We start from the raw sequence: 71143 nt of genomic DNA, 5'->3' as shown, positions 1-71143 counted from the left end.
TCCATCCTTGTACATTGTTTTGTATTTTTTATTTTTTATTCAATGTGGAATTCTAATTAACTCAATTTTCATTAATTGAACCAATTTAAAATACTTATAAATAAACAAATTTTATATTAAAAAAAACTAATTTTAAAAGAAAACTCGAATTGAACTTCAAAATGCAAATAGTGAAAGAATATTTGAACATAAATGGATATTAAAAGGAAAAAAAAAAAAAAAAAAAAAAAAAAAAAAAAAAAAAAAGAAAGCTCCACTTCAACGTCCATGTACTAATGCAATTGAATTATTAATTGATTGGTAATTATGTGATTGAAAGGGAAACGTACCTCAAACAACCTCAACCTCCCTAACTGTCCCTCAACAGTAATTGATGGAATTCAAATTTGTAATCAATCAAAACCCCACAAGCAACTAAAATGACGTTTCTAATTGTTGGTTGTTCTCATTCATTCGAACGTTTTATGTCATTATTCACTTTTATTTATTATTTATATTTATACTTATTTTATATATTAAATATTAATTATAATTTTTATCTTATATTATTTAAATTTTTATAATGTTAAAATAAAATTTCATATAAGATTAATATGAATATGACGATTAATTAATAAAACACCAATGTTTATATACACACATAATTTAGTTAAATTTATATCGTTACTTATCTAAAAATTTCTACAATATCAACTAATAACTAAAATATTATATATATTTGTAAATTAAAATTTTCAAATGTTTCTTATCATAAATATTTATTAAAAAATAAATTTAAAAAAGATAAAATTTTAAATTTTAAAATATTTAATTATCTATATGTATTTATTTAAAAAATAATTTTAATAAATATAATTTTCTAATTTGTTGTTATTAAAGTTATTTTAGTTATTCAAATTTTATTAAGGGCGCCGCTGGAAATGCCATTATTCCTCCATATTCCACACACACACACATATATATATATATATATAAAGGAGGATCATTAATTTTTCCTATATGCTGACATGACGCTTCATTTGAAGAGATTTACAATATTTGAGTAATTTCTTTTATCTTGATTGGGAGAAATTATTGGCTAATTTATTATCCTAAAATTATGTATAAAATTTATTTGTTACAAAATAATAACAAGAAATTATTACACCACTCATCTTCTAATAATATAAAACAGTAACAAAATCAAATAATGACTAATTACATTAAAAGAATTTATTTGAACGTTTTCAAAACTTTTCATTTACCAGAATAATGTTTAAACTCTTCATTTAGTATAATAAAATTTTAACAAATAAAACAACAAATTATTAATTAAACATACACTTATTAAAAAAAAATCTATTGTTAAATGTTGTTATTGTCTTAAAAAAAAACCTCAATATGTAGAGTTGTAGCTTAATTAACATAACATAGTGATTCAAACTAATCAACAATAACAATAGAAAGACCTTAGCCACTGCATTATGTATTTAAAATTAGAAATTGATGTGAATAATACCATTTAACCTCTCTTTTTGGCTTTTTTTTTTAACTTATGGATTATTTTGTGTGTTTTAGGTTCAAAAGACAACCAACATTGTCAAGAAATATGATTTTATAAGCTACTTTCAATAAAAAAAATGAAACTTAATTGATTCCAGAGATGACTGTAAATTCAGTATCAACTTAAGCAAATAAATTCATGTAATTCAATTAGTACACGTTTATACTTTGATGGCTATAATTTTAAAATATAACAGGTCATATTCATACGTACAAAATTATATAGTTTCTTTTATTTTTAATAGAAAATTTCAGCATCTACTTCTAATTTAAGGAAGGCAAAGCTACACATGATCATAGGCAAATCTTCGCTAAAAAATAGTCAATATTTGTTGTGAACTATACAATAACTAATGTTAGAATTATCTTCTAACTTTTTCTTTTTAAAACTTACACATTTCTTAGAAGGTGTAATATCATTTTCCACATTTTGAATTTTTAAAATTTTACTCAAAACATATATTTTACGATTCAAATAAAAAAAATATATTTTCTACAGTCGCACGAAGGGCGGAAGATCACCTAGTTTATATATAGTATAGATATAGATAATATAATGATTACATATTTTTAAAAATCTCATACTAACTAAATATTAAATTCATAAAAGGGATACAATAGTGGCAAACTGGCTAGCTAATTGGTTGCACATTTTCACCTTATGAGTTCTAATATAATATTAGAATAGGTCCAACCTGATTCAGTTATTCCTCAATTCAACAAGGTTGTCAATGAAATTTCGCATTGAAAATTTTTAAACAGTGAATTGATTTAAAAGAAAAAAAAATCATGGATAAGGTGGATTCTCTTATAATAATTTATAAATTCCAAAATCTGAAGAAATATCACATTGAAATTTTTTAAACAGTCAATTGATTTAAAAGAAAAAAAATCCATGGATAAGGTGGATTCTCTGAAAATAGTTTATAAATTTCAAAATTCAAGGATAATTCTTGATGTAGACCTTTTTAAGACGTAATTCTTTATTATACTTTTCATTAAAATAAATTAAAAGTATTGAGTAAAATTTATTTTAATATAATTATTTATATTAAAATAAAGAAAATGGAATTGGTATTTTTAGTTAAATGAGTAAAAAAAGATAAAAAATTTATATAAATCTGTTCATCAAAATAAAAATACAGATCCTCGTTGCTTTTTTGGCCAACATTATTTCAGCCTCGTTGTAGACGAAGGAAAATTTCTAATCCATAACCTTGGCCGTATGCTTTTTATATGGGATAATTATACTACTAGTATCTGCGCTTTCACGGTTTTTTTATTTTGGCGTCTCAACAGAAAACATAAGCAATTCAGTATCTGAATTTATAAAACTTTACAATTAAGTATCTATGGATGACGTGACAAATCAGAAAAATGATTATGCACTTGCGGGACTCAATTTTTATACTGTGGCAACTGACTTGGTGACAAACTGCTGGACTTTTTGCTATGTAACCCATTGATGATATGAAATTGGTCTGAAATTCCCATTAAAGTAAAGAAAGTAGAATGGTATTATTAGTTGTGTGAGTAAAAAAGATAAAAAAATTTATATAAATCTGACCATCAAAATAAAAATACAAATCTTCATTTCTCTTTTGGCCAACATTATTTCAACCTCGTTGTCGATGAGGGAAAATTTCTAATCTATACCAAAAAGCTTGTATTAAACTCAACTGGAGCCTTTTTTGGCATTGACTGGTGGGAAGGACAAAAGGTTGGTTTTAAACAATTAAATGCTAAAAGTCAAAAATTAAAAGCCAAAAGTATAAAACTAAATTATTAAGGAGTGGATAAAAGGTGAATGCTACTCTACCTGCTAAAGCATAAATGCAAGAGAATTAATGGCTTCTGTTAGTTGGATGGTGAACTTCCATCATTTAATTGAAATTTGAGGGATGAGATGCAGTGAGAATCTGAGTCTCAAACTCAGTCTTATCATGCAAAACGCATGAGTGCTTTATGACTAAATTATGCCCATCCCTAGATACTTTCTATTAGACTTTATATGTATTTTAAAAATGGAATAAACATGCTTAAATCTAGTCTATAAACTTATTTATGAACCAAACTAATGAAAAATATTTTTTTTTATTAAAACGAAAATGTTTATGACCATAAATTGGAAACAAGGATAAAATATAAATAAATTTTAAAAAAATTATATTTTTATTGGTTTTACCTATGAGTGGGGTCATAGAGTTTAATCTTTTATATATATATATTACTAAGGGTGTCCTCCCATCCACACACCAAGGTATAATCCTGTGGTAAATGCATATATGACTTGACAATAGATCCAAGCTACCCTCTTACCTCCCATTTCTCGATTATATGAGAGACTAATCTTTTATAGGACAAGTTTAATCCTTTTAAATTAATAATTTAATCAATTATAACTTCTTTTTTTTTTTTTTTTTTTTTTTTTTTTTTTTTTTTTACAATTTAGATCATCTGTGATTTTGTTTATCTATATTCAATTATCTACTAACTTTCCAGAAAGTATAATATGATTGTGTTTGATTGATTATTTGAATTCTCAGAAAGTAAAAATGTGTTCACAATATTTGATATTAAAAGGACATAAATATGTCTACTAGAAGAGTCCTCATATGAAGCCTTTGGCAAACAAAAAAATAAAAAGAAAAGGACAAAATAGGAAGTGATAATACTTTAAGCTTATGAACTTAAGTTCCTTAGGGCAAGGGTTTTTAAATTCCCGAGAACTTCTCTTCTAGTGGCAACCAACCAAACATGACTAATTTCTACTTTCTGGGAACTTCAACTTCCCCTCTCTACTTACCCCTAACCAAACATGACCTCGAAATGGAAGGGATAAGATGTAATTTTGAGTGATATTACTAACACAATCAAAGTGGTTTCATTTATGTTAATAATTTTGTCTAAGAAAGAACATAATAAACCATCTATATTATGAGTTTTTACTAATTCAGTGAGTATTATTTGAGGAAAGATAGCCCTTCTTGCATAGTCGGCAATGTTTTTAATAAAATAAAATAAAAAAGAAAAAGAAGAAAACTTGAATATAAAGGCTGTAGGGTCCCCATGACAGTACTGGTTACTAAAGAAATGGACACTTCCTTGATGCGCCAAAACACTGATTCCTTTAATGGATCTTCTTTTTGAATTGATGAAAATATATATATCTAGAAAAGTTAGTTGGTTTGGTGCCTCTCATTTAAAAGACGGTTCCTAAATCCGACTATTGTTAAATGCCAATGGGAAACATCCTGCAAATGCTGCTGCCTTTTCATTTTCAGGACCAAAAGCTGAAAAAGCTTCTTTTAGATGTTAGTGCTTTGTTACTTCTTGCTGCTGTTTAACTTGTAGTAGCTGGATTGTAAATCTTTCTCCTTTTTCTGGACCCATCAACATCTTCGTATCACGTCATTACTCTTTACTAATAATTCAATCATTTTCTTTTTTTTTTTTTCATCATATACTATATATAATGAGTATTATACAACCGCAGTAACAATAATTTCAAAGCCTTAGTATAATAATACCGAAGCCCGTTAAGAATAGCCCGACCTAGAAGGGGCAGGAATATATATTACAATTAAATGATTATATAATTCAATCATTTTCATTTCAAGAGAAGGAGAAAACTATATATCATATGTTTAACCTATTTGTGAGTTTTTAAATTTGAGCTTTATATTTTGAGTTTGGGTTTGGATGTTTAATTAATTTGGAGCCTATTGATTTATTTTTATTAATTAATTAATAAAAAAGAAATGGATAATAGAAGACGTGAGCTGTAGTTAGGAAAAATGGATGCAATCCTCAAGCGATTGTTGACATATAAAGAAGGTGGGGACTTAGGGAGCCAATGACGGAAACGTGTGTCAGTGGATCCTTTTGGTAACTGCCTGTGGAGCTTAAAAATGGAACAAGGGAACCAACCAATACAACCAAATTCTTTGACGAATTCAACAAATCAAATCAAACTCTCCAATTAGTCAAACAATTTTATCTTCAAAGCCTTGTTTTTATTTTCCTAGGCACTGTCTATTTACATTTCCTGTAATTATAAGCTCTTTTTTCAATACAAGCAATCAAATTCAATTTGCTTTTCAAGCAATCAAGCTCTCTTTTACAATTTTCTCTGTCAATTTTATTTTAATTGCACAATTGGTGAAGTGTTTACCATAGAACCAAATCCACAGCCTAGAAGTTAGATCGAGCGCACTTTATTTTTTCAGTTGGTGTAATTCACACACCTGGCACGCCTGCAATTAATTTACAAATCAAGCTGTCAGCCAACTGATTCGTTGATCTTTTCCAAAAAAGAATCAATAATCTTTAGTGGCATGCTCAATGGGACAACTTTTGTGTATTCCATCTTTCATCTGAGTTTTGAGAGAACACCATGACTCGAAAAACTCATTTTGTTGTTGAAAAAGAAACTGTTGTCGGGTCTCTGAGTTTGGATGGAGGACCTATGAGAGTAGGCCTAGGAAGCCTTGAAAGAGAACATCTCCTCATGAGGAAGGAGAAATGAACTCTCCTGCTCAAAATCCCCTAGAAGTTGCACTTATCTCTAACGAACTCAATAAATGCTCAGGTAAAACAATTTATGTTTCTAATGATGTCTCTGATTCTTCTTATGTGAAAGCAATACTGAAAGAACAGAGGCAAATGATGGCCTAATTGCTGCAAACCATAAATGTCTTCATGGAGAAGGTCACTGGAAAAAGATTGATGTTATGGACTCACCTGTCAATCAATCTCCTGCTAGCAAGTCTTCTGCTAAGGGGGAGAATGAATCTTCATCCAAGTGTGCCAAAGAACTCCGGGGGCAACCACCTCGAAGTCCCTCGGGGGACACTGACAGTGATCATGCTCTTGCTGAAGAGAGTTATCAACCACCACATTAGAGAGAGAAGCCGGTTCACCACCCATCAAAGGCACCACTCTAGATGGGTCGCCTCATTAGCAGGCCTCCAGTTACTCTTACCATAGTTTTTGGGACCACTAATCCTACGACTAACCCATGTGTCTATGAGGTTGAGGCTTCTCATACTCCTCAATCGTTGAAAGGCATAGGAGGAAGCCAAGGAACGAGAGGGATTGCCTTCAATGCAGCTCCCCATAATACATTCATTAGTGTCTTTAGGCTCCTCAAAACGGCAGGTAATCTTATTCCTCAGATTCTCCAAGTCACCATGAATGTTTTGATGGACCCTGTGCAGGAGCTGTATGGGCCTAGCCTCAGACAATCTGGCCACCTAGAGTTTGTGAAGCCGTATTCAAAAACAATCGACAGAGAGAACCCTTATCTCAGGAGGTACAGAATTTCAGACTTCACATTATTCTCAGGAGGTTCAGAATTCCAGACTTCACATTATTCTCAGAAGAAGATGGACAATCGACCATGGAGCATATAGCCAGATTCGCCATCCAATGTGGGGAACTTGTGAATCTAGCAAATTTTGCTAATTATAAGTTGCGATTATTGCCTAACTCCTTGACAGGTAAAACTTTCACCTGGCATTCAACACTTCAGAGGAACTCAGTCAATTCATGGTATGAGATAGAGCGTCTCTTCCATACCCAGTGCTTTAAAGCTGAGCCAAAGGTTGTGTGGCTGAGTTATCCAAGCTGACATAAAGAAGTGGAGAGATAGTTGACTCATTTATTACAAGGTTTAAGAAGCTGAGGAACAAGTGTAAGGCGTTCTTACCTGACCACGAGTTTGTCAAGATGGCTTAGAGAGGCTTAGACTTTATGCTGAGGAAGAAATTCCAAGGGATGGATTTTAGAGATTTCTATGAGCTGGTGGCTAAGATAACAAAATATGAAGAGCTGCTAAAAGAAAAATCACAAATGAAAAGAAGCTCACCGGGAACTTACAATTAGGAGCTTCATCAGGAAATAATTGTGGCTAACTTGGTTAATTTAGATTCCTTTGTGTGTCCAAACCTTGGAGCTCCAGTAAAGATAATTCCTTAAAAGAAGAAATCCAGTTCAGAGACTCAATTCACATTTGATGTTTCTAAGACAGAGGAGACATTCAATTTCTTACTGAAGGAAAAGTTTATATCTTTTCCATCTAGTCATAAGTTGCTGACAAAAGAAGAGATGAAGGGCAAGCAATAGTATAAGTACCATAATTTTTGGAACCATAATACTAATAATTGTTGGAGTTTCAGGAATGCTCTACAGGATTGCATTAACAAAGGAGTGTTGAGGTTCCCTGACAAAGAGCAGATGTTGATTGATGAGGATCTTTTCATACATGTGGCATCTATCAACATTGTTGATGTAGATGTAAGGAGTATCATTGATGAATTGAAGAAGTTGCAGGTTCATTTGAAGTCCTTAAAGACACCTAAAGAGTCGCAGCAATATTGGTAATAGAAATTTTCAAAGGGAGCTGGACCCACAAAACAACTAGAGTATTTAATTAGCGAAGATTCAGAGGATCCTAGCTCTTCAACTGTAAAGACCTCTGGAGCTGGTTCAACACCATCATTAGCCATCGTGCCTTATAAAAGGCCAAGGTGGGAGACTAATGTCTCAGAGCTCTATGACTATTAAGTCATATACTAATAAGGAGATGGCAACAGCTGCAACTACTATCTCCATAATTTATTTGCATCAACTATTTGACAGGTTAGCTTTAGAGGAGTACTTGGAGGTTGATGGTGCTGAAGTGATCTTCGGGGAAGAATTAACATTTCTTAACCTGGACGATGTTTTTACTAAAGTCTAAGATCTTTTGGAGAAAGTCAACCTCAGTACCCCTAGAAATTCAAGACTTTTGCATATTAGCAGTCTGTTGAAACTTGAGCTGAAACAGAAGATCATACATTTTTATGGTCATAAGGGCCTAAAGGAAATGCTTATTGGCTATCAAGTAATACAGGAGAGCTCCACAAGAGAAATGCAAGTAGCTGTTACCTCAAGGAGTACTATCTCACTAGGTGGAAAATGAAGGATCATCAGCAATGTTAGTGGGGTTGATCCCATGACCCCATTAAGAAAGGTCACCTGTAGCAAGCAATGCAACAATTATAGGCAGTTGACATAGCTAGTTCCATGACAATCATGAATAAAGTAAACAGGCCTACTAGTCGTTTCTTTCATAAATGTGTAAAGGCCGATTCACGGCTTTAAATATATTTATACAAATTCAAAAAAAAAAAAAAAAGGTCAGTAGAGGTTCATATCTTTAAACCGGTGTTAGGTCTACTGGTGCTATCAAATATAGAGGAGTGTGTCTCATGACTTTCTATCCAAGCCTGTCTTGAGAAGAAGAAGGTGCGACACAAGATAGGTGCGATAAAGAGCATACTTGTGGAGAAGAGATAACTAGAATATTTGAATCTTAAACAATGAGAAGAGAAGACTGTCGAGCAGAAGACATATTAGCCAAGGGAGTCACCTCAATTCGGAAAATATATTTAGAAATAACTGATAGAGAGGATGATGAACCAGTCACAAATGTCCTTTGAGAGAACCTGACAAAAAGAAAGGGTCTTGAGAGAACCTAACAAAAAGAAAGGGTTCAAAGTTTAGCAGAGGAACTTACTTGAGAAGCTGGTGCATTAGCAAGGGCACCGTCCAAGGAGTTAGCAAATGAAGCAGTGGAACCTATTAGCAGAGATTAGAGGTACATAATTTGCAATCCAAATTTATAATCACATCAAAGGAATTAGTTTTTCCTTAATCAGAGGGGAAAAAAATATATTTCACTGGTGCTAAAATCTAGAAAAATGGTTGCCAGTGAAATTAGTGTAAAAAAAAACCCGATGCCTATGGAAAATTTTTTTATTAGTTCCATGGCTATAATTCTTAAAAGTTCATTAGAGACAAAACACGGGAATCAACCTATTAATTTTCATTTTATAAATTTACTGCCATCTAAAAAAGACTCACTTTCCTTTTATATATATATATATATAGGGAAGAAAATTGATGCGTATGCAGGTGACCAAATGTCCATAAATTTCCTTTAAAAGAAAAAAAAATAAACGAAACAGAAGGAAAAGAAAACGTGCAGATTGTGTTTGTATATATATATATTAGTTATTATATATATTATTAAAAAAAAAACGAAAAGGGAAGAAAATTGATGCGTATGCAGATGACCAAATGTCCATGAATTTCCTTTAAAAGAAAAAAAAAACGAAACAGAAGGAAAAGAAAACGTGCAGATTGTGTTTGTATATATATATATTAGTTATTATATATATTATTAAAAAAAAAACGAAAAGGGAAGAAAATTGATGCGTATGCAGATGACCAAATGTCCATGAATTTCCTTTAAAAGAAAAAAAAAACGAAACAGAAGGAAAAGAAAACGTGCAGATTGTGTTTGTATATATATATATATATATATATATATATATATGGAAAGTGAATTGAATGCAAGAAGCAGTCATCAACGTCATTGACACATGGCCATTCGAGAAACAAAGCCAAAGAATTGGCTAAATGAAAGGCCAAAAATGGCGAGTCGTCAGGTCTTAGAAGGATGGCCACGCAAAGAGAAGGTGAATGAAATGTTAGGGTTTCTTGCTTATTTGTTTGTGATTGCATTTTTAATTTTTGAACTTTTAATTAGAAATGGGTTAGGATTTTTAAAATGGATTAACATATTAAACATGATTTAGCAGGCTAACTTAATATGAACCGCGATTGTTGAATCTATTTTATGAGTTTTTCGATTTGAGTTTTGTATTTTGAATTTGGGCTTGCATGTTTAATTAATTGAGACCCAATTGATATTGTTTTTATTAATTAATCAATTAATAAAAAAAGAAAGGGATAATAGAATACGTGAGCTGCAACTGGGAAAAATGGATGCACTCTTCAAGCGGCCGTTGACATATACAGAAGGTAGGGACGTAAGGAGCCAATGAGGGAAACGTGTGTCAATGGATCCTGTTGGTAACTGCCTGGAGCTTAGAAATGGAGCAAGGGAACCAATTAATACAACCAAATTCTTCGACGAATTCAACAAATCAAATCAAACTCTCCAACGAATCAAGCAATTTTATCTTCAAAGCCTTATTTTTATTTTTCTAAGACTATCTATTTACATTTCCTGTAATTATAAGCTCTTTTTTCAATACAAGCAATCAAATTCAATTTGCTTTTCAAGCAATCAAGCTTTCGTTTACAATTTTCTCTGCCAATTTTATTTTAATCACACAACTGGTGAAACATTTACCGTGGAACCAAATCCACATCCTAGAAGTTAGATCGCACGCACTTTATTTTTTTAATTGGTGTATTTTACATACCTAACATACCCGTAATTAATTCACAAATCAAGCTGTCAGCCAACGAATTCATTACTCTTTCCCAAAAAAGAACCTAACACATAGGTTGACTATTAATTGAGAAGAGGGTTACTTGTAGGAATGGGAGTATAAGCACAATTTGTTATAGGTGAATATTGAACCAAACCATATCAATGTAATTCAATTATTTTGTTGATTTTCAATTATTGATTGGAAATTATTAATCATTGCTCTGCACTTTATTTTGGGATTAAAATTTTAATTCTAGACAAATTAGTACTCATATTTTAATTATTGAGTCCCACAAAAATCACTTAAATATTTAATTAATGCAACGAAGAAAACTTTTTTTTTTTTGTTAACCATCAGTATCCAGTTTAAGGTTTAATCACAATTAAGGCTCTTCACCCCTCCCTGCAGGTGTGTTTAGTGGGGACCAAATCCAAAAGTTTCTCCCATATACTCAACCTATGTTTTCAATCTGTCAATTGAGCCACAATCCATAGATGCTAAGAAGAAAACTTCAATCTACCTTAAAACCCGGATTAGTTTAGATCTTATACTCATTCTTTTGCCACTTTTATCATGTACACACTATTTTTTTTTTTTTTTTTTTTGAAGGAAACACACTAACTTTTTTTTATGTAGTTTTCTTAAATGAGTTATTTCATATAGTTTTATTTTTCAATTCACTTGTTGATGCTGAAATGGACAAAATTATAAAATCATGAATACTGTTGGGTTACGCCAATTGAATAATTCTAATAAAATTTATGGCTTAAATCACTCAAGTAATATTTCAAAAAAATAAAATAAAATAAAAGAAAATCAAACATATTGTTTTGAGAAATCCACTTCAATATTATTTTTAAGAATACATCCAAAAAAAATTTTGCATTCACATATTGTCCAAAAGTAAATGTAAACATAAAAACTAATAACATGTAAATTAATTTATTTTGTCTTCATGTTTTTTGTAGCTCTTAAAATATTATAATATGAACTCTGTTTTTCCAGAAATAATACTATAGTAGCTTTTTAACCTCACAACCATTGAATTGCTAACCTAATTGCCCAAGTTAGATTTGTAGAAGTATGTGAATAAAATCTAATAAAGAATTATTCAGATACCCTAAAGTGAAAATAAAATGATAGAAGATCTGAAAAATGAAACAAAATTGGCATGCATCTATTAGAATTTTCACTATTATAGTTTTCTGCTATACATATGTTGCCCCAGGCTCAAAACGAAAGAGATGACAAAATGGCCAAATAGCACACTTGAGGATCTTACACAAAGCTTCAATCTACTTCTTCTGATTGAGGTCACTCTATTAAGAAAGATCCTTCATTTTGTAGTATCCCTATTTTCACTTGATAAATTTATGCCTGTGCAAAAAGGGACAAACAATTAAGAATCTCAGTTCATCAATGAATAGATTCAATATGCATAAAAATAGTAAAATGATGAAGATTATACGTTACCCTCATAGGAGTTGGTTCAGGAACACCGACTAATCGTTCTATTGTTTGTAATTGATCATAAGGAGCAATCTGTACCATATCACATGAATTAATTAGATGTTACAGGATATTAATAGAAGATTAGATGGGCATGTTTTGCAAATAAAATGCATTTTATTGAATTCTTTTCTACTACTCCAAGGCCATGGATACAATACACTCGCACATGTATGCAGATTAATGATAAAACCGATAAAATTTTGACAAAAATTAAAAATTTTAAATTCGCACTGAACTATAGTTTTTTCAAGCCTAATATATACCACCTGAACAGTTTGAAATTGTTCTGTTACCACCAGTTAACCACAACCACTGTGGATTGTACAGTGTTGATATGGATATAATAACCTTTGTGACCGTACACTCACCAAGTCACTAAATTTATGATTCATATCACAGTACACTCACTACGTCACTAATCTTTCTCCAATGTTATTCTCAGAAAAGAAAAAAGAAAAGGAACTCCAATGTTTCCATTAACACTTCATTAAAGAATGCTACTCTGACATTTATGATGCATTTCATGTCTCAACTACTTTGGGATTAAAATTTAGTCCTCGTTTTTGTTGTATTCAAAAGTAGGAGATGTATATCAAGACGTCTCTGATATAGGTAGGAAATGGATTTGGCTCCCAGCAGAAGCATATATTGAAACATAAATCCAAGACAGATCACTAGCCAAGGCAAAGGGGTCGAGTTCCCAACTCGGCCATGAGAGTAGGCCAATAACAACACTCATTTGCATACAGCATTTGCCTCACAGAACTAACCTAATATTACCATAAACATGCTTTGCATTTTGTTCTAACAGAGGCATTAGTTTGGTCAAAACGGAAGTGTCACTTCATATAACAGTACTAGATTATTGATAATAACAGTAGCTTTCCATGGAATGGTCATGTTTACCAATAATTGCAAAAAGTCACCTGGTTAAAGCCATCTGGCCATGTTATTTGCACGGCATAATTTCCCATTGGCTGAATTTCTTCAGGTTCAATATCTTCTGGAACATCAGTGTACTGCAGCTTTTGCTCCCCAGTCCATTCATCCTATTTTGAATAAACAAATGAAAAAGAAGCCATAGTGGACTTTAATAACAAAAGAGGATTTGTCAAGGCTAATTTTCTAACAAGAAAGTAACTTTTTGTCTGCTTTATAAACATTGGTCAAATAGGCTGTCAATTCTCTCAACTAATTTGCATCAGAAGTTACAGATCCCTTTTCGTTTTGACCTTCACAACTAGACTAATAAACTGTAACCAAATTAGTTCAAAAGTACAGCAGGGCTGGAACTTTTGAAGTTTAGTCAAAGATCTGCCCAACTATTTGAACCTCCATTTTTCACCATCCATGGCTGATATTAATAAAAAATATATAGAATCTAAGTTATTTATTTGGTGAGCTGGGTGGGCATAAAGTAAATGTAAATCATAAGCTCAAACCACTGAAGATCGACCTCAATCAGGCTTTGCCAGAATAAAGAACGCCCTTCACAAACCTATAATCAGATGGGTGGCAAACTGGGACTGAAGTTAATATAAAAGAAACCAAGACCAAAAAGGTCCAAGTTCTTCATGCCATGTTTGTGATAACCCTCATTTAGACCAGCTGTAAAGGCCTAACCAAAGCAGAAAAAGTTGTTTAGTTGTAGTTCTGCCCAAGTGCTAGATGGTATCTGTATTTCAGAACCTATTGACTCGTTTTAGCCAATACGATGTTACTGGGCTAAGTAATCGACGCAAACTCACAGTCAAGTGCTAGATGATATCTTTATTTCAGAATCTATTGACTCGTTTTAGTCAATACTATGTCACTGGGCTACGTAATCAAAGCGAGCTCACAGTCAAGTAAATAAGGGCCTTCTGTCCAGACTAAATTCCTACATACCACACTTTGGGCGGAGCGATCATTCCGTCTAACAGTTGCTGGATGCAAAAGGAACTCTTCATCTGAATCTGGCACCTTGACCTTTATTGCCTTAATTGATTTATCATACATGACAGCCGTTGACACTGTAAAGGAAAAACATAACAAAACAATCATTCGGTCCAGGTTTCAAGTGAAATTCCAGAAGTTTAAATTTCTATTTTTGCAATAAGATATGAGCTCTTGAAAGTCAATACTCTATAGCCTTCCCTTTTGACCATTTAAAAGATCCAAAGCAAATTGCAAAACAGAAGTATGATGACGTGCATTATGACAAGTAGTTTCTTGCTAAGACAAGATTCAGAGGTAGTACCTTGCTGACGAATCTTGGCACATTGTTGCACAACACAAATTCCAAGGTCCTGAAATATCTTGGAAACTTCACCTTGAGGATCAGCCACCACTTCAGGCATTCCGCTATCCCCAGAAGCAGATAGCTATACAATTAATGAAATTAATCTTCAATTTGATAATGAATTTCACCATATATGACAAAATTTCAGAATTTTTATTGCTTACAAATAAACGAGTGCTTGGTACTTAAAAGGGAAGCATGCAGAGGAGTAATAATTGTACAGCATATCAAACTGAAATTACATTATTTTCATACAGGTATCTTATGGCTGGCTCAGACAAGGCAAATTTAAGGAGGGATTAAGAATAGCAATAGATGCATAAGAGTGAAAGTGCCAAATATTACTAATTCAGGTTCCCCGGGAAAAATAAAAGCTACATGAATATTAAAGAACCAAAAAGGTGCATGAGCCATGCATGTGCATCAGATAGGACCTTTGCAACTTATAAATCCAATAAACAATTGAAAAAACTAGAAATTTTTATGATAGAGCAGCACAATCTACCAACAAATAAAAAGGAAATTTAAGCATGCATCCAGAGCAGATTCGAGCCTAGCAGTGATATAATGCATCCAAAGCAGATTCAAGCTTAGCATATTAGAAGCGCATACATTTGGCCTAATCGGAAGATCAAACAGATGAGGAATTCCAAACTGCTGGACAACCTGCAAACATGTTATCCAAGTGCATTAACATACTCCTTTTCAATAAAGATACAACCAAAAAAAAAAAAAAAAAAAGACAGATGAGATGGTGTAGAGAATGCTTGAATTGAAAAATCTTAATTTTCCATGAAGCAAGAAATTTGATCATCAGATAATGTGCATGCCTGAGAACCTGAACCTCTACCAAATGGGTAATAGCGTTTCCCATCAGCATCAAAGTGACACATATTCTCAACGACCGCAACACAAGGAACCTATACAGTTGAGCAGAATACACAAATAAGTAATGGTGATAAAAGATAAGTAATAAATTATTTTGAATGGTTATGATTATAATTAACATTATTAATTAATTCTTCCAAATAAAAAAAATATATAATATGGTCCAATTAGGAAGGATGTGATTTCAAATAATCATTTGAAAAGAAATTCTAAAGTAACAGTAAAGTGAAAAATGCACACCTTAAGCTTGGAAAACATGCGGACTCCTTTGGCAACATCGATAAATGCTAGCTTTTGCGGGGTGGTCACAATAACAGCAGCAGTTAATGGGACTACCTGAATTTTATTTTACCAAGCTCAAAATGTGAAAATATTGATGTTGTGAAAGTTATAAGCATGTGGATGTACTGCAACAAAAATGTGCTAACATCCAGTTGTTGATTCAGCAAGCCCATTCTTCATAAGAAACCTTAAGTTAACCATGTTTGCTGGATTAAAAATAGTTGAGACCAAAAATGCAAGAACTCAAACCTGGCATAAAGTGAGCTGTATATCTCCAGTTCCAGGTGGCATGTCAATAACAAGGTAATCAAGCTCTCCCCTGCATTGAGATCAGTAAATAGTATGAAAAATTAGAATTCCATCTAGCATCATCAAGAAGCAAATAGCCAGCCAATACAGACAACAATAAATAATAAACACACCCTCTCTATTTTTTATTTGCTATGTAAGTCCTAAAAGATATTGAGAAGCACAACCTACCACTCAGTAGTAGTCAGAAGTTGGTTGATAACCCCAGAAACCATTGGACCTCGCATTATTGCACGACCTTGTCCAGCGAATCCAAAAGATACCAACTTGACTCCCAAGTATTCAGTTGGAATAATTGTTCTCTTCTCCGGATTCTATAGGAAGTTTATACAGTCACAATTACAGAAATTTGACTAAATTGCTGCAAAAAAGAAAGATAAATACCATTTCTAGCAAACGGTTTTCAGGGGAGACCATCGTTGGTAAACTTGGACCGTATACATCTGCATCAAAAATGCCTACTCTAGCACCCATATCAGCCAAAGTATAAGCAAGATTTACCGCTACTGTAGATTTCCCCACACCTCCCTGCACGACTTTTCACAAATAAAAGTGCTGAGAAAAATTAGAAGAAATAGATTGTGGTTTAATTACTTCACATTTTAAGCAAATACCACAATGTGGAAATAGCATTAGCAAGGAAGTGTGATCAGTTCTTCTCCCATCAAAAGCTGAAGGAGAAGCATGACTTTTATCATGATTTCCTAGTAGTATTTCCCCCATACTAGAGATGATGCAATCAAAATCCAATCATTCAAAAAGGATTAACTTTATGAGACATCTAAAACCAGAGCCTAGAATGCTACCATCAAAACATGTCTACTGTCTAGTGCACATGATCAAATCCTATGGCAGATACGAAATGAGAAAATCAAAGTTCATAGGAAGTCTACCTTGCAACTTGAAACTGCCACAATATTTGAAATCGTCTGCAACCCAGCAGGAAGTTGCCCTGCAAAAACAGGTCTAGCTGGTTGTGCTGACATTGTTACTTTCACATTCTTGACCCAAGGAAGCATAGCCACCACTTCATTGGCTCTCTGCTCAAACTGTTGATAAAAACTTTTCAAGATTACTTAATCACAATTAGATTCAAACAATCGAACACAGCCCACGAGAAAAAGACAAACATGCTATTAAGTTGTGAGCTATTTACTAGCTATCTACAAAGTTTTCATCATATAAAACAAAATACTACCCTTGCAAACAAAATGGGAGTTCTTGATTGTCATATTTACCATGTCCTTGACTGGACATGCTGGTGTTGTAAGCTCCAACCGAAACGAAACCTAAAATGCAAAAATTCAAATATCTTTCAGTAAGAGCATTAATTTATTTTAATCCTCTAAATATATGTACGAAAGAAAAAATTCCATTGCTGTGAAATAAAGGAACCTCTCCTTGATCTTCAACAATATATAAATCTTTAACAAAACCACATGAGACAATATCTGTTCCAAAATCTGGATCAATAATCTGAGACAAAGCTTTCAATACATCGCTCTCAGCTGATCCAGTTGATATTTCAGAAGCATCTACAACCAACGATAATGCAAAATCAGTTAGAAAACAGTTACCGAAAATTCCATCATTATTTGAATTTTTTTTTTTCACATAAAATTCAAATTCGGTTACCTTGAACAGAGGAAGCTCTGGTTTTGAGGGAGCTAAGAACAGACCGTTTATGTGATAAACAGAGAGGCTTTTCGAGTTTTAGAGGTTGTACGGAGTAACCGAAAGGTGATACTTGAAGACATTTGCCTGGTAAAAGTAGTCCTAAAAGAGGAAACAAATTTGGATTAAAAAGAGAATTAAAAAAAAGTAAGTTTTGATATGTATTAACTGTATAATTACCTTCTTTTGATTGAGAATTTACGGTTTGCGAGCAGAAATATAGAGAAGAAGGTGCATAGATAAGTTGCATGTTTGAGTGAGAGAGAGAGAAGAGAGGTTGGAGCTATGACTGAGAGCCTCATATTTTGGTGTCAAGTGATATGTGATAAAAATTGAAAAATAATTCAAAAATCGATGTTTCAGTGGAAACGGTAGCGTTTTGAGTACGACTGGCTCTGGTAGTTGCTGACTTGGCAAAAATGTGGAGCAGTTTCGCGGCTAAGAAAGTTCGATCGAAGCTCTCGCATTTTTTAGTATTTTTGGTTTTTCCCCTTACGTACAGACGACATCTCCAGAGTCGAGCGGATCGCAGAATTTTGAAAAACATATCGTCGTTTAACTGGGTAGAATAGACGACAGCCAATGGAGTAGTTTTTATAATAAGCCGTCCGACATAGACGGCAGACCTATCTTCCCGTTCTCGAACCGCTTACACTCTCCGACAACCCAATAACCATCACAGTAGAGGAGATAGCGTTATTTTCACTGTAATTTAGGAATTTCTTATCCCCTGTAACAGATAAGCCGTTAAACATAGGCGTCCGAGAGGTTTGAGTCCTTTGCCGAAGCAGTCAACTTGGTCATTCTGAAATCAGATAAATAGACGTAGTGACTTGGTCGTTTGAAATCGAGGGATGTCATCATTTGTAGTTGTTTTGATTAAAACCTTAAACTTGAAAAATGGGAACTGCCAACTGTTCACAAAATATATCCATATCATTTTAGAAAATAAGTATAAACGAGGCATTATTAATTAAAAAAAAGAAAAATAATATTCAAACTTGTGTTCGAGTTGTTATTAACAGTCAACTGTTCCAAGTACAAAAATTTTCCAGACTTTGGTAAGGTGGGGAAACACGACACTCATTTTCATAATTTTATGCTCATGTTAAAACCTAAAATGTATACCGAGAGAAGATAATGTAACTACTAAATTCAGCAATCAATTAAGGTGCCTTCTTTGAATCAGAGAAGGTAAAATAATAACAGTATCCACATATAAGTATTAGATGTTCTTCATAACTAGAGTCTACTGCTTCAGATGTAATTAGTACCATTTTTACGAAATTTTTTGACGCCTTCATAAGGAAGAAGCCTCATATACAAATACCTTATACAGCATGAAGCCTCAAATCCAAAAGGCACTGGCCTCAATAACAATGCAACCGTCTCTGCAATCAGCAACCAATCTTTTAGCTGGACAAACCTGTCCCTAACATAAATGGATCACTTCCTGAAGTGATCAAGTAAAAAATGCCTGTACAAAGAACGGCAAAACAATCAGAGGTAATTTTTTCACTGAGAGAAAAAAATCTTGAAGCAAATTGCAATCCTGTGTTTTAGGATACCCTGCCCTAATTTAATGCCACAGCTTGCTACAGAAACCATTTCGTGGTCTCTTGCTGGATATAATATCGGAAAAGGAGTCGACCAACTGTCCTGCCAAACTACTAGGATCATCAATCAAAGTTTGGATGAACGTGTTGACTACTCTGCGTTCTTGTTCTGTTGATCTCAAACTAAACCATGTCAACAATTTCAACCTGAATTCTTGGTTAATGTGACCTTCACATTCCAACCATCGGATTATCTTTACACAGTACTCAAAGTTTTCATCCAAGCAACCTGAGCCATTGGATACACGGAATGGTGACCCGTTTATTAAAGTGCTGTCACAGTCAAGCATCTCCTCATTAGAATGGGCCCTTTTCCTGCACAAATCTGCTCGGGAATCAACAGCTGGCACTTCTCCACTTGGCCCACCAGTCCAGGTCTGCGAATCTCCACTACCATGTGATCTGGCTAAGCCATTCTTCTTTATGTCATGAGAAGCAGCATCATCATCTGCTTCAACAGCCTGTTCCAAGGTACAACCATTATCTTCATCCCGGGAGGACTCAAATGGAGGAGTCAGCTCTTCATTCAAATCAGGCACAGAAACAACATTTAAGTCAAGTCCACGCGAAACAGATGGCAATTGATCTTCTGCTGGCTTTGTCACTTTGCCAGCTCCACAACATTTTTCTGCATCAGCACTGCAAAAACCCTCAAAGCATCCTTGCTCTTGAGCCCACGCCAGATGGAGGATCTTTCCTAGCTCTCGAACTTTGAATCCAGAATAATTTACTGCCATTGTAGTTTTAGACTCTCTCTTTGATCCTGAAGTACCTCCTCCCAAGAGGGAATTTGCTTTTTTACCATTTGCAGCCACTGAAGTATTAGGATTCTTGTGAATTATCTCTACACTCTTGGTAAAACACTTAGCCTCAGAGTGACCACAGTCACCAGCCTCTGTATATGAGACAATCCGGAAAGTATACTCGGTACAGGGCTGCAAATTGGATATCAAAATCCTTCTCTGAGCTCTTGGAAACACACAAATAGGATCTTTTGTGTGCATTTCTTCTCTACTCTTGCAATACCAGAGCTTGTAGCCTTTAATATCATCAGATGCAGTAGACAATTCAATTAAAATGATTGTGACAGATGATGACGTCACTTCTTCAAATAAGAACCTGCAAGCAGCAGGAAGTGAATCCTCTGCAGAAAAGGTGAATTTTGTTATTCATTTCAGTAAAACTTTATGCTTGCATTTTACGGGATTTGGAAAATAGGGAACAATTATTATGAAATCTAACCTCTGCAGTTTGAGTTTCCATTTGAAATACTAGCCAGCCACTCATCTGCTTTGTCAATTGCAAGAGAGCAAAGTTTCTGCACATCACCAGCAACAGAGAGTCTGCTGACAATGCCACGAGCCATCCTGGCAGAAACACCATTCACTGGACCCACCTCTGTTTCTAGTTTGGCTTTTGCATCTTTCACAATTTCATGCAGTTCTTTAAACCTTGCAGTACCATCCAATAGTCTGTAGCTCAAGTATATCCTATAACAGAGCGCATCAATACGACGGGCATCCTTCGCAATTATTAGCTGCTTCTTCCAACATCTGTTAGAACCAGAGAAAATTTCTTCTTAAGCATAAAAATAGCCCACTTCTAATGCCATTAGAACCAGAGGAAATCTCTTCTTTTTGCAGGCCATTTAATTAACTGACCTCCATTTTATTATCTTTCAGCAAAAAAGCCATTATGGGATTGAGGACATAAATGCCAATGTTTACAGTAACACACATGTTTCTTGCATGCAAAAACACAGTGACAAGCACTTTCTAGTTTCTCGAATATAAAGTAGAGGTTTTCTAGTTTCTCCAATACAAAGGTAAAGAAGAAACGGTTCATAAAATGAAACAGTAGAAAGCTATTTGTTAATTGAGTGTACAGAGGAAACTCTAAGGTGCCAAAACACATGAACCAAAAAATGATGAAACACCTGATTAAAAAAATGTTAGACAAATGAAAAAAAAATGCATTGCATTTACGTACCCAAGTATTCCTGAAACTTTACCACAAGAAGCACAGCAATAACTACCATCCAGCTGCATCAATTGCCCCAGATCAACAACACCCACCTTTCCACATTGGAGAGCACACTCAATATGACATGAAAGTCCACAGGAGTCCCCCTGACCATTTTCAGAAGTGCAAACCAACCAGAGACTAGGATCTTTATTGTCATCAAATAAATGACAAATACAGCAAGAGCATCTCCTGCAAAATGTGTCATCAATGGACAGAACAGCTCTACAAGCAGAATTTTTACATATCCACGAATTTGAACATCCAAAGTCCGATAATTGCTCGGAAGTAGGTGTGAGTCGTGTAGGGTTTTCCCCCTTCCTTTGTTGCTTCTTAAGGGAAGGCTGATTATTGGGACTGGAAGAAGATTTTTTGGCTTCTTGTTTCTTAACTGTTATGTTGCCTATCTTCATAAATTCTGTTTTGCTCTTTGATGAAGCTGTGTGCTTCTTGTCCTTATCAAAGCAAGTTCGAAGGAGTTCCTTTTTAGGACCAGATTTCAGAAACTCCTGAAGAAGTTCTGGACTTCTTGAAGCATCATCTGAATTCCCATTTTTCTCCGGGGTGCTTTGCACACTGGAAGAAAGGCTTTGAACACCAGAAACTGGATTGGAACAATAGACCAACAGCAAAAATAAGAATTCTTCACGATACACAGTGCACAAATCACTTATATGTGCAAGAATGTAAAGATCAAAGTTGGCCAGCGTTATTACTAAGTACTCCATCCCAAAATGTTTGTCCATATTTCCATTTTTGGATGTCCCAAAATGTTTGTCCTCTTGACTCGAGATATTTACTTTTCCTTTATACCCCTCATTATAAATGATTTTAAATTCTAGGAATAACCTTTTTTTTGAGAGGACAATTTTGGAAAAGTATGGGTATTTTCTATGATGTGATACTATAACTAATGTGTTTCTTAAACTTTGTGCAAAAGTCAACAGGACAATATTTTTGGACGGATCAATTATCAAATAAGTGTTCCAGCATTCTGAGAACAAAATTTTTATTTGTATTGGCTAAATCCACTTTCCCTTTTACCTCCAGCCCTTCAAGCAGTCCAACATCAATCAAATTATACACTCTTAAAGTTATCTTTTCCAACTAAAATAAGGGATGATCTGACAAATTGAGAAAATTTAAAGGTCAAAAAATGCTGCACCCTTGCTTGGTTATGAATTCTTAAAAAATACATGACATAGAAAGGAAAGGAGGAAAATAAAATATGTTGTCTGGCTAAAAACTAAAATCAATGTGGATAGAATGAAGATGCATGGGTATTTGATTTTTTGTTTAACAAACATCTAAATATAATTTACCATTCAAGTAAATACTTAATAAACTTGCTACAATCTGCCAAGCATATGCCTGGCCTGTGATAAAGTCATGACAATTGAACTGTTCTCGCCCCGATGTCCAAAATCATTGTCAAAAAATCAACTTCAATAATGAAGCAATAGGATAGAGCAACAATTCAAACGATAAATCGACTGCAGTTCACCCAGCTTCCTATTGTTGGGGGGAAAGAAAATAACAATGTAGAACCACCAGCATAAGTTCAAGCAGAAGAATCAAAACATCAAATTCTGAAATATTCACATTTCGGTTATTAAGAATAATGTACAATAGAAGTTTGGGTATAAAGGGAAAAGAGCAGAAAAATGAACCAAGACGTAAATATAACATTGAGAGAGAGATTTTCCATTTTTTTTTTTTTCCCTCTGTTAAAGAAGCCCCAGAATAGTCCTGTTTCCTATTGGCTACCAAAGCAAGACAAATCACCAATCTAACTCGATCACCTAGCAGATTGTAAAAATTTCCCAAATTCAAATGTTTAAGTTACCAGAAATCCAATAAAGTAATATCCAATACTAATAGAACTCAATTAAATTTTTAAATAGTAATTGGAACAAACTATCAGTATTCAAGTCAGACAATGGGGTGGCTTGGAAAATCATAAAGAAGAAAACAAGAGACAAAGAAAGAAAAAGCTAGAACAAAATCATAGGGTGAGCTCGATAATCTCAAAAGAACAGATAAAGTGTGGAAGGTCTGATTCAAATTGTCTTAACTAAATTTTAGTCAAATTTAGTAGTCAAAAAATAAAATAAATTTAATCATTAAAAGAAAAGAATGTTAGAATTACATGAAGCCATTGACGGACTACATATAATTAGCAGATGATTCAAATAGAAAATTGCTATTGATCAGCCTGCTAGAAGATGCATCAACCTCAATCAGTTTGAAATATCTTCCATTTATTAAAACATTTGTTCAGTCTTCAAATTTGAAGAAAATTTAGGAACCAAACTACAAAAATATTGCTTTTTCTGACAGCTCTCCATGATGTTGAGCAAACAGTGAGCATGGGATTAGAGAAGGATGTTTAGGTACTGCAGATTCACAAAATCTATAAACAATATTTTCAAACTAACATTAAAATAAACAAAATAGCAAGAATTATAAGATACAAGACGTTTAGGATTGCAGGTCAACAGATAATGCTCAACAAGATACATAACTTGGGGTTTGCGATGTGGTTTCATCTGTCATATATGATTTATTAGCATTTTAAAATATTTTGATAACTAGGTTACTACATGTTCTCTCAAGTAGTTAATCCATCTATATGTAATACTCAAATAGATTTCAAATATCCCTATGAGATTAGGTTATTGAAGGGAAGGTGGGTGGATTAGGTGGCCCCAAGTGTAACTAAAAAGGAAAAGAAAGCCATTTAGCCATGGTCCAATAATCTCAGTGAACTGAACTATGTCCTAACAAGTAATCAATACCTCTGCTTCTATTATTACTAAACAAGCAGTGCTCAAAGCATTTAAGAAAGTCAAATAACAAGATACAAAAGTGATTAAAAAAATGATAAAAGAGAATACCTCTAGCAAGGAATTTATCCTCTAAATCCATTTTTCAACAGGCGGCGCAATAATTTCCACAGCCCTGCCTGTAACAATGAATTCAAAACATCAAAAACCATCTTCAAGTTTCCATTATTTCCGTAAACATTAAAAATTTTTACTATCAAATTGAATATTTCACTTTCATTTCCCAGCAAAAAAAGAGAACAAATTTCAAATAAATCAACTTAACCAACTTTCTAAATGGAGCTGAATTGTTCACATATGTGAATAAAAAATAAAAGCATTTGTTTAGCTTTTCTTCTCTTGCAACTTAAAAAACTACAATTGCGTGATCCAAAATTCTCTCATTGCGAGTTTAATATGCTTTTCCTATTTTTGGCAGCAATGCAGCTAATGAACCAAACAGAATGAAGCAAAAACTGAACCAAACAATAGCAGTGTAAAGCAAACAGAAATACCCAATCGACAATTAACAACAAACACATAATAAACCCTTCAAAACACATTACTACTTTCTCTGTTTCAAATCATTCAATATCAACATAATTCCATTTTTAAGCATAAAATTTAAATATATGAACTCCAAATAAACTCGCCAAAAATAGGAAACAAATATCAAACCCAAAACGACATGTCGCTAGCGAATGAATATCCGTACATTGTGTGATTTAACGTGAACAAACAAATATTAAGGAAAACAAAATAAAATTTGAAATGCGCGAAAGCACATAAAATTTCAGAACTCAAGTGGAGCAATCTGAGAAAAAGAAAGAAAACTGAAACGGGAAAGGAGAAAACGAGGAAAAGAGAAACGGATCTGAAAGAAAAACGCAGACTCCAAGACTCAAAACGACAATTCGAGAAACCAAAATAAAAATAAAAAAACAGAAATAAGAGAAGAAGAGGAAGAAGAGTACCTGTGGATAATGGGAGAGGAACCTAGGGTTTTAATGGGTCCAATAGCAAAAAATTCGCTTTCAGAGGACACAAATCCGAGAAGAGAGAGAAAGAGAGAAAAACCTCTATTCGTTTCGTTGTTAGTTTGTTAGAGAGAGAGAGAAGAGGAGGCTTGTACGAGTTGTTCACGTTTTAGAACAACTACAATTGAGACGACGACGAGGAGGGAAGCTCACGCGCAAAAAAAAAAAAACAAACGTTTGGGCAGTCTGATTCAGTTTGAAAGCAGGGTTGGTTCTGCTGAGCAGGAAAAGTACGTGAAGCACTGTCCTTCGTTTCAATTGGTACGTGATGAAACACGCAGTTCCACAGAGCGTGAATTGTAATTAACTTCTATTTTATTAATTTAATTTTTGGGGTTTGTTGGCAGCAAATGAGTAATCCAATCCATGACATTCAGAAATTAATATTACGTGGTTATTCGTATCACGCTGATACAATCTCAACCGTCGGATCAAGCCGTTTTACTCTTTAATTATGAATCTAAATTGTTGCTAAGTATGGACGTGCAGCTGATTCATACCCAATATTTACATCCCAAGTGTTTGGCAAACTTTTAATCAGCCGTTATGCCTTGATTAGCCATGCAGAGAAAGCATAGCCCATTGATAAGCATATATACGATCCCATAATATATTTGAGTTCATGTTAACAATACTCGAAAAAAAGGAAAGTCTTAGTCAACTATTAATTTCATCAATTGCATTTTGAAAATTCGTATTTATATTATTTTAGACTTTATTAACCTCAAATTGCTAATGAAAATTATTTTTTCTTAAATATTATTTTAAAATATTTAATTAATATTTTTTATTTATGTAATGCGTTAAAATTAAAAAATAAAATATTTAATATATATATATATATATATAATACGTCATAATATATAAAAATAATCATTCTTTTAATGACAATTTTATATTTTAACAATAATTGTTGCTAAAATTTTACTAAACACGGACAATGATCAGTTCACCATTATCGGCTATCAGCCACTAACTATCAATAGTTGCTATTAAATATCAGTTGGTATGAATCGTTGAACAAAATAGATCTTTAGACGTGAACTCGACATAAAATTAAATGATTTTAAATCAATTTCAATTTTAATTTTTGGAATCAATTATAAATGGAAAAATTCGCTCATAGAAAACAAAAACAAAGTTTTGAAATTTAATGAAATAGAAACCTATTATATTTAAAACCAGTCAAATTCAAATAAAGTTTGATTTCAGATTGAAAGATTTGAAATGAAAGTTTATATAATTAGTCAGCTCTACTATTACCGTGAATTTTGAATTATTATTTCTAGAGTAAAATACATGTAAATTCTTAAATTATATTATAATTAATACTTTTGTCTAAATTACTGTAACGTTTTTAACATTTACTTAAACTTGGATCATTCCATCCAAAAAATCAATACTTTTCAAATAAAAGGTAAATACATTTTATCTAAAAAGTGTGTTTGATTATGGGTACACTGCTGCTTTTCTAAATAAAATAAGTCGATAATGAGTTTAAATAAATGTTAAAGATATTACAGTAATTTCTAAAAAAAAAACATTAATTAGAATATAGTTTAGCCGAACGGATCTCTCATTTTTTTTATGAAAAGAGAAAAAAAAATCGCGTTATTAACTTAGTATTGAGTCCTATCTTCATTTGATAATATTTGTTACGTTTAAGAAAATAGTTTGTTTTAAAATATTTATCACGTTTGAAGTTTTTAGTAGTAATAAATATTATTTTCTATATTTACCTCTTGTATATAATTAATAATTATTTTTCCAATTTAATAATTTTTTTAAAAATTATTATTAAATTAAAAATAGTATGATCAATTTATTTAATAATTTATTATAATTTAAATAAATTTAATAATTTTTTTAAAGTAAATGACATTTTAAAATGTCACAAGTGTTATGATTAATTTCTTTGTTTTGCTAATTTTAACCTCGGATTGATTTTTGGGTCAGAGTCTCATAGGAATCAGTAGAAAAGCAACTAGGACTGACACGTGTCAATTGAATGTTAGAAAAGAATCAGTCAAAAAATTATTAGAAAAAGAAAAAAGAGAAGATGGTGTGTGCCATGTCAAACATGGCTTTTGGTACTTTTTATGATTCGTTTTTCACACTTTTTGCAGTGAAATAGAAATACTCATTTTTAGGTGAAAATTACACTTGGTTTTATATCAACCTTACATGTTGGAAATTTGACTATAAGGTTGAAACTTGAAAGAAACACAATTTGGTAGGGTTTGGTTAGGTGATCAACGTGTCTCTCTCCTAGGAATAGGAGGAGGACAGGACCCAAATAAACCAAACCGTGTTAGTTCGAATTTTATAGCGACAACTTGCATCGTTCGAATGTCAATTTTCCATTTCATTGTTCACTATGGAAAATAAAGAAGTGAAGACGATGAAAATAGTAATTGAAATTCATTAATAGGAAATTGAACTAGGCAAGGAATAATTTTTTTTGAGAAAAAACGAATGTTTTCTTTTTCAAAGCATATTACACCGTAAGACATGCTATATGATACACTTTTGTTTTTTTGTTCTTCTTTTCTACTCTATCAAATGCAATGCAAATTATTTGTCCTCAGATACCTTAATTTGTATTTGTTTCTAGAAAATAACTTTTTTTTTTAATATTTTTTAAGAAAAATGTAACCTTTTTTAAATATTTAATTGTAATATTAACAATTAGTTATAAAATGTTTAAAATTTCAATTTATAAAACTATAAAAATATCTGCAATTGTGGAAATTTGTTCTTTTAAAAATTTATTGTTAAATATGAAAAAATATATAAACAATGATAAATTATGATAGTCGCTAATGACTAGTGGTATGATCAATGGTGGATGGTAACTGGTGGGTGTGGTTGATACTCCCCGATGATTAGGGATAGAAACACTGTGGGAATTTTAGGGTATCTGTCTAGCTTCGATCTGTTTAAAAAGGATGTGGTTACTTATAAATAAGTTTGGAATGAATATGAGTAGTAAAATTACTACCTGTAATAGATACAAGTAGGATATGAGTATATGTCTTTAGGTATCCGTTATCCATTACTCTCTATATTAAACGAGTTTGACATTGGGTACCCATGGGTATCCTATCCATTATTAATAAAAATTATATTTTAAATAAGTTTGAATATATTGTTTAAAATTTATGAATACCCTACCCATATAATAGTACTTTTTAAATTTTGGATGGGTGCAGATAATAAAACTTTAAACTAATTCGAATACATGTACCTAAATGAATATTTAAACGGATTTCAGATGGATATAAATACGGGTTACTTAAAATTCGCGAGTATCCATTCCAATTCCATCCTAGGCGATGATAAATGGCGATGGCTATCAATGATTGATGAATTATTAAATATGTATTATAAGGTTATAAGTCCAAAATATAATTTCTCCTTTTAAAAATAGAAAGTCATTTTTTCTTAAAAATAACTTAGTTTTCTTTGACAAAAAAAATATTTTTCATTAGCTAATTTTCTTGAATATCCCAAACATAGGAAAATATTTTTCAGATAAATTATTTTTCATAAACAACAATGTCTTTATTAAAAAAAAAAAGGAATAATGTTATATTTGGTATTTCAATTTTTAATTTTTATCGATTTTGGTATATGAATGGTTAATAACAAATTAAGTAATGGCTCTGTCAAATATATGTTTTCTATTTCTTTTAATTTTTACTTTTCAATTTATTTGGTCGTTCTTGCAATATTTATTTTCTTATTTTGCTATTTGGTTTACCATTGATGTGCTCGAACAATTATTTTTTATTTTTTAACTTTTTTCTTTTATTTATTATGTTGAAGTGAACTATGAACTTGTTTTATTTTCATTTAGGTTATTAAACATATTCAATTATATAACTTTATTTTCATTTTATTGATTTTCACTATTTTACCATATTTATTTATATATATTTTATTGAAATCAATATATAATTAATAATATTTATCACAAATACAATAAATATATGTATATAAAAATCTGAAAAAATGAAATTCAGATTCTATTCTTAAAATGGATTTACTAACCCGATCTACACTCCGATCCGTCCGGCCCTATAGTAAAAAGAATGATGGAAAAGCTAATATATTGCTTCACAGACGGAGAAGAATAATGTGATATCCAATCCATTATCATCCTTAGCGGATACTATAGAAATAGACATATTTTTGGATGTGCATGAACTTAATGCAATTAACATTTACTCCCGTCTTTTTCTTTATCAAATCTTATTATTTTTGGATTAACAGTCCACGGTCTGTTGGACAACATAGTAGTAATTCTCATCAGCGGTTTCTGAGCCACGTGTCCAGACCATGTTTACACCAAACACGTCGATTAAACTAAAAAGATAAATTAACAAGTGATACCGCTTTACTGCTAAATATATATATATATATATATATGTCCATGCATTGATGCGTTAATGAATTTTATTTTCTGTAAATTGCAACAACTTGTAGTACTTTAACGTCATGCAGTGCAGATGATTTTTGTTGCTAATGATATGTTCTTTTTTTTTTTTTTCACTCTTTTTGGTATGAGCATTTTTCCGTACAAATTCAAAGGCGCATTTGTTTCCGTTAAATCTGTACATTTATCTATCTACAACTTCCATTTCACAGCGTTTGTTATATTTGAAAAAAATAATTTATTTAAAAATATTTATTATAATTATAATTTCAAGAAGTAATAATTTTTTTTTTCATATTTATCATTTATATATAATCAATAATTATTATTTCAATTTAATGATTTTTTAGAGAATTAGTATTAAATTAAAGGTAATATAATCAGTTTATTCAATAATTTATTGTAATTTAGGCAAATTTAATAATTTTTTTTAAGGAACGTGAAATTCCAGGTATGACAAGTATTATAAAATATAAATACTATCTATCTGTCTATTTATCTATATAAATATATAAAATATGTGGCATGATATTGTTAGACTTAGTTGGTGATGTGGAAAATTTGTTATTTTTTTATATTTTTATTTAATTATCTAATTTGAGTAAGTCAAATTATAAAACCTTTCATTTTCTTTATTTAATAATTAATAACCATATAATAAATTTATTTCATTAATAAAAAACTCTTTGTTTTCATTTTTTTCAATAATTAATAATGTAAATAATAAATTTTTTGTTTTAATAATAGAACATTATTTTTTTTTTCAATAATTAATAACCACACTACAAATTGATGTACATTTCATTATTTTATAATTTAATTATCCTCTTTTTTTTTCTAAATCTTAATTCCCTTTTGAGTTATATGTATATGAATACTACATCTACTAAATTTATCATATAAATTCTTATTTTCTTTTTTATGTTCAACATATTTTTAGATAGTGATACAAATTAATATCTTGAGCAAAAGACACATATGCTTACCAATTCATGAAGTTTCTTTCTTTTCTCATTCATGTAATTTTATAATTTGAGTAATTGTTTTGATTAATCAATATTTATGTTTATTGTTTTTAGTTTAGTTAAGATGGTAAGTTTATTGTTTTTAATTTGTCAGTGTAAAGTTCTTTTGTCATTTTTTAATTTATAAAAAGTTTTGGATTAGTAGTGTCACGACCCATTTTTAAAGGCCAGACCAGCACTAGAACTCAGGTAAGCTTAAGGCCCTAAGACCCGTAGTAAGCCTCAATCACTCAATTTAATCACATCTAATTGCAACATAGAAACTGTAAGCCCAAATTATTTTATATAGCATATCTTATGATTATATTATATCTGGCTCAAATACGGTATTTTAAATATTTCATAATTGAAGCCCAATTACATTACATAATATTTATCGGATGGGCTAACTGATTCAAACTTTCACATAATTAAATAACTAAATACCCACATAAATTTATCAGTTACGATCCTATAACTGCGGAGTTCAATATCATACAGAACAATTAGATTTTTTTGTAAACTCACAATTACGCTAATTACTGAAATTAAATATTTTATTTTCTAGCCCTGCAGTGAAGGAAACAGAGCTTTAAGTGAGATTTATGAGAGTCTACTTCCTGGAAAGTTAAACAAAACATGTGAGTTTTAAAAGGAATAATAATTATTGCACCCCACACGCATTCACACAAATGTGTAAATAATTAAATCTAGTCATCCGACTAGCTATATGATCACGCAGCAGTCACACAAATGGCATCACAATAGCACTCACAGATATTTACACCTTCACATAATCACATCACGTGGAAATTGGTCTGTGACGTCACCGAAACCCCGATGAGCCGTCCTTCCACATGGCTCATGCTCTCATTACGTGTGCACCAGAGAGCCGATCTTCCATACATGGCCGACCGGTTTAATCTTCACTTGACCAGCCCTCTCATTGTTTCCCATTCACTCTTTTCTTTTCCATACCAACAGGAGGCCACCCTGTGGTTTTCTATATCATCCATATCATTTCATCAGGTGCACACGGGGGCGCAGACTCCCTATACTTGGCCGACGGTTAAATTCCATGTTTTCATCATTTCCAGGACCGTCCTCACAAATCCATGGTGACCCATTTCATTTCAACTCTACACAGACAAAGCATAACAATGCCACAACACAAATAATCAAATATTGCAATTAAATGCAGGCACATCAAACAATTAAATATCGTGATGCAAGTGCACAATTAAACATTCAATTTCAATTACAATTAAATAAAAGAGTAGTAATTAACAATATAATATAATAATTGATCCTTGGAAAATAAATAAATAATAAAATAATAATAAAGTAAATAAAGAACTTCATTTCAACACACACATACACATAGATCTATTAACTTAATTATTAATTATAACTAACCTAGATTCTATCGAAATTACGGCATAACCTCCCGTAAAATTTGACTAAACCACAATTCTCAAAACTCATTCATCACGCAATCAATCAAACTAAATTCTCATCCGCCATAATCATATTCATCAATCATACCCCAACTGCCATCTTTGTAATTCAATGTTCACCGTTTGCATTCCATCATTTGCTAAAGTTTTTACTCCAATTCAAATTCACCAGTGATGTTGTCTACAAGTATAGTTATCTATCTTTTCATCTATACCAAGTAATCAATCCTAGTTAAATTAAATTAGCAGTTATCTAAATAATTGACTAAGTCTTTTTACGGTCACGCTTTCTGCTATTCAAATATTTTAAGTTATTGTTATTTAATTATATCTACTTCAATATCCAACTAACCAACTTAAAAGTTAAAATATTCAAAATGACTTATATTTTTAATTTTCAGAATTAAACAACTCTATCTTTTGAAGTTTCCTAACAGGAATAGTATTCAATTAACTATTCTAGTCTCATATATGTGTTTTCACATGCAAAGAATTAAGTGGCTAAGCTAATTGTATAATCATTTTACCACACCACCAATCCAACATTTCAAGTCCTTTAATTAACTATTTCTTTGATTTTAGCTTAATCTACCAATAATTTAAATTTTGGAACATATACCAACAATGAGAACTAGGTCTTAGAGCGTGCCATTCGAAAATCGGACTACGATTCTACGATCCGCCCGTAGAGGAGATGTTTCTGCCTCTTGGGACCTTGCCGGAGTTGTTGTTAAAATGTAAAATGACTATTAAAGATATAATTACTCTTTTATACATCACGAATAATGTTTATATTTTAAGACTGGATTGGGAGAGTCGCCCCATAATGGACTTTTACAAAATCCGAATCTAGATTAGTCGACTGTGCCGGATACTGGGTGTTTAAAAAAATATATTTTTCATTTTAAAATGGATATATTATTTTTCATTTTAATGTATTTATATAAATAAAAAAACTAATTAAATTTTTAAAAATAAAAACTATTATTTTTAAATAATTATAAAAAAATAAATCATAAGAAATATTAATTCGAAAATTTTATTAATAGTTAGTTTTACGAGCTTAATGAAATATAAACAAAATAATATTCAGATAAGCTAGCTGTTAATACGAAAAGAGTCCAAAATATTAGCTGTTGAGTAGGCATAAACTATAAGTTGTATAAATGAACCGAGGGGAAGTCCTTTTATTATTAAAATTCTTATAAATATAAAAATCGATATAAAAAATCAATTTTTCATAAATTATACATCATAAACAATTCAAAGTGCAACTTGAAAATTGTTACTTTTTCAAATTTCCGTTGTAGTCGGTAGAATGCAGTTAGCCAGTTACTTTACTTTTTCTTATTTAATCAATTGTGACTGGTGCCATTATTTGCTCGATTTTGAAAAAATTATAAATTTAAAAAACCCACGTGGAATAATGGGTCACTCTTAAGAGGTAGGTTCTCCGTGCATAAAGTCTGAAAAGAAAATTCCAACTTAACAGAGGACTTGAGTTCTAAAACCAGCAATGAGATTTTAAAAATAGTTAAGCATTCAGCAGCCTTCACCAAACCAAACCAGCTGCTCAGGGAACTGAAAAGAGACCATGAGTTCATAGTCCTCGTGTTTTGTGCGCAGCAGAATTATATTATAGAGGGCATTTATCAGCTTCATCTACTATCATTCACAATTTTATTATATGGGCAATCAATGCACATGCCTGACAACCCAAGATCATCCCTTTTTACAGTAAATACTGGACCAGGGTTCGCTCAACAAGTAGCTTTGCTCTCCTTGGATTTGATTTCAACAGAGGAAAGATTTATCTATCCTCCGTCAGCCGTAAATTTAACGACTGTGATTAGTACAATAAAAATAAGAATATTTTTTTATTGAGAAAATAGAAAAAAAAAATTTAAAAGACATTTTTTTATGATAATCAACCACTAGCAGTGCTAAATGCATTCTTAAATTCAACAGTAAATAGCAAAAATTCTGATAATCAACCACTACTCGATCCTTCACAAACTCTAGAGCTGGCTTTCATCATTGCCGCCTTGGAAAGAAAAGGATTATTCACAACCTCCGTTGCTTCTGTAAGCCTGTAGAATGCATTTGGATTTTGTAGGCTCCCAATACGTTTTTGTTTATATTTTCATTTTTTTTTTTTTTAAAGTTTTTGTTGATAAAGAGCAGGCGATTTGCCTCGCAGACAAGGGTGAAAATTGGTTCTGAGAAATTCAAACCACATACCAACAGAATTCCAAATAATTGATCTGAAATGACTCGGGTCTTTTAAAAAAGATACGAGTATTTGATACTTGTAAATAGGTTTTTCCGCGGATAGTGCTTCCTACTTCTAGACTTGACGTGATGCGAACAGACTAGGTTTAGCTCAACGGGCTTGGCATTTAAAATTTTTCTCGTTTTAGTAGGTGTCATGATGCACAATAAGAAAAATTATATATATAAAATATGAAGATATATATATAATCTGATGATTATAACAATTACATATGATTTTATTAATAATAACAGGTTAAAGCACACCAAAATATAACCTAATGGTAGATACATATATAACCTAATAATAAGCTCATATTAGAATCCCTCCCTCAATATTAAAAAATAATTGCGGGTTAGAATTGAAGAATAAGAAAAATCATTCCTTAGGAAGTTAGGATATCCAAATGTCAACTCAAATAATAACAATAAAAGAAAGGGAAAAATAAGAAATACATTTTGTATTCTCTTACTTTTATTTCCTATCATATGATCGAGTCCTTTCGTCCTAAATGACCCCAGTTGGCCGTTTAGTCAATGTAACAAGACCTAATTAACCTTATACTAAAAAGGACACAAAGCTAAGAAAACGTTACAAGCTAACCATCAAACATTACATTGGATAATTTGTTGAATCTATACAAACAAAAGCAAAGGAAAATATCAAGCTTCTGATCCTCATAATCTTACATAATACAACTGCGTTATACTTATTGAATCTGCCTAATGACATATCGCATGAGAATAGAAGCGAACAACGAGAAATACAATGACAGATGCATCAAATAGAATCTGCGAAGAAAAAGGAAATCAGCTCAGCTTGTATTTTCATATCTTATATTCAAAAGCAATCAAACATGTAATTATTCATGTAAAAACATGCACTTCATATCTACCTTCAGTACTCATTTATGATACTTATTCCTAATCATATTTTAACTCCAAACAATGAAAAATTAAAACAAAGGCAATGCATAGATCAAGATGGTATCATAGAAAAATTCTTACAATGTTAGGTTATTTAAGAAAATTCTTGGACTAGGATTATTTCCATTCTCATTCCAAATCCAAGCTGAAACAAACAAGTTCTTAAAGTTGCACATATTGCAAACCTTCTGAGTTAATTATCCAATTTCAGTTTCCAAAAATTGTATATTGAAGAAGAAGAAGAAGGTTTCTTAAGCAGAGGCTTGGATGGAATAGTCACACATCAACCAATCAAGATTGAGATCAGTACTATAGCTCCCCTGGTTAAGGCTTCACCAAAAGCTATCAAACTTTAAAAGATAAAATTTCAGCCGGAAGTTGAACTAAGTTTCAACAATCAATACAGAAAAGAATGGGGCAACAACGTAACATTTTCCCCAAAACTTGGTAAGTAGATATCCAACTCGAATAAAATTACCAACCTTCAATTACATATTGAACTTCATCATACCTTAATTAAACTTCAATTTCGAGCATTCATACTTTCTAAGGATTATGTAAATTCATAGACAAGACTGATACGGTAAAATGTAGTGTCTAAAGTTTATAAAGATATACTTTTATGTAAATTTTAGTTTCCCTGTCTTAATCATGCAAATCTCCTACTTGCATTGAGTCTACGTTGCAAGATTCTGGTAAATTTTCTGTTAGATACAAATAAACCCAACTGATAACTCTGAAGATAGGCAAGCAGATTGAAGGTTTTTAAAGAGCAACAACGATAAAAGGAACCAAAGCACCCAAAGTTGCGACATCCCGACCCGCGATCCTAAGAGGGCGGGTAGAGCGAAGCTCCTGGCTAGCTTCTAGGATGGCAGGCTAGCTAGGGCAGTGGAATGCAGGAATGAATCGAATCAGAAAAGGAAAAACTAATAATTAGAGGCGCTTTTGTGGAATGGCCGGAGAGTTGGAAGAACCCCGGGTTAAGCGTGCTCGCTTAACAGAAATACTAGGATAGGGTGGTGGCAAGTTTCTCATTTCACCTGCGGGGACAAAACCACCGTGCGGGTTTTGCCAATCTTGTACGGGAATTTGGCTTGATCTAAGGCGGACAATTCCTCTCATTGTTAAAGTCGGCGTGACAAAAGTAATGGAAAAGCATCAGCAGAGTAAGAATTGTATTTTCTTTTAACTACTCTTTGGAAGTGCTAACAGCTTAAATAGACAAATTAAAAATTAAACAATTGCCACATCCAATAATTACAAATTAAAAATTAAAAACAGCTTACGCATAATAATTAAAATAAAATAGAATCATTTAATAAATCGGTCAATCAATAGTTCCTTTTTCTTTTAATTAAGAAATGGATCAATTCGCATCGCTTTCAATGCAACAGTAAATTGGGAGGATTCAAATTTTGATAAAAGCCTAACCTTTCATGAAGAAGAGTGCTTCCCTTCACAGTCAGGGCTCTCGTCGAAGTTCTTCGATGGATATTTAGCGGTAACCATCCCTACTTCAAACACCAAATCCTCCCCACTAGACCTAATTCCCGTTATGGACCACCACTTAAAGAAAGCCCGAACTCGAATCCCATCCAGCTCCGCGATCCGACCCTGAACAATCTTGCCGGACACCGTCTTCGAATACGTAGCCAAGTAGTTGTCAGGAGGTAGGGTGATTTTACACGAGCCACCGAAATCCACGAAGAACTGACCGGATATCGGGTTCAGAGTGTAGTTACGGACGGAGGCAGGGAGAAGGCCGATTGGAAAGCCGTAGTTTGTAAGCTCAACATGGGCGGCGGACGGTGGAATTGGATTCGGGTTTACGGCGGTTGTACGTGGAGAAGAGACAGCTATCAGAAGGAAGAGAGAGAAAAGCGAGAAAAGTTTCGTCATTGCGGTGTCGTTTTTTACTGCGATAAGTCTGGGTCCTGGATTTTGAAAGACTTAACTAAAGTCTGTTGCCGTTATCTGTAGTCTACAAGAAGAAGATGAAAAGAGATGATACTTGAACACGTGGACGTGGAAAACCATGCGCAAAAACATCCATAGGATTTCCAATATCTAGATCTTTTTCCCTGAAATTTTATTTGGGCCGCAATGTAAAATCATAAATTTTAAATGGGCTTATTAAGCCCTTATGTTTTTTTGAGAAAAGCCCATATGTTTTATATCAAAATGGAAAGTTTCATCTGACATTATCATAAAGTTTTTCTTTTTTCTTTTTTTTTTTCTTTTTCCTCAACAAAAACTGGTTCAAACTAAACTAAAAACGAGCTTAAACCTGCTCCTTAAGCTCGTTTAATAAATAAATCCAACTTGATTTTGAAATGGGATATGTAAATTGGTTTGTAAGTTAATTTAATAATAGAAAAATTATGATTTTGTCCCTATAAAGTATTAAAATTAATTTGCATATCCTTCTATTTTGGAAAATACATGTATATCCATAAATTTCGCTTTCGTTGGAATATCCTATCCTTCCGTCTTAAGGAAAAGGCAAAAGTACCTAGGAGGATGCTTTCCTTCAAACAAAACGGGTAACGGGTACCCAACTCCTAAACCCCAATATGACATATATTGAAATTACTATCCAAATATGTTCCAATCCCGTTTAGACACTATCAAAATCGGGCCGGGTCGGGTTAAATTACCATCCCTAGTTGCAACGCCACTCCAGCAATTAATTTTTTCAAAATACAAGAATATGTGAGTTAATTTTGATATTTACGTGGATAAAATCATAATTTTGTTTTTTATCTCTCGTTTTGACTAACCTTTTTGCATTGATTTAACATAGAAAAGTGGAAAAATTGGATGGAAGGATAAGATGGTCAAAGGGAACCAAAATTTAGAGATATATAATGTATTTTCTACAATACAAAAATATGCAAATTAATTTGAATATTTTATAAGGATAAAATCGTAATTTTCCTTTGATAACAGTAAGGAACCTCGCGCTCAAGTTTAACTTTTAAAACTTGAATATATAATTAACAGTTTGCCCTACTATTGATACTGATATATCTCTAGACCTGAAAAATATATTCCAATTTAAGTTCTTCTTCAATTTTATTTTAAAGAAAAGGATTTAAGCAACCCAACCATGCTCTGACTTGTGAATGGTTGTTTATGGAATGATAATTGATACTGTCATAATAATAATAGACAACACATATATATAAGAATACACATGGAAATTTCTTTTTCTCAAACTTTTTTTTTTTTTTTAAATTTCAGCTTTGTACTAAGCATAAACAAATCAAGTACTATGGCTGATTTAAGTCAAGAAAAATATAGCAATAGCCTTGAGCATTGCACCCATTAATATATATTTTCCATTTTGGGAAATGGAAACCCAGAGAAAATACATAAAATGGAAGTAAGTATCACAATATACTATTCTGGTAGGGTGGCTAGCCAGCAACAAACTTAGAATCTGGTGCCAAAAAATTACACCAGACAATAATATAATATATAGTAACAGATTTAGAAACTTGGCATATTACAAATAAAAAGCTTATACAATTAATAAGTGAGGAGAAAGATAATATATTATTATATATATATATATATATATAATGCAGTATGTATTTTGATGAATCATAATTGCTGAATTTGAGAACTCCAAAGCTCAGCATATTTGACCTTGGAGACGCTCTCTAGCACTTCAAAAGGAATTACGTCTCCAATAAGAACTACCATTTTGCTTTCCAGATCTATTTTGTAAGAAGTCACTCCTGTTTAATTATTTTTATTGTCAGAGAAGAAGGTTAAATATAATATGATATAATGATTTTAATAACTAATAATTGAAGTAAAATTATATATTAATATAATATAATTTCATGTACCTTCCAACTTTGAAACATGCTTCTCAACCTTCCTTGCACAGCCATGGCAGTGCATAGACACCCTCAGCACCACCATCTACAAGAAGCATTCGAAAAGGTTATTAATGAAATAAACTTTCAATACTTAAAATAATCTCTTAGCACTATAAATTTGCAATTTCAAACTCTAATTAACTAAAGAAACATACGTATATAACATACAGACACACATATATATCGAAAGTTCAATAAATATACAATTCATAACGTAGAAAATGAGAGGTTGAAATCTTGAAAATTAACCATTTTCTATATCAAGAAAGAAAAAAGTTTTTGAGAGAGAGAGAAAGCATACCTTAGGCTTCAATTGAAAGGCCAAAGTTTGGTTACCAGAAACAACATCTTTCAATCTGAGAACTTGGGATTTGTTATCATTTTCTATCAAAGGTTTTTTCTCAAACCCAGTATCAAAACTGTCAAAGGAACTGATACAGAAACAAGAATTGGATGAATTCAGACAAAGGCAGTCCAATACTTTGCCAAACCTTAGCTTACCCATCTCTTTCCAAATATAAGAACAAATCTAACAGAGAATATAATGTGAAGAAAAAAGAACCAATCTTGGTCAAAATTAATTTTATTGGGAAAGCCAAAAGCTGATATGAGAAAGGAAGAAAAGAAAGATATGAAGAAGAAAAGGTACTCAATGACCAAAAAATGGATCTACAAACCTAAGTATTAATAACTCCAACTAGATTTTGTCATGTGAAGAACAAGAAAAGATAGGTATCATTCTAAATTTTCTGAAAAGGGTTGAAGAGAAGGGATTTGTTCATGTGAGAACGTAATTAAATTTGCAATGGATCTTTTGATGGATTGAATAACTAAAAGTGAAGAGTGGAGTTTTCGTCATGTGACCTTCCCGGTAGTGAAAGAAACACAACATGTGCTAAAAGCAACGATACATTATTTCATTTCATATGCACAAGTGGTGAAAAGAAATAAGAAAATTAAGAAAGTTAATTAGAATATCTCATATTAGTTTGGAATTAAAAAAATATATATAAATAATATATAAGTGTTGAATCATCAAAATGATTAGTTTAAGAAAAAAAATTATTAATCAATAATATAAAAATATCTAAGAATAAATAAATACATGTAACACTTTATATTTAGTTAAAGCATCTCTCAACATAAACAACTTCGGATTTCAAACTCTTTGACTTAATTTATCTGAAAGCATAGTACAATTTGCTGATCTAACTATCTGTTAACTATTAATATTGTTTAGTTACTTTAATAATGATTAGACTTAATCATAAGTCTAAATCTAATTTTATAGTTCATCCATTTAATTGTATGGTTTGCTTCATTCTTAATTCAAAATATAAATTTAAATAAAAAAAAATTGAACATAAACGACAAGCGTCACCGTCCTCCAATTGGAATCGTTGCAATATCAAACTTCATTACATATGTAATGACGGTAGTAAAAAAATTTATAAATTATATGTGTCTAGATAAGCATCTTCATTTTGCTTGCCCATAAGCATATTAGGTCAAAATAAATATTTAATCAATTAACAACAGAACATTACCTACTACCAAACAAAGTTGGTGCTTTTTTATAAAAAAAAAAAAAAAAAAAAAAAAAAAAAAAAAAAAAAAAGAATTTTCATATAATTTTGCCAATGAATGGGAAAGTTAATATAAAACAAAATTGAAAGAGGAGATTATTGTAATTAATAAAATTTGAATCTCTATTTTTATTATTTTTTTATTTTTTACAAATTACCTTCTAGACAGATAGAAATGCAGGTATATTGCAGGGCCGTTACGAGAGAGTAGAATAAGAATGTAGACTGGCCTTTTCAGATAAGCTATGCTTATGCATATTAATTAATTATTAAATGAAAGCAGTAGTAGACCGATATTATGTAATTAAAAAAACTGTTTAGAATTGAAAGTGCTGACAACTGTCTTTGCCTCCAATAAAAGAGTAGAAACGAGACAAACAGGCAATGAATTATTGGAGCCCATGAGCTCAGAAGCAGTAGTAGAGTATTGAATTATTGGAATACATAATTTTTTTTTTTAAAATTAATAGCTCTATTTTTCTCAACAGGTTGGTCCATGTGATGATGATGCTTCTTTTTAATGGAAAATCAGAAAGGAGACAAGCTAATAATAATAATAATAAGTTCACAATACATGTATATACACACACATTAAAAACAGTATTCAAAAAAGAAAAAATTCCTGATATATATATATATATATATATATATATATATATATCCATACAACCACTTTCTTACGATCTATTAGTACCAAATGTATAATATGGTATTTAAATTCATTTTTCTTCGTAAATTTTTTCTTCATATATATATATATATATATACACTTTTGATCACATGACCTTAATTTGAAATAAATCATAATATTTTTTTTAAGAGTGAAATAAATTATAATATAATGGAATTGGATTATAAGAATTTCATGAGTGGATGTGGGAAGCATCTTAGTAGAGCATGAAAAATCCAGCGAAAATTGAGAAAGCATGTTTTCTATGTTTTTGGATGAGTCTGTCTCAGATTGTGGTTTGCGATGGCTGCTTTCACCAACTGTACTGCACCATCTTGTAGCATTATATATTGATAATTGTCATGTGAGCTAATTTTTCATATCTCAGATTAAATTCATCTCTTTAATTTAATTAAATAGTAAATACAGATCATTCATATCAAAAGTTATACATATAGAAATTCTTTTGTAATTTGACTCATGAATATATATCAACCATTGATTTTTGTTTTAATTTTTTTTTTTTTTTAATATTGGAGAGAGTTTTGTAGTACTTTTTCGGATCTTTGAGTTATAATAGTTATTTTCTTTTTCAGCTGCAGATTGATTAAAAGGATATTTGTTAATAATATTTTTTTCAAAAGCTGAAAATTGAAAGAGTAATTTTCTTTTTTTTATAAATTTGACTCCAATTGACATGGTCCAAATTTAAAATGACTTTCTATTTTCAATAAAACTTCGACTATAATTTAAATATTGACAAAGTCTTTAAGACCTTTATGAATATGAAATTAATATGTTTTATAATTTATGATTGCCTCTTTTTATAAATATTTTTAACAAATTGAACTTTTTTTTATTTTACAAGAGTTGCTATTCAATTTAAGTGTGATTAACCATTAATTATTAATAATATTAAAATTATTTTTAGAACTCATGAATTTACAAATATGATAGTGAATCAAAATCTATTTGTCTAGTATGCCAAAGGCCACTTTCCTCCTCATTGATTAAAAAAAATTGGTCATTTTCCAGTCTACAAAGGAACTATAGTCAGTGGGAGAAAGGAATTTAGAGGGGGGGGGGGGGGGGGGGGGGGGGGGGATAAAGGCAACAATCACAATCCTATAAGCTATAACGATTGGCTATGCACACATCATATGTATTTCAACTACTGTTGTGGTAGCACCACCTCCTAATCTTTTTGTGCTTTAGTTTCCACTATGACATTCCAAAATTCTCTCTACTTGCTTAGAATTCGCTTTGATTGATTAAAGAAAATGTAAACAATATTTTTTTTTTAAAAAAAAAGAAGATTTGAAGTCATTGCATGCAGCCAGAGAAGGAAATTAAATGGATAGGAATGGATGAAATAATAATGTGACCTGTCTCTTTGTTTTATGCTATATATAGCAAACACAAAAATTTTAAATGAGAGATAAAATAGACAGGAGGGAGAAACATATTCATATTAGCATTAAACAAGAATGATACTATTTCATGTACTACTAAATTTTTTGCTTGTGTAGAGCAAGAGGAAGCTCTAATATTTAACTAAATACTCTAACAATTGTCAAAAACTTAAAGATTTATGGACAATATATGTAAAGTATTAACTTTAAAATTTTAAAAAAAAAAGTATTCCTTTGTACAGTAAACATAAGAAACACTTTCTAATTTTTTTAACTTTGTATTTAATGGTTAATCCATCATTTTTCTTTTATTCAAATATTTATAAGATTCTTCAATTAATTTCTAGCATTATAATAAAGGGTTAGTTTTTCATCTCTTCAATAAAAATAACAGGCAAAATTAAAAACGGTTATTAAACCGATTTTCATTGCCTATCTCAATTTTTAATTTTTAACTTTCTTTAAACTTTTTTTTTTTAATCGCGGTTTTATTTTTATTTTTTAAAATTTTGCGGTAATGTCAGTCACACTATTCATCTAAGAAGGGGGGAAATCCCAATGCCACTGTTTGTTGGGGGGAAAACAAAATTATCATATCAAAAAATGGGGCGCCACTTATGGATGAGAGAGGTTACTTAATTCCATAATAAATAGATACTGGCTATATTTTTATTTATAATTCTCCGATGGTGATGACATTACAGTCAAATAATTTTCTGAGTTGTTCGTTCATTTAACAAGATTTTCCTAATATTTCTGAACTGACAAAAACCAAGCCTGCAAGCAATTTCGGGGGGAAAAAATGGGGTTACCATGCATGAACCTCTGCATCGTCAGAGCCTCAGAGGTAAAGAAATGACAATGCTTCCTGTATGTTATGTTATTATGCAATTGCGAGAACCATTCTTAAGGGTTGGGCCACCGACAATTTGCAGAAAAGCAGCAAGTTCAAAACTTGTCACAGAAATTGACACTTACTGATCAGTTAAGTATGTGTGTGTACAATTTTTTTTTCATCACAGGGTTCAGGATTTACACCCCCTATTATTGAGTATATTTGCTTCTAGCAACTGCTAGTGCCACTAGCGAAGCTCAAAAATGTTTTTCTAAAATCACTTACTATATCGCTCTGCCCACACCATTTTAAAACTGCGACATGAGTTGTAGGTAGTGATGCATCCCTGCATTAACGAAACAACAGAAAAATTAGCTAACGAATGGGGCTGAATGAAGAAACGTTATTTGCCCATACTGTAGTTTAACAAAAAAGTTCATGTAAAGCATCATTAACAAAATAATTCAATAATTAGAAAAGACATTATTCATGGTGAAAAAATTGTTTTTAGTCTGTACAAAGAGTAAGGAAGACATCAGAAAGTAGATAATTAAGTGAATTTCCAGTAGAAGAACAATGCAAAACTACAAATGTCAGAAGCATGAATTACCAACCTGTTTGTTAACAAATGACATCATCCATTCACTTTTTAAAATTCATCTTTGAGTATCTGCATATTAGAAAAAGACTTGAGACACTGGCGCAGAACGTGCGTCTGCAGACACAGGCAGATGGGTTGACTTACCTCTGAGGCTTCATCTTTTGCGACCCATCAGTATCATCCAGAACTTCTGCATTTGAGAACTTCTATTATCATAAATAGCAGGCAGCATTTGAAAACTTCCATTATCATAAATAGCAAAAAACCAGTTTATTCGAGATCCCTAGTTTCGCAGCGAAACAAAAATATCATAATACTAACCAGTTTCATCTTGAGATTTGTTTCCCTGGCTGAGTCTGCTTGCACTGGCTCCAGCACTGCAGAAGAAAGCCAACAACTGTTTTTATTTCAAATATAATCAAGCAGTTAAATATGGTTCATTAAGCATTTCGTAGTTTAGCAAGAGAGTGAATGGCACTTAAAATGGAATTACAGGGGAGAGGAAGGCAAGAGCAGAGACAAGGATTATCTACTGAAATCAAGGTAGACAATTAAGAAAATCTCAATAGTGAAAGGGTGTTCCCAATGCACAAGGCTTTGCAAGGGTCGGGAAAGGATGTTTTGCAGAGAAGTTTCAACGACTGGAACACACCAATTCTACCATTGCTAGCCCTTGGAATGATCAAAGATGAAAATATTTAAATATCATTTGCATTTCCCAACAAAGGAGAATAAATCATGCAATTATGTTACAGGACTAAAAACATGCTGTTGTTAACAGCACACAACGCAAAAGAAGTAACAAGTGCAGTTCTATTACAAATTCGCATAAAATAGCCAATGCAGAGAAACCAGGACACTTATTTCCAAGGATATCTAAAAGATTTTTGTGTTTGACAAACAACAAAAACATTGATTTTTAAACGACAGTTCCATGGCCATCTTTCATATTTCAGATCCACTCCACATGCTTCTTCAGACTAAAATGAGAAAGCAGAATTTTTCTTGCTCATTCATTCGTGTAAGGTAACGAGATAAATCTAAAATTGCTATAGGAGTACAAGTCTGCTAGTGATTTGTCAAAGAATAAACGAATAAATATCCAATTAGAACTAAACCTGGGCAATTTTTCCTTTTAACAAATTCTAAATTCTCAGATACACTGGTTTGCACCTTCCGTTCATATTCATGAGGGATACATCTATAAATATGGAAGGAGGGTCCTGTATGAATGTCAAGGAAGGAAGCACTATTTTCTAGTGTATCCAACGTATTGAACCATATTATGTTTATTTCAAGTTCTCAAACCTCAACAATAACCTTTAACTTCACAGCAAGAATGATTTTTTAGATAGGCAGGCCATAACTCCTTTCTAATACCTGTTTCCATTCCAAAATTTAATTAATGGTCGACTTATTTTATTCTCACCTATTTTTCCTTGCATGAACATTAAGACCAGTGTTCAAGATATTCCTATGGGTCAATTTAAACACTCCTTTTTTTGGACTTTGGGAGTGCAATGTTTCTGTGTCAAAGAGCTACAAGAGAATTTTCCTTATTATGTTAATATCAGAATGCCAATCCACCGAAATTAACAAGTACTTTCAGCGGCAGCAAATAACAAGCACTTACAGTGAAGAATACTCACAGTCTGGATATCTTGCAAAAGGACCATCTCAAACGGTGATTCTAGTATATTTTTACTTCTAGTCAGGACAAACATGAATTTGATTCAATGGTAGGGGAGCTAAGACTTTAAATCTGAAAAAAAAAATCCCAAGGAAATCTTCCTTTTATTAGCAAGGACATGACCCAATAGCCCAAGACATTATTTCCTGATAAATCATTCTATTGTTAGTCTTACTCCAATTGTCTTTGTTAAGATAGCTTAGGCAAGGGCCTACATTTGATTGAGATGCTAAACTTAGTGACCATACAAGGGGTAGCAATGCAACTTTAAGGGAGGAAAGAAACTACATAAAAATACTTTGATTTAATAATAAGATAGCATACCGAGTCATCTCAGAATTTCCAAGACCAACTTGGGGTTGAATCATATATCTAGTAACAGCCCTGTCATCGACATGATCACTAAGATGACCAAGATGCTGGTTTCCAAACTGCATAGCTGCACATCCAAACATTTCAAAATAAAAAAGGTGAATGAAGATTAGTGTTAACTATTATGTAAACCACAACTCAATATCACTAAAATAAGCAAGGAGACCTACATTTTAATTACCATAGAAAATTAAGAATTAATATATCACAAATTAAGAAGAACGCACAATAATTGCAATCATTGTGGCTGATAGCACAAGCATAAAGTTTAGGGTTCTATTCAAAACAGAACAAGGCAAAAGAAGTAGATATACAAGGCAAAAATGGTGCAATTGTGGTAAAGTTCTGATGGACACAAGTTTCGCCACATTGGCCACCTCTTAGCCAACCTTGAGCAATGCCAATTTCTGATTTACTTCATCTAGCAAGAGATTTCACCTGTCCAAGATCTAATCCAATTGGTATTGGAGCTTTAAATGAACCCTGAGATTCAATACCTGAATGTGAGGTCAACTGCTGAGTGTAAGCTTGTAAAGGACAGCAACATCTGCTTCCAAGAGGTGTTTGTTGAACAACATGGTTATGCCTATCAGCTGCATTAGAAGATGTAGGTGAATGATGGATCATCAGTGGGTGAAGAGGACAATCCCTTGCCTGACTCCTCAGCTGGGAAGAATCAGGATATGTGGTTACTGAAGACTGCAAAGGCAGAACAGTATGATGATGTTCAACAACTGGAAATATGGACTCCTGAGCAGAAAGCCTGTTCCTCTCAAAATAATCATCTACATTGTTCCCCTGCATATATGCTTTGTAATGTGGTATACATGCATCATAACCTGGAAGACTAGGCTGTACATTCCTTTTATTTGCCACAGAGATGTCGGGTTTGGAAGAAGTTGCATGATAATGCTTCTTCTTAGAAGCAAGTGAATCAGAGTCTGCCTGTGAAGTGTCTGACCACGTTCTTGCTGAATCAGCATTTGATTTTATACCAGGGGACTTCCTCAATCTGAAAATTTTGAGGAAAATAAATATAAATCTAACGGGCAATTATGAAAAGGCAATGTAAACAGGAAATGTCTCATAATTGCAACTTACTCCATATTTCCAGGTGGATCTACATCATTGCTGCTGTTAAGAGGCTTATATTTCACATGCCCTCCCCCTCGCACAATTCTTGATGAAGGGCCTTGATTGTTATTGTTATCATTGGGTATAAATCGGTTGGCTTTAACATCACGACCTCTGCTTTTATTGTTATAGTATCCTTGATGATGGCTATCAGAAAAATTCTGTACCTGAAAATATATTCAGAGAATGTGCATACTAATATCTCCACAAATAACTTTACATTTAAGCCATAAGAGATGCAGCAATCTAATATTTCTTCCCACCACCATATCAAAAGTTCAGAAATCAGAAACAGTATTCAGGAAATAGACGGAACTTTGGCGTAGGCATTAAACTTTTTATTTTCCGAGTCCTTCCGCATCATCTCTTCAAACTTATCATGTGGCCATTTCTTTTCATCTTTGAGGTCCCGAAAGTTCTTCCTGCCCAAATTCATCCTGAATGCACATAAATCTGGTTGAGCACATAAACAGAAAAGAAACTCAAAGAAAAAGTTGAAATAATGAACAAGTGGAAATAAAATTAGGCATTGAAATTGTTGAAAAATGGATATCATTGGATATGAAAAATATCGAACACTGGAAAAAAAGATCTAAAGGAATGTAAAAAACAAATTTACACTAAAAAATGAACACCCACAACATTCAACCTACTTGACATTCATTCCGGTGACACTCAAGTTTGTAAGATCTAGGCAGGGTGATTAAGATTGCTTAAAATATTGAGCAAAAAATAAAAGAAAAAAAATCCACACTTTTGTAGAAGTTATATTAGATGAGCAAAATCACAGTATCAAATTTGGTCCTTCACTTCCAAGGGACTAAAATGTACTGTGCTCTTACAGATGCTTGTGTCACTGGTACTTGTTTGAATTCAGGATATGCAGAACTCATCACAGTTCAACATGTTAACGTTAAAAATACAATAGCACCGCCAAAATACATGCTCATAAAAGTCACGCTATCTAGAAATAATCTGGTAATGTTTGAGACTTCTTACATTTAGAGGATCAAACAAACAAGGCACGAACGAATTCAATTAGGAATATTCAAGACAAATGGAGTTTAAGTCTCATTGCCATTTGATAGTATAAAATGTCACTTATTCTGGTCCTAATAAGATTTCAACTACTACAGATATCAATACACAGAGAAATACTAAATTTCATATAGAGAATTTGGAAATATAGATCTGTAAATGTAACTGACCTAGCAATACCTTAAAAAGACTCCATGCTGAATGAGGAAGTATAATAACAGCACTATAAGGAACATAATAAGGTGCTAAACCTCCAATCATAGCCAGCATAACTGGCAGCATGAAAAAAGGATTGCATATCAGATAGAATACGTATGTGCATGACAAAAATTATAGCTGAAACTCATATTAAATTTGATCAATCTTCATATTGTCATTCAGGTTTAACTTGGGGATCTAATTTCAAACAATAAAAAGGTATACCTCTATAATAAGATTTTGAAAATGACATATATAACATTTTGTTAAAAAAAAAAAAAAAAAAAAGAAATAATTGTCTGCATTATGAAGCAGAGAAAGCAAAACTTGAACATTTTCTTTTCAAACATAGCTTAGATAGGCAGGCCATACCATCCTTTCTAATACCTGTTTCCATTCCAAAATTGAATTAATGGTTGACTTATTTTATTTACACCTATTTCTCCTTGCATGAACATTATAACTTGTGATCAAGATATCCTATGGGTCAATTTCACCACTCCTCTGTTTGGACTTCAGGGGTGCAATGTTTCAGTGTCAAGGAGCTACAAGAGAATTTCCCTTAGTATGTTAACATCAGAATGCCAATTCAGCAAACAACAAGCACTTACAGTGAAGAATACTTACGGTCTAGGCAGCTTGCAAAAGGACCATCTCAAACAGTGATTCTAGTATATTTTTACTTATTAATCAGGACAAACATGAATTTGATTCAAAGGTAGGGGAGCTAAGACTTTAAATCTGAAAAAAAAAATCCAAGGAAATCTTCCTTTTATTAGCACGGACATTATTTCCTGATAAATCATTCTATTGTTAGTCTTAATAAATTGTCTTTGGTAAGACAGCTTAGCCAAGGGCCTATGTTTGATTGAGATGCTAAACTTAGTGACCATCCAAGGGGCAGAAATGCAACTTAAGTGAGGAAACTCACAAAAATACTTTGATTTAATAATAAGATAGCATACCGAGTCATCTCAGAATTTCCAAGACCAGCTTGGGGTTGAATCATAGATCTACCAACAGCCCTGTCATCAACATGATCACTAAGATGACCAAGATGCTGGTCTCCAAACTGCATAGCTGCACATCCAAACAAAATAAAAAAAGGTGAATGAAGATATGTGTTAATTATTATGAAGCCACAACTCAATATCACTAAAATAAGCAAGGAGACCTACATTTTAATTACCATAGAAAATTAAGAATTAACATATTACAAATTAAGAAGAACGCACAATAACTGCAATCATTGTGGCTGATAGCACAAGCATAAAGTTTAGGATTCTATTCAAAAAAGAACAAGGCAAAAGAAGTAGATATACAAGGCAAACATGGTGCAATTGTGGTAAAGTTCTGATGGACACAAGTTTCGCCACATTGGCCACCTCTTAGCCAACCTTGAGCAATGTCAATTTCTGATTTACTTCATCTAGCAAGAGATTTCACCAGTCCAAGATCTAATTCAATTGATATTGGAGCTTTAAATGAAGCTTGAGATCCAATACCTGAATGTGAGGTCAACTGCTGAGTGTAAGCTTGTAAAGGACAGCAACATCTGCTTCCAAGAGGTGTTTGTTGAACAACATGGTTATCAACTGCATTAGAAGATGTGGGTGAATGATGGATCATCAGTGGGTGAAGAGGACAATCCCTTGCCTGACTCCTCAGCTGGGAAGAATCAGGATATGTGGTTACTGAAGGCTGCAAAGGCAGACCGGTATAACGATGTTCAACAACTGGAAATATGGACTCCTGAGCAGAAAGCCTGTTCCTCTCAAAATAATCATCTACACTGTTCCCCTGCATATATTCTTTGTAATGTGGCATACATGCATCATAACCTAGAAAACGAGGTTGTACATTCCTTTTATTTGCCACAGAGATGTCGGGTTTGGAAGAAGTTGCATGATGATGCTTCTTCTTAGAAGCAAGTGAATCAGAGTCTGCCTGTGAAGTGTCTGACAACGTTCTTGCTGAATCAGCTTTTGATTTTATACCAGGGGACTTCCTCAATCTGAAAATTTTGAGGAAAATAAATATAAATCTAACATGCAATTATGAAAAGGCAATGTAAACAGGAAGTGCCTCGTAATTGTAACTTACTCCATATTTCCAGGTCGATCTACATCATTGCTGCTGTTAAGAGGCTTATATTTCATTGGCCCTCGACCTCGTACAATTCTTGATGAAAGGCCTTGATAGTTATTGTTATCGTCGGGTATAAATTGATTGGCATTAACATCACAACCTCTGCTTTTATTTTTATAGTATCCTTGATGATGGCTATCAGAAAAATTCTGTACCTGAAAATATATTCAGAGAATGTGTCATACTAATATCTCCACGAATAACTTTACATTTAAACCATAAGAGACGCAGCAATCTAATATTTCTTCCCACCACCATATCAAAAGTTTCAGAAATCAGAAACAGTATTCAGGAAATGGACGGAACTTTGGTGTAGGCATTAAACTTTTTATTTTCTGGGTCCTTCCGCATCATCTCTTGAAACTTGCCATGTGGCCATTTCTTTTCATCTTTGAGTTCCTGCAAGTTCTTGCTGCCCAAATTCATCCTGAATGCACATAAATCTGGTTGAGCACATAAACAGACAAGAAACTCAAAGAAAAAGTTGAATAACGAACAAGTGGAAACAAAATTAGGCATTGTAATTGTTGAAAAATAGATATCATTGGATATGAAAAATAAAGAATACTGGAAAAAAAAAATCTAAGGAATGTAAAAAACAACTTTACACTACAAAATGAACACCCCCAACATTCAACCTACTTGACATTCATCGTAGTGACACTCAAGTTAATCTTTCTTGTAAGATCTAGGAGGGGTGACACTTAAGATTGCTTGAAAAATTGAACAAATAATAAAAGAAAAGGAGATCCACGTTCGTGCAGAAGTTATATTAGATGAGCAAAATCACAGTGTCAAATTTGGTCTTTCTTGTCCAACAGGGACTAAAAGGTTCTGTGCTCTCACAGATGCTTGTGTCACTGGTACTTGTTTGAAATCCGGATAGGCAAAACTCATCACAGTTCAACATGTTGAAGATCAAAATACAATAACACCACCAAAATTCATGCTCATCAATGTCACGCTATCTAGAATAATCTGGTAGTGTTTGAGACCTCCTACATTTAGAGGATCAATCAAACAAGGCACGAACAAATTCAAGAAGAGAAATTCAAAACAAATGGAGTTTATGTCTCATTGCCATTTGCCAGTATAAAAGGTCACTTAATCTGCTCCAACTAAGATTTCAACTACTACAGATATCAAGACGCAGAGAAACACTAAATATTTACTAACCAGAACATCGGAAATCTGTAGAACACGTAATAAAGCTAATCCCTCATAATTAGTGTGATGTGTTGATGTCTCTGAATCTCACTTTGTATATTAAAGAGGAATAGTAACCACATAATAAGTACCTGCGTCCGCGGCCACTGCCTTGACACCGATCATCGTGCATGTAGAATGCACCTGTTCTAGGAATTGTAACCGCCTCTTTATCCTTCTCCTTTTCTTCCTCTTCTGCATATCTCTGCCTCCCTACCTCAGCAGCCTCTAGAGGTTCCACCTCCTCAAATTCATCTTCAAGTTCCTCTACTGCTTCTTCACCAGAACTCTCATCTTCTTCCTCTTCCACACCAAGAGCTTCTTTGTCCTCATCATCCTCCTCCGGTGCTCCTCCAGCGCCGTGCAATTCATCATCAAAACCAAAACGAGAGCTCCGACCAGTCCTTAAAGCCCTTTTCTCTTCTTTGCTGTCTATATCGTCATCATCGGTGGCTTCTATTCTCAGCAAGTCCAATGGCGACCACGAATCCCCTGAATCACTGTCGTAACAAGGTTCCACTTCTTGTTTCGCATTCGCCATTGATTTTTAAACTTGAAACAAAGAAAACAAACCCTAATTTCATGAACAAGAACGGAGTGTTCTTATACGAACATTTCGTCTCTAAAATTTCTTACAGATTGAGTGATTATTAGAATAAACGCCCTGTAAACGAAGAACAAGAAATGGTTTCTTGTAAGTATAGGTATAGTGAATCTTGTATTGTTTCTCTTATCTCGTTCCGTTTTCTTCACGCTTTCAACCTCTCTGCTCCTGCTATGTTTTTATTCGAAAGAGAGAGTGCGAAGTTTTCTTCTGGGATTTTGCCTCTTTTTTCCTATCCGATCATTCAGCGCCGAAGTGAAGCAGTGCGAAGCTACAAGTACAGACCTTTCCGCTATGCAATTGTCCTTTTTGCCGCGTCAGCTTTTTGGAGGGAAATATTTATCTACAGCTACTTGTACTCCTGACGCGATATATATAACAGTAAGTTAGAAATATATTATTTTTATATTTAAAGTTATTTTAATTTTTTATTTTTTATTTTTTATATTTCATCTATGAATAATAATTATTATTATATTAATTTGCTTGATAATATAATTAAATTAAAAAGTTAGTAAACAACCATAGAAATTAATATAATTATATTTAATAAATTAAAAAATTCATAAAGAACGATATAAATGAATATAAAAATTAAAAGAAATATATAATATTTACCATTTTGATTGAAAATGTAATAAATTAATCTCATGAAACAATAACATGCTATTTTCTCCTTAAAAATATTTATTTGTCTTTTTCTACCAAAATAAAAACTGCCAATATAGCTTCTTTCTATAAATTAAAAAATATAAAAACTTTCTAACCTAATAAATTAAAAATAATAAACTCATCTTCTTAACTAAAATAAAAAACATAAACGTAAATATTCTTTTGCAATCAATTTATTTTATTCAAATTATAAAATTATCTAAATGGAAATAGACAAAAGCTCACAGAATCATCAAATCATTAAGTAAATTTTACTCCAAATATTAACTTTTTACATCATTCAATAAGGTAAAATATAAACCGAAAAAAAAGTTTCTAAATTATAATCAAATTAATAATAAGGACTTTTATTTTTAAAAATTCACTATGAGATCCCTTACTTAAAATTTCATTAATAAAATATTGGCCCTTTTATTCAAAATAACTTATTTTAATGATCAATTGACGTAGAAATTAGTTCCAAAATTATAGTCAAACTTATGGACCTCTCTAACACTTTAGTCCCTAACATATAACTTTTATTATTAGGGCTTGTTAAACAAAGTTAGTTGATTTAATAATTGTCAACTGTCCTAGTAGATATCAATTGTTTTACTAGCATTTTATCATAAATTGAATAGAATAATATTCCATAATTAATTCTCTCAAACTCTAAATAATAACATAGACGACATGCCACTAGAACAATATAAGTTATATGGATTGTATTTTATATCCATATAATAGTATTTTTTTTATCTATGCAAAACATTCAAATCTATGCTATAAGTTTGCAAATTCTTTCCTTGCAATCAGACTCTTAAAAAAAATTATAATATAAATATTTTAGAAATCGAATAAGTAATAAAATAAATAATATATATCTTAAACATAAATTTCTTGCAAAATACGTTATCATGAATAAAAAAATAAAAAAGAACACACGATATATGGTATTGGCTTTTCTATACAAAATAAAAAGAAAATAGAAATAACAATCTTTAAAGTTTTTGGCTTTTATATCTAAACAATTGATTTTTTTTTTTTTTTGTATAATCAGGAGGTTTAATTCCTCGAACCGTAAAGCGTAGGTTTTTGGCTCTTCCAGCAAAGAAAAATATTGATTGTATATGTGGTTATTACAGCTTTTAGAAAAATAATTTTTATATTTTTCAACTATCCAATAAATGTTTAATTAATTTAATTTTATAAGTTGAAGTGTTTAATAGACTAATTAAAGTGTATAGTATGTGCAATTTTATAATTAAAGTGTTTTAATAGGTCAAAGTGAAAATTGAAAGTATCATAAATTTTTTTATAAAAAATACAAGAAAACCTATAAAAATACCTTCAATTCACTTGATGCCTCTAGCCAAAAATAAAAAGAAATAAGTAAATAAAAGGAAAAAGTAAGTGCAGCATTGAGCTCCTCTCTCTGTCCCTCTGAAAAATCCTGAACCTCTGCCAAAGAAGCAACAACGTCTACTAGTTTCTTATTCTCTTTCTCTGTTTTCTTGTCCTCTGTTGATTGCGGCACCAGCAAGTACCGCTTGAAAACGAAATATTTAAACTTTGTATTTCGTTAATTATCTTGTATCCACAGTTGATTATTCAAGTCAGAAAAATGGAAATATTTAAAAATAAGAAGATTACATGTAATTAGATTGGAATCTCTTTCAGTTTCCTTTTAAACGGGCATAATGGTCTATACAATACAAATATAGGTAGTCTAATATTTACATATTCTTTGGATGGAGGTTATTTGATAGATTTGGAGAGTAAATTAAGATAGACTTAGGTTATTTAGTTGTTTGGGAAGAGAGCTCAAGAGAGAGTATAGGTTTTTGAAGGTTATCTGAGGGGTTGAAAACCCGTCTAAACACTATAATCTTCAACATCTTGAATTGGAGTGTAACCATAGTTAAAAAATTTAATTTTCAAGATTATCTATAATTATATTTATAAATCTTTCATGACAATTGTATTTTCGTAATATTTATATTTAACATTATCTTTCTCTATCATCAAACCAAACAAAACAATGTTATTAAACTTTCATTTAGCATTTCTTTCCAATGAACACAAAAAAGATATTTATCATACTTTCTGGTACCATATTGCACCATACCTTACTTTAATGATCCCTCTCTTCCTTCATCCAAACAAAGCATTAGTGTTGGGTTTTGCAGTGACATGAATAGAACTATAATTCAATTATTCTCAAATTTGAAACTAGTATCGGAATCAAATAACTTAGGAATCAAAATTAGAACCGCACCATAATTAGGTTTGGTTTTGGTTCAATTCCAATTCAATTCTTAGCAAGAACCAGAATCATAATCAACACATAATCTTTTCAGCTCCGATTCTGATTATTATTCTTACAAAACAGTTCTTTTCAATTTTGATTCGATTCGATTAGGTTATGCGATTCGGTTTTTTTTTTTTTTTTTGAAAACCATGCATTGCGGCATAGCATAGACCGGTTACTGCTACAGAGTATGAGAGCCCACGTGAGGATCTTTGGTTACTAACGCTATGTTTAGGAAGAGAGAAAAGGTAAAATAAAGGTGTAAAATATCACTCATTGCTTTTATCTCAAAATAGAGTGAAAATTAGCCTACAATGATGTAAAATAAATTTATTTTACACTCTTCTTAACATTTCACCCAAATCAAACAAGGAATTTTCAAAATTTCAAGATATTTTCACCCTTTATTTTACATATATCTCTATTTTACCGCCATCTAAACTGTCTATAAGAATTTGCGGGAAATATATGAATTTTTGAATTTTTGTGCTACTATGAAGTTGTAATAAAGTTCCACTAAATTCACAGAGTTCAAAGTTATTCTTTGGTAATCTAGGTGAACTTGGTTTTTTCATAGAAAAAGTTTTGATGTAAAATTGTTTTTTTTTCCGTTAACTATACTTGAATTTGTGGTGCTTTTGATTTGAGAGTAACAAAAGAAATGAAAAATAAGATCATAGTTTAGCAAAGTAGGTATTTTTATCTTTGTTTGTTTATGTAAAATAATTTATAGGAAAATATTTTTCATAATTTTTTTATTTGAGGCATTTAGGAAAATAAATCAATAAAAAATATTTTCACGGTTAAAAGATAATTAAGTCATTTTTAAGGAAAATGACTTCTCATTTTCAAGAGTAAAATATTTTTTGAACATTCTTTATAAATCTATATTTTTTAATTTATTAGCCACCACTACTACCACCGGCCATCACCATCGGTCACCAACGACTTTTATAAAAATTTTATGGTCTTTTTGTATTTAACAATAAAAGTTTTTAAAATATAAATTTCTATTATTATTAATATTGTTGCATTCTTATGACTTAAAAATTTTAATATTTTTAACTAATTTTAAATATTGCAACCGATTAAAAGAATAAATCATTTAAAAAATATTTATTAAGGAAAATATCAAATGTAAATAATTTTTTAAAAACAAACGAATAAAAAAGTTACGGAAAAATAAACCTTTAGAGAGAAGGGCTTAATATTAATTTAACAGAGCCATACATCAAAATTTGAGTTACACATGGCTTAGTAGTTTAATAATAGAGCGATAGATGGTAATTTCTTCAGACAATAAAAATGAATTAATAATTTCTTCTCAAAAAAAAGAATTAATAATTTTGCTAAACTTTAATTTACCCCAAGTCCAAAATCTGAAATTTCCAGATATTTTACTGCTTCTCTTCAATATCCTCCTGACATTTAGCCACTTCTAAGTTTCTACGTTGTACTGTATTTTTGTTTTGTATCGTTAATACTCTGTATTGTGAATGAAAGGAAGTTGTTGTTTTCGAAAAATGAAAAACACATAAAGACCACGTTGAAGCTTAGCAATTAAATTTAGTTGCCAGGTTGGCAACAATAATTCCACTTGCTTTGCGCTATTTGAGCGAACAGATAACATTCAAAAAACTTCTTGCTTTATATACATATGATTCATTACCCATTGGAGATTATTTATTAAAAAGAAAAAAGCCAGTCTTCATCGTTGTCACATTTGCTAAAGACAAAAATTAATTACTCTGTAGACGTGGAAATTGTCAACTGGCAACTGGCAGTGGCAACTGCTTTTGGCTGGGAAACACAGTTAGCCTCGCGCGTGGCTGGGCCTGTTTACGAGTCAATCAAAAGATTTTGACCGGTAAATCAAAAGCCGATAATCACAGGACTTTCTATAATAACTTTCATCATCACGACGATTAATGATTATGGTTGGGTTAAATTGTCAATTAGAAAGTATTTAGATAATAATTTAGGGGGAAAATAAAATATTTAAAGAAAATAGAGGGGAAATATAAAGTTTTTTTTTTCTTGATGTAAGACTTTATTAATAATAAAATTCTGAATTTAATCTTTTTTTTTCAATTTTATTTTCTCCCCTATTTTCTACCAATCATAGCATAGTGTTAGTGAAAGCAGCTATTGTTGTTTTGTTTGCGGCCTCGACTATTAACCTGAATTTTTAAAACAAAATTTTTAAATCAATATTTGTTCCTCCCTGTGTAATATAAAAAGCTTTTAGAAAAAGGCTATTTGCATGTGTGCAATGTAATAAATTTTCTTTTTGAAAATAAAATTAGTAATCTAGAAAACCGGTAATTTAATAAAAAGTAAAAAATAGAAGTTGCTTTTGAATTATTATTTTTTTAAATACTGAATTCGGAAGTTTATTATTGTATAAATAATAAATTGTGTTTTGATTAATTTCTCATGATATGATGCATGGAATGGAAGGTATCAAATCCAAATTCTTTTTTGTCCTCTACTATGTTAGAAAAAGAAAAGAATAGTTAATCAATTTGTTGATTTTTGCGATTGAGGTAAAGCCAAAGACTTTTCTATTTGTAAGGTTTTCTTTTTAAGACCAATACTTATTTGATTCCAAATGTTGAATTATGGGCGGTCATGGAAGGTTCCGAATATTTTATCCCGATAAAATTCAATATTAATTTAATACGTTTCAATTTCGAAAGTAATTATGAGACGTAATTGGTTATTTGATTAAAACCGATCAAAATTCCGTTATATCAATTTCATTCCGAAAATCGAGAATTCTCTTTCCATTTTTTCTTTAAAATTCTACTTATCTTTTTTTATTAATTTCAAATTATATCCATAAAAATCATTTCATTCTTTTATTTTTAGTTTGTTTGAACCAATTATTGTTAAAGTAATAATACGAAAAAATATTATGCACTTTTTAAATATAAAATAAATCAAGTACTTAAACATATTTTTCTTAATATAAGTTTTTCCTCTGTTATTCACACTATATGCTAAGTAAATTTTTTTGAATAAATTCTTTTCTATTAAACATAAAATGAAAAACTTAATCAATACAAGAGAAAATATTAACTGTAATTAATCTAATTATTGGATTATTGGTTAATACTTAATGCTATCATAATTTATTTTTCAAATGACATTCAAGATTAAATTAAAATAAGTATTAAATTTCAATAAGCGTAAAGACAACAACGACAAAAACATTGATGAGCTAAAATTTATAAAATACATGTAAATTTAAATTGTATATAGTTTTTATATTATTTTGCTTTATTATATTTAATGCTTTTATTAACTAGAAAATAAATATTTAAAAATATACTATTATGACTTTAGTAGTAGATTATTAACGATTGAATTAATTATTTTATTTTATACTTTTTTTTAACTCAAATTTATATAAATGAATTTTGTTTGATTATAATTGATGAATATAGTAATTTTATCTTTTTTTTAATGAAAAATAATTTAGTAAGATTACATGAAATTCCAATTGATTTCCAATCCGTCCCATTTCGTCCTGTCCCATAGATTTGAATTCCCGTTCCGTTTCGTTCCGTCCCAAAAAAGTGAGAAGCAATTACATATCTATTGGGATGGAGTAGGACTCCGTTTTTTATATCCTGATATTTTAGAATGAGACATAATTGAAACTCTATTTTTTATATGCCGATATCTTGGAGTGGACCGAAAATAATGCAATTTCCGTTCCAACCTGAACCATGCACATCTTTAATGGAAGGTGTTAAGCTGGTCAAGAGTTTAAGCATATCTTGGTTTTGGTTGGCGTATGATAATGCGATTGTTATTCAATTTATTCAAGGAAAAGTGAAGTCTGCTGGAGCTTCTCATCAGCTTGTTCTAACATCAATAATTTGCTTCAAGATTTTTTGATATGTAAAGTGCGGTATGTATATCTTGGAGCAAATTATTATGCGGATTGTCTTTCGAAGACGGCCAGTAACTTCTCTTTGGCACTCATATTCTTACTGAACCTCCTCTTGGGTTGGCATCATGGTTGATGCATGATGCCATTAGTGTTGTCTATCCTAGAATGTGTTTGTTCTCTTAGAGTTTCTGCTCTCCTTTTCATTAAAAAAAAAAAAAAAAAAAAGAAACAGAGAAAAGAAAAACATGTTGAATCGTTAATAATAAAAAATTATATTTCACTTTAAAACTAAAAAAAAATTCATAAATTTTATAATAAAATGATAAAACATTAGAAAAAAAATTTAAAATTTTTTAAATATTTGCACTATTTATTATCAATTTATTTATAACAAATAAATAATATTATTATAAATATATTTTTATGTAATGATAAACTAATTACATATTAAAATATAATACACAATTAAAAATAAAAAATTAATTAAGCTACCTAAGTATTTTTTAAAATAATTTTTCATTAAAAACATATTTTTTAAAGATGTTACATATATTATAATTTTAATTATGAAAAGTTAATATTTTTTTTAAATGAAACGGTTTGAAAATATAACATTTGGAAATACTTATCTATACTAGTGTATGGGTTGTCTATATATCGAATCAATTCCAAATTAGTGTTTTGGTTTGAAAATGTATTTCCAAACACATAATAGGAAAAAAAAAGATAAAATAGTAATATTTTTCAAAAAATTATTTTTTTTATTGATTTGGTTTATGAGACCATTTATATACCAGGTGCAGAAAGTCTCATTCTTTGTTATAAAGGGAAATTATTTTTCAAATTTTAGTTAAGTTTTAAAAATTATTTTCTAGATCTTAAAATAGAAACGTAATAAAATTTTAAATATGAATTTTTTTTTTCATGGGCTCACAATCATTCCTCAATAAAAAAGAATTTATTCATTTAAAAAAAAAGAATTTATTCAATTAGGAAATATTGTAGTTACTATGCGAATTTAGACAATTTCCGCAAAAATAAAAATAAAAATTTAACAATTGACAAGTACTTTATAAAGATTAGAATACAAGATTCTAAAAAAAAAAAAATTTAAATATATTTCTCAAAAGAAAAAAAATCTAAAAGTAATTATAAATATTATCATTATAATTAAATTATGATAGGTAGGATCTAGATTCCCGGAATGTTGTTCTTAAGTTGTTTACCATTAAACTAACATAATTTTTCCTTCAAAAGAAAAAAACATCATTTTGTTAGGTTGAAATTTTTCTAAAAATGAAATTTCTATCTTAAGATTTTTCCTATTAAAATTTAAAACAAGATAATCAAAATCCAGAAACATATAAAGTGTACTGTAGCTAAGCAGCAGCAATTAGTATTTCAAATCGGGGTTAGTTGCGTAATTTTGGCAAAAGCAAAGGGCGATAACAACCATAAAACCCGACTGACTCAACAAGTCGCCTTATACGATCTTAGACCAGTCTCAGTGACTGCAAGTCTGTAACTTTGAACAAAATAAGACCATAAAAACCGTCAAAAATGGGACAATCCCACGCCACGCGCACGCCACAGCACAGCCGTAGGGACAGGGTACAGATCCCCTGTGTCCAATACCACCATAAAATATACCCTTCTTTTTCATTTCTATATTAACATATATATATATTTTAATTTCCCCCCTCTCTCTCTCTCTTAATTTTCGGGAAAAGCAGACTTTGGTTAGCTCTTAGCTGTACAAAAGCCCCTTGGTTACCGACTCTTGAAAGATCTGCAGATCATTTCTCTTTCTGCTTTTCCTCTGCCACTGTTTATCCAAATTAAATACTGCGGAGGGAGAGAGGCAAAGGCAATCTAAGCTCTGGATCTCTAGTTATAATAAGAAGCTTAAAAGGCCATAATCAACTTTATAGGTAAGTCTTGTTTCTGTTTTTTATTTTGTTTAGTTGTTTGATTCCAAAACGACTCTGGTGTTTTTCATTTTCTGTTGCTTGTTTTGATTCATCAGATCCGTCTCTTTAGATTGTTGAATTTTCAGTTTCCGTCTCTTTATAGTTGCTTGGTCTTGCTGAGTTGCATTGCAGATGAACAGAATTACTATGGTCGAATCTAGATTCATTTTTCTGTTAATTTAGTGCATTATGTGATTATTTTGATTAGTCAATATAAGCTTATCATGTTTATAGAAGCATAGAATGGTTATAATGTTAGGCTTGTTGGTTTTTAAATTGGAGGATTAGTCAATTTATCAGATTAATTTTAAGTGTGTTTTGTAGCTTTCTCTTTGCTTGCAATAGCTTATGAAACTGCTTTCTTTTTTCTTTTTTTAAATTGAAGCTGGCAGTGAAATGGCAAGTCGAGTTAAAGAAGACGAGAAGAATGAACGAATAATTCGGGGACTTTTGAAGCTTCCTGAGAACCGGAGATGCATCAACTGTAATTGCTTGGTGAGTGATTTTCCACTGCTTCTATTGTCTTTGCATTGTAGTTTATTTATTGTGCAAAACCATAAATAAAATTCTAGCTTAATTGGCTTAGGATTTAGTTATGTTGAATTCAAATTTGAACATTTCTTTTGGTAAGAGTTGAAGGGTCAATCGATTGAATAAAATTGTAAAAACACGTAATTGGACTCAATTATGAATGAGCTGTTTCTTAGACGTATGTAAAAAAAAAAAAAAAAATGTAAATCTATGGTATAGTGATTAATGGCCTTCGCATTACTGCATAGCTAGGCTGGGGAGAAGTTGAGGACCTTTTTTATAGGAGAATGAAGCAATCTTTTGATGCTTTATGCTTCTTACTTTCGGCTTTGTGAAACCTTTACAACAATAACTAAGTCTTAATCCCAAACTAGTTGGGTTGGCAATATGAATCTTTTGTTAGACTTTTATGTATTATAATTTGTTGTGTAGAGCTTCATGGATTAATGAAATGGACTTAATCAGTTGTTGCTGATCTATGAAAAGAAATTAAGTTGTTGATGTGAAGGAAATTCAATAGTTCGTCTATTGATTTCAATGCTTCCTTGGAGATTATATAGGAGGGTTATCTTCTATTTCTATTTTTTTTTTTCTATTAAGAAAAAAATAAATAAATATTGAGGATGTATTTACTCTGTATTTACTAGACCTCCCTAAGGTTTTAGGACCTTTAAGGTTTGGATATGCATAATCACGGATATAGAGTATTCAAGTATATCTTTTAAATCTTTTGCTGTACCATGTTTTTTATGATTTAATAAGTCATTAGATTAGCTATCTAGATGTGTGGTTATGGTAAAAATATGCTTAATTATCTATAATTTACAGTCCTTTCATATGATGCTGAAATGTTATGCCTATTATTAGGAAAAAGATTTTTTTTTCCCTATCTGTTGATGATTCAATGGAATTTAGCCAACTGTCTCTCATGGATGATTTGATGCAAAGTTTCATTTGGTGTCAACTACAAAATTCTTTTGAAGTAATAATAAGTTGCCTGATGTATTCATATGAAAATTGGAGTGCCATGGGCTATTGTTCTACTGGAGAAAAGCTCACATATAGATTGTTATATAGTGCTAATATTTTATTGACTGAGCAGGGACCGCAATATGTTTGCACAAATTTCTGGACATTTGTTTGCACCAACTGTAGTGGCATACAGTAAGTATGACTATTTTTAAGTTGTTTTCCAATTTCTTTGCAGTAGTCTGTTGCTCTCTCTTGTTTCGTAATTCCTGTGTTTTCTTGAGAATTTTCTCCTCGTGCTTGTTTGGGGTGGGGTGCAGTTGGGGGGGTGGGGGGTGGGGTGAGTGAGTGAGAGGGAGAGAGAGTCTCACTTGCACTGATATAACGCTTTGAAATTTTTTCTAGTCGGGAATTCACCCACCGAGTAAAATCAGTATCAATGGCTAAATTTACGTCACAAGAAGTTGCTGCTCTTCAAGGAGGAGGAAATCAGGTATATTACTATTACAAAGTGAGAATTTATTGGTGGTTGTTTTTAGTGTTGCACTTCTTGTTGAATTGTAATAGCTAGAAATGTAAATAGCTAATGCTCAATTATAGTAGGGATCCAACTACAGAAAGAGAATTCAGCTTCCATCTCTTTAATTCTCTTATTCTCTAAATCTTCCTCTCTCTTCCCTTCTCTGTCTTCCATTTTCCCTCTCTTTCCTCTATGTTCTCTCTTGCCAATCAATAGTTAGGTTGGTTCTTAAATACCTGCCTAGCATTGTCTGTGACTTGTCCATTCAGTTTTTGTCTTAACTGACTTCTGTCTTTTATTTACAGCGTGCAAGAGACATTTATCTTAAAGAATGGGATCCACAGCGTCAGTCTGCCCCTGATGGCAGGTTGTCACTCATCTATGATGTGTTTTATTATATGTTATGATAATGATTGCAAATCTGATTCATGTTTTTGCTGCCAGCAATGTAGAGAGACTTCGAGACTTTATTAAACATGTTTATGTAGATAGACGCTACACGGGTGAGAGGAACTACGGAAAGCCTCCAAGTGCAAAGTTGGTAAGATTGTCGTTTCCCCTGTTTATGTGAATTCAAAATATTATAACAGGGATTAACTTGTTCTAGTTAATATTTGTGAAATTGAACTTAATTTTTTTGAATTCTAAAAAATACTTTAATTAGAAACATGCTGATCTTCTGATTGAACTTAAATATCATACAGGGTGACAAAGAGGACTCATACCAAGGTGGATCTCGAAGCCCACCTTATGAGGACACGTATGAACGCCGTTACAGTGACATGTCTAGTCCTGGAGGAAGAAGTGATGACAGAAATAGATATGGGTATGATGAAAGAAGAAGTCCTGGATATGAACAAGAAAGTCGACAGTATAATGATAACAACAGAAGTCCTGCACGTCCTGATATAGTCAATGATTGGCGTCGGGAGGATAGATTTGGAAATGGTAAGAAGGCTGATGATCGTAGAATGTCTGATGGAGATTCTAAGCTGGAAAGTAGGTCGCCTGAGCGGCTGAAAGATCCAGAGGCTTCTAGCCCCCCTGTTGTACGACCGGTAAGAGAAATTTTGGGAGATAATATAATGCCTCTTCGTATAAGTGAACCTCCAAAAGCCAATGTTGTAAGAGCTGCTGATGGCTTTGCACAGACACAGGTAGAGCTTCTGTTTCATTCAGTTGTCTATATGATTCTTAAATGTTTTGTCTCTGCTTCAATTGTTTTGTTGTCATTGATCCATCCCTGCCCAAGAGTTTTTTTTGTTTGAACTTTTCAGATCAACGTTCCTGTTTCAAAATTTTCTTTTGTACTTCTTTGGTGTATGTGAATCTACATAAAAATTACAACCTCAAATGAATCACCTAGCAGTACACAACATGCACTTGTTTTATCTCCTGATTCTCGTTCGTGCTGGTTTTATGCCACTTCATGTGTCAGCTCTTTGGCAGTTCATGTTCCAGATTTAGGATGTCATGATATAATTTGACTTTGGGAAAGAGTGTGTTTGTTTGGCCCTGAGGTGCACTCACATGTAATGGGAAATAAAACATGAAATTCAATTTGCCATGGAGCAATCTGTAAAACATGGGAAACAATAGATGGAGCTCTGTGTTTGTTTTAATCTACAGAGAATTCAAGTGAAAAATGGAAAACTACTTAAAGTATTTCTTTAAAGCTTAGTTGTAAACTAGAAAACATAAGAAAATTCATTTCCACTTTTACTGTTTTCAAATTTATTGCAAGTAAACAAATTTTAGTTTTCACTTCTCTTGGAATCAATTTATTGAATGTAATTCTATTTTTCCATGAATAAACAGGGCCCTAATCTTTTTATATCACCAGCAAAAATTATTCTGCTGGAAATTAAAAAAATAGGGAGACACCAATTACGATCTCCAAACTAAACAAACTTGATTTGTTAATTGGCGTCCACCACATGTTTTTGCTATTTGTGAACCTCTTTGAGGATCTCTATGATGACACAAACAACTTGATTTACTCAAGGCCAATTACGTCGCATCTTGTGTCTTAGCTTGCTCTAGCAAAGTATTGATTTGGATGAGCCTCAATAGGAATTAGGACTATATCTTTTTGTTGAGCTAGTCTAAAACTCGAATTGCTCAGCTCGAAATTTTTGAGGCAAGGTTTGCATGGGCTTAGATTGATTTGAGTTTGGTCAATAGTTTTGAGCCCAAATTAAATTCTGGCAGAGCTTGAGCTGAAATTAATTTAGTTTTTACAAGCCCAAAGTGGTCTGAAAATATATGAATACACATGCATGACATATATTTTTGAATATATTTTGATAATTTTCTAGTGAAGTCATACTAGGTTCACATAAACCTTTTGTTTGTTACGTACTTTTCATGGTAATCATTCTGGAATAATCTCTTCTAATATTTATTTATAGCATGTGTTGTTATTTTTTTTTGTTTCTTTCATTATCATACATTTATATATAAATTTATTTTAGAGAGTCTCAGGTTCATATGGTATGGCAATGTATGATAGAGTAGGTTTAAAACTTAGGTTTACCAAAGAGTTCTGGGGAAAAAAAGTGAAGTAAATGGGCCATCTCAAAATTTACTGTGAGCTTTGGTCAGAGCTCAGGCCTGAGATTGTTTAAAATAATTCAGGTTGAGCTTGGGCTTACCTGTGAGCTGGTTTAATTTGACTCCAAAAAGAAAAACTCAAAGGAATTAATAGTTTGCTTTAGCTTTGTGAATGAATTGGTTCATGTTGGTAAATGGTAACTTGCATTTGTGCTTATTGCTGAATATGATTTTTATGTAAAAGTTGTTTAGTAATCATCTCTCTCTTTCTCTCTCTCTCTCTCTCTCTCTCTCTCTCTCTCTCTTGCATATAGAAATTCCGTAGAAATTCAATAGAATTGAGTTTTTTTGTTAATCATCAGATTGTTTTTCTGTTCAAAGATTTCGCATACTCAGCTTAATTGTAGCATTTTGATCTTTGTTGTTCTTAACCATGGTCAAATCTTTCACTTTATCTCTGGGTGGTGGAGGAACAAATGATCTCACAGTTTTCTTGCATTTAATTGCAGAGAACTGCATCTTCTAGTAGTTTGGGGTCCACCAATGGAAACTCAATGGAGGTTAAAGTGGAGAATACTGCCAGCTTAATTGATTTTGATGCTGATCCTGAACCACCACCTGTTGTTACCACAGCCCCTCAAGTACAACAGACAACTGTGTCTCAATCCCTTGCACAACCTGCAAGTACAACAAATGACAACAATTGGGCTTCTTTTGATTTTGTCTCGGAGGTTAAGGTATCTCAAACTTCTTCAAATGCAAATCCATTGGAATCTGTTCTCTCGCAATTGTCGATGACACAATCTGTACCTGGTCAAATCTCTGGGATGCCAAGTGGTTCTGGTACTCCAGCAGTTGCATCTGTGAGCCATGCAGCGCCAAGTGCCACTGCTTCACCTACTGTGGTAGCAGGTGATGCACTTATATTGCCTCTCAATGTTGGTGCTTCTCCAGTGTCACCAGCTAATATATTTTTGACATTTCATCCTGGTGGTGTTTCATCAGGTGCCCCTGGATTGGTGCCTACAATGCCCATTAACAGTGGCAATTCCTTTGGCAAAGTTAATGAGGCAGGGCAATGGCCTAGTGTGCAGCATCAGCAACCGCATCTAATTCCTGCTTCCAGTGGTCAGTCTACCACTCAACAACATAGACCACCAATTTATGGAGCTTCAGGCAACCAGGTACACCAGACTTCTAGAAATTTGTACTTGATCTATGCTATCTATATGATATTTTTTTTAATATGTTGCTTCTGAGGCCTTTTTGGCAGACTTGGAATTATTCAGTGGCCCCTAATGTGCAAGCAGCTTTTAGTACCTCATCTGTTGGAGTACCCCAAGTTGTCTCTGCACCTGCCCCAGCAGTTGCCTCAGCTGGTATATCACAACCCGCATCTGCAGAAGTAAAACCAACCGGAAGAAAAGAACTGCCTGTGGTAATGGAGCTAATGTTGATCGGTATTTTGTGGATATCAATCTAATAGTTCATGCCTCTTGACACCAATCCTGAATTATGTGCAGGATCTTTTCACTGCAACCTATTCATCTTTCCCTGCAGCAATTCCAGTGTGGCAAACTGGTCCACCCCATGGTATGGGGTTCGCAATGCAATATAGTAATGCTGCAGTGGTGTGTTTATTAACTGACAACGATGAGTCAATGATTTTATTGTATTTTTGCAGGTTTCTTGTTTCAATTCTCATCAGATTACTTACAATAGTAACTTTGTTTATTTCAGCCTATGCCAACTTATGTCCAGCAATCAAAGTCTACAAATCCATTTGATCTCAATGAGTCATCTCCAGCACAAGTCCATACTGTATGTGATTAATTCATTCGATCTTAAACTTCTAATTGAATTTGAATCAATCTTTCTGCAATAATATTTTGCATGGGAAAAGTGAAAGATATTTGCTGAGATAAAAAGTTAGCAAACTCATGAAGATCAAATATCATGGCAACTTGGTGCTACGATTGTTGGCATCACATGGGTAAATATACGGAAAAAAAGACCTGCAAAAGATATACATGAAGCTTTACTACCCATTTGGGAAAATATAGTAACTTCAACTTTTCAGAGGGGAAAAGTGCTTGATTTGACCTTTTGTTTTGGCGTATCTACTTAATTATTAACAAAATGAAGTGCATGATTTTTTGTTATTTGAAATTAATTGATATGTTTTTTCCTAGATTTGCTGACTTGTGTTCCTTCTGATACAGTTTCCTTCCATGGCACCCTTGCAAGGTGCTCTTCCAAATATGCCACCATCTTCAGGCTTACAACGCGCTTCTAGTCTTGGGACTCCCTCATCAGCATGGATGCCATCCCAGTCGTTGCCTTATCCATCAGCATTGCCTTCCCAGCCACCACCTTATGCATCAGCTATGCCTCCAAGTAAAGTTACAACTTATATTTTCCCTTCCAAAATCCCCCTCCCCCCCCCCCCCCCCCCCCCCCCTTTTTTTTTGCTTTTAAATTCGCTGTGCTTCACTGCTTTGTGCTTAATATTGCATTGAAACCTCAGGGGCGTATATGGCACAAGTACCAAGTAACATGTCATTTTCTGGGTAAGTTTCATTTTTACAAGCATTCTCCCAATACCAGCTGCTCTTTTTTTCTTTTCCTTGTGACATATTTATCCTCTTTTGTCTTCTATTGTTCTCCCTTCTCCTTTATTTGTATCAGATTGTTCTTTTGTTATTTTCAATTTGTTTTTACTCGGTTCCTTCCTTTGCCATAAAACCAAGTAATATTATTTTGTTACTATAAAACCATAACTTTAAATACTCGTGATTAAATTAACAGTATAACTCTAAAACGGGTAAATTTTTAAATACAGTGTTTAAGAAATGATCTGACAATTCATTGTTTGAGCTGTATGTACAAACCTCTTTCTTTTTTAACATCTGTGTTTTTCCCCAGGCATCAGGGAGTGGGTGGCTTCAGCACTGACGGAGCTGCTTTTGGTGCCATAAATATGGATCAACAGTTGGCTGGTAGATTCTCAGCCCCTGCCGCCCCAACATCTTTCTCTTCTGTTGGAGGGAACCCATTTGGATAAATGCAAACGAAACGAATCTCCGTCCTTATTTTAGAAGCATCAACTTGTTGCTTCCTTCCAATCGCTGGTGTAAAGTTCTGGTCATATTGTTTTATTTAAATCATCCAGCCAAGTTAAAGGATGCCTGTGTTTTTCAAGCAAAAAAATTGTCCATAGCAGTCCTGAAAATTGATCGGAGAGCAAGAGAGAGGGAGAGAGTAATTATAATTTTAAAAGGGTAGACTACTTCCTGTGGATTAGGTTCATTTTTTTTTTTATGTGCCTAAAATGTCTAATTGCATTTGTATTGTTCATTGAGAGTGATCCGTGTTGCCTGTATCATTTTTGTGTGTTTTCTTGTGCTCGTAGATGCCATCATTTTTTTTCCTGTCTTTTCATGTATGATTTCATAAGTTCATGGTGTGGTGAGCGGTTGAGTCTGTGAAAAGGTTGTGAAACAATTGTTATAGTTGAGTACAGTTTGTATGCATATATTGTTTAGTAAGATGATTTTTTCTTTCAATTGCAGTATGTTGTTTGCGTGCTTCTTTCGTTTCATATTTTTATTTTCCCTGTCGGAATTGTTGATGTTCTGTCTTTTCTTTGTCCCTTCATCACAAGTTTCAACCGACAAGTGCAAGATTCATTCGATGCCATTGAATTTAGGAACAAGCTTTAATTTGCCTCCTTGGAAGTAATATCTAGTTCTCAAAAAATCAACTTTTAAAAATGACTTTTTGAACAATTTATTCTATAAACATGCATCGAAAGAAAAAGGCCCAATTTTTTACCAAAATAGTAAACATGTGGTTTAAATGAAAAAAATTTTAAAATTTTGATTTCATATAATTAGAACGTAATTAAAAAGTAACAGATATTTCTCAAACTAATTATTCTTAGTGGTGGTGACGTAGAGTGATAACTGTGCTGTGATGGTAGAGTGGTTAAGGTGGCGGCGATTGAAGTGGTGGTGGTGGAGCATTAGTATGGTGGTGGTGGCGGCAGTGGCAAATTGGTGGCGGCAATGGCGTTGGTTGTGGTAGGTGTGAAATAGTCCTGAATGGCAGAATTTTAATTAGGATGATTTGATGTAATTAATATTACATGTGATTCAAGCAATGAATAATATATGTATTTTTTTAATATAATGAATATTCTAACATTTTAAGTAAGGAGGAATACCATGGTATCCCAATACACTAAAATGTTAAAAAAAAAAAAAAAAAAAAAATCATCCAAACCTTATAATTAATTAGCTAATATAATCATTCTTCCATTACATGGTGGATTATTACAATCGACCAAATATTGAGGCACCATATACTAATTAGAATGTATATATATATATTTACAGGTAGATATCTGATGAGGTGCTTTTATTTTTTCAGTAAAGTAATATTCCGTAGTAGTTGCATAGATACAGGAATTAATTTGCATTCCCAAGTAAATTGCATTATATTGATCTTTCTTTTTTTACTTTGAGCTCATTCGGATGATTGGATTACAGGATTACAACATCAAAAGAATTAGTAATAAGAATAAATTGGATCAGTACATGCCATTATGTGTTCCTCCAGCTTGATTCTTTCAAAGTACACTGCAACACTTCTTTCTGAAACTGTTTCATATGCACAACAGACCATACAAAATGCTTTGGTGGTTTTAAAATAGAAATGCCTTATGTGGAATCTGCATTTTGTCTCCACTTGAGGATGATTGGAGCCACCAGCATCCACACTGCAAATCAGTTTATTAGTTCACTGCAACTTAGAAAATTGTCAATCGAAACATTATAATTTAAATTTAATATGTTATTGGTTTTTTTAAAGCAAAATATAAACAATTCTGAAAACAAACCGAATAGACCAAATCAATTCTACAGAGCAGTCCAGTTTGATTTTGAAAATATTTGCAATATTTTTTCTTAATTCT

The 71143-nt window shown here is 32.1% G+C and overlaps 7 protein-coding genes across 14 annotated transcripts in view; 1 reads left to right on the top strand and 6 right to left on the bottom strand.

Moving 5' to 3' along the window:
- Window positions 1-11988: 11988 nt before the first annotated feature.
- HCF101 (ATP binding protein) lies at window positions 11989-18558 on the bottom strand. 2 transcript variants are annotated; one of them, XM_012223272.4, is made up of 16 exons: window positions 17959-18531; window positions 17740-17880; window positions 17500-17639; window positions 17343-17393; window positions 16998-17153; window positions 16489-16632; window positions 16276-16418; window positions 16045-16114; window positions 15754-15849; window positions 15456-15545; window positions 15238-15291; window positions 14584-14707; window positions 14232-14356; window positions 13271-13393; window positions 12306-12374; window positions 11989-12209 (listed from the first exon to the last, which is right to left on the bottom strand). In XM_012223272.4, the coding sequence occupies exons 1-16, from the start codon at window positions 18026-18028 to the stop codon at window positions 12204-12206; spliced, it is 1602 nt and encodes a 533-aa protein (XP_012078662.1). In that variant the 5' UTR covers window positions 18029-18531; the 3' UTR covers window positions 11989-12203. The 2 variants fall into 2 exon arrangements, with proteins under 2 accessions (XP_012078662.1, XP_089580890.1); XM_089724764.1 differs by having other exon boundaries at window positions 17740-18558.
- A 363-nt stretch (window positions 18559-18921) lies between these two features.
- VRN5 (Fibronectin type III domain-containing protein) lies at window positions 18922-25406 on the bottom strand. The gene is made up of 5 exons (XM_012223271.4): window positions 25216-25406; window positions 24314-24381; window positions 21384-22020; window positions 20637-20947; window positions 18922-20538 (listed from the first exon to the last, which is right to left on the bottom strand). The coding sequence occupies exons 2-5, from the start codon at window positions 24342-24344 to the stop codon at window positions 19358-19360; spliced, it is 2160 nt and encodes a 719-aa protein (XP_012078661.1). The 5' UTR covers window positions 24345-24381; window positions 25216-25406; the 3' UTR covers window positions 18922-19357.
- A 9634-nt stretch (window positions 25407-35040) lies between these two features.
- LOC105639269 (DUF538 family protein (Protein of unknown function, DUF538)) lies at window positions 35041-37393 on the bottom strand. Its single transcript, XM_012223269.4, has 2 exons — window positions 36810-37393; window positions 35041-35240 (listed from the first exon to the last, which is right to left on the bottom strand). The coding sequence occupies exon 1, from the start codon at window positions 37275-37277 to the stop codon at window positions 36813-36815; it is 465 nt and encodes a 154-aa protein (XP_012078659.1). The 5' UTR covers window positions 37278-37393; the 3' UTR covers window positions 35041-35240; window positions 36810-36812.
- A 1267-nt stretch (window positions 37394-38660) lies between these two features.
- On the bottom strand, window positions 38661-40196 carry LOC105639268 (Heavy metal transport/detoxification superfamily protein). Its single transcript, XM_089724696.1, has 3 exons — window positions 39570-40196; window positions 39236-39311; window positions 38661-39121 (listed from the first exon to the last, which is right to left on the bottom strand). Exons 1-3 carry the CDS (start codon window positions 39771-39773, stop codon window positions 38985-38987), a joined length of 417 nt encoding a protein of 138 aa, XP_089580822.1. The 5' UTR covers window positions 39774-40196; the 3' UTR covers window positions 38661-38984.
- Window positions 40197-43784: 3588 nt separating this feature from the next.
- Window positions 43785-53081, bottom strand: LOC105639457 (uncharacterized). Of its 4 annotated transcripts, none has more exons than XR_002285015.3 (13): window positions 52251-53080; window positions 51259-51379; window positions 50908-51107; window positions 50310-50818; window positions 49770-49884; window positions 47885-48005; window positions 47536-47735; window positions 46932-47446; window positions 46387-46501; window positions 44694-44769; window positions 44517-44562; window positions 44386-44441; window positions 43785-44117 (listed from the first exon to the last, which is right to left on the bottom strand). XR_002285015.3 is itself a non-coding variant. In XM_020681480.3 (13 exons), exons 1-12 carry the CDS (start codon window positions 52697-52699, stop codon window positions 44414-44416), a joined length of 2475 nt encoding a protein of 824 aa, XP_020537139.2. In that variant the 5' UTR covers window positions 52700-53080; the 3' UTR covers window positions 43785-44117; window positions 44386-44413. The 4 variants fall into 4 exon arrangements, 1 of the variants encoding a protein (XP_020537139.2); XM_020681480.3 differs by having other exon boundaries at window positions 44694-44749; XR_002285016.3 differs by lacking the exon at window positions 43785-44117 and adding an exon at window positions 46022-46134 and having other exon boundaries at window positions 44423-44441; window positions 44694-44749; window positions 52251-53081.
- An 8244-nt stretch (window positions 53082-61325) lies between these two features.
- Window positions 61326-69734, top strand: NIG (NSP (nuclear shuttle protein)-interacting GTPase). 3 transcript variants are annotated; one of them, XM_012223266.4, is made up of 15 exons: window positions 61326-61556; window positions 61981-62090; window positions 63229-63290; window positions 63501-63588; window positions 63921-63982; window positions 64060-64156; window positions 64320-64772; window positions 66678-67080; window positions 67174-67352; window positions 67442-67606; window positions 67692-67799; window positions 67909-67989; window positions 68391-68565; window positions 68696-68738; window positions 69094-69734. In XM_012223266.4, the coding sequence occupies exons 2-15, from the start codon at window positions 61992-61994 to the stop codon at window positions 69230-69232; spliced, it is 2154 nt and encodes a 717-aa protein (XP_012078656.1). In that variant the 5' UTR covers window positions 61326-61556; window positions 61981-61991; the 3' UTR covers window positions 69233-69734. The 3 variants fall into 3 exon arrangements, with proteins under 3 accessions (XP_012078656.1, XP_012078654.1, XP_012078653.1); XM_012223264.4 differs by having other exon boundaries at window positions 61988-62090; window positions 66678-67352; XM_012223263.4 differs by having other exon boundaries at window positions 66678-67352.
- A 907-nt stretch (window positions 69735-70641) lies between these two features.
- The window catches only part of MEE55 (Serinc-domain containing serine and sphingolipid biosynthesis protein), a 6383-nt gene continuing 5881 nt past the window's right edge, over window positions 70642-71143 (bottom strand). For both annotated transcript variants that reach the window (XM_012223262.4, XM_020681386.3), the window contains exon 13: window positions 70642-70948. In XM_012223262.4, the coding sequence (XP_012078652.1) occupies window positions 70890-70948 (59 nt within the window). In that variant the 3' untranslated portion in view covers window positions 70642-70889. The remainder of the gene's footprint in view (window positions 70949-71143) is intronic.

The sequence above is a fragment of the Jatropha curcas genome, chromosome 8 (assembly GCF_041381405.1).
Source record: "Jatropha curcas cultivar XTBG-Jc1 chromosome 8, XTBG_Jcur_1.0, whole genome shotgun sequence".
NCBI classification, from domain to species: Eukaryota; Viridiplantae; Streptophyta; class Magnoliopsida; order Malpighiales; family Euphorbiaceae; genus Jatropha; species Jatropha curcas.
Note: the sequence above shows the minus strand (reverse complement) of the source record. Positions and strands in the feature narration are given on the sequence as shown.

Bases quoted from the DNA above. Each gene is read 5' to 3' on its own strand.
- HCF101 (XM_089724764.1), bottom strand. From the start codon at position 18,028: ATGCAACTTATCTATGCACCTTCTTCTCTATATTTCTGCTCGCAAACC. The intron at 15,546-15,753 runs GTGTGCATTTTT...TCAACTGTATAG, and splicing joins GCATGTTTTCCAAGCTTAAG to GTTCCTTGTGTTGCGGTCGT. The intron at 15,292-15,455 runs GCATGCACATTA...ACATGTTTGCAG, and splicing joins GTAGAGGTTCAGGTTCTCAG to GTTGTCCAGCAGTTTGGAAT.
- VRN5 (XM_012223271.4), bottom strand. From the start codon at position 24,344: ATGGATTTAGAGGATAAATTCCTTGCTAGAG. The intron at 22,021-24,313 runs GTATTCTCTTTT...GTTCCAATCCAG, and splicing joins GGATAAATTCCTTGCTAGAG to TTTCTGGTGTTCAAAGCCTT. The intron at 20,539-20,636 runs GTTAGATTTCAT...CCTTTTCTGCAG, and splicing joins TGGAAACTCAAACTGCAGAG to AGGATTCACTTCCTGCTGCT.
- LOC105639269 (XM_012223269.4), bottom strand. From the start codon at position 37,277: ATGACGAAACTTTTCTCGCTTTTCTCTCTCTTCCTTCTGATAGCTGTC.
- LOC105639268 (XM_089724696.1), bottom strand. From the start codon at position 39,773: ATGGGTAAGCTAAGGTTTGGCAAAGTATTGGACTGCCTTTGTCTGAAT. The intron at 39,312-39,569 runs GTATGCTTTCTC...TGCTTCTTGTAG, and splicing joins CCTTTCAATTGAAGCCTAAG to ATGGTGGTGCTGAGGGTGTC. The intron at 39,122-39,235 runs GTACATGAAATT...ATAATTAAACAG, and splicing joins GCATGTTTCAAAGTTGGAAG to GAGTGACTTCTTACAAAATA.
- LOC105639457 (XM_020681480.3), bottom strand. From the start codon at position 52,699: ATGGCGAATGCGAAACAAGAAGTGGAACCTTGTTACGACAGTGATTCA. The intron at 51,380-52,250 runs GTACTTATTATG...ATGTGCATTCAG, and splicing joins GGCAGTGGCCGCGGACGCAG to GATGAATTTGGGCAGCAAGA. The intron at 48,006-49,769 runs GTATGCTATCTT...ATGTGCATTCAG, and splicing joins GGAAATTCTGAGATGACTCG to GATGAATTTGGGCAGGAAGA.
- NIG (XM_012223264.4), top strand. From the start codon at position 61,992: ATGGCAAGTCGAGTTAAAGAAGACGAGAAGAATGAACGAATAATTCGG. The intron at 63,291-63,500 runs GTAAGTATGACT...AATTTTTTCTAG, and splicing joins ACCAACTGTAGTGGCATACA to TCGGGAATTCACCCACCGAG. The intron at 67,800-67,908 runs GTGTGTTTATTA...TGTTTATTTCAG, and splicing joins AATATAGTAATGCTGCAGTG to CCTATGCCAACTTATGTCCA.